This window comes from Mustela nivalis (genome assembly GCF_964662115.1).
Source record: "Mustela nivalis genome assembly, chromosome: 3".
In the NCBI taxonomy this organism is placed as follows: Eukaryota; Metazoa; Chordata; class Mammalia; order Carnivora; family Mustelidae; genus Mustela; species Mustela nivalis.
In genome coordinates, this window is record NC_139022.1 from 15,063,040 (window position 1) to 15,134,935 (window position 71,896).

A 71,896-nucleotide genomic window follows, 5' to 3' on the forward strand; every position below is an offset into this window, starting at 1 on the left:
TAGGTTCATGGTTAGGTTTAGGGTCAGGCTCACAGTAGGGTCAGGGTTAGCATTACAGTCACAGTCAGGGTCAGGCTCAGTGTTAGGGTGACGGTTAGGTTTAGGGTCAGGTTCAGGGTCATGGTCAGATTTAGGGTCAGGTTCAAGTTTTTGTTTGGGGGCAAGATTCATGTCAGGGTCAGGATTAGTGGTTACTGTTAGGGTTAGCCCCGCTCCTGGGTCATGGACCCATCCGTTCAGGGTCTCAGGATAAACCCTGGGCAGAAGGGTGTAGACCCTCCACCCGATCCCCCTTAACCAGCCTTAAACCGGGGTGTGAACATATCTTGCCCACCAGACATCTAAACCCTCATCAGCCTGATCCTGCTTGTGGCATCTCCACCCAGGTTGGCATGGCCAGGTCCTCTTTACACACAGACACACGGACACCCAGAGGCACACACACACACACACACACACACACACACACACACACAAACACACACAGACGGGGAGGAGACCTAGGGCTACACTGGTTGATCAGAAGGTGTGGGACTCTCTGTCTCTGAGCCCCCTGGTGTCACCTTTTGATTTTATTAGCCAGTGTCAGGTTTAGGGTCTGGTTCAGGTATTGGTTTAAAGTCCACATTCGGGTCAGGGACAGGATTATGTAGTGGTCAGTGTTAGTGTCATGGTTAGGATTAGGGTCAGGGTCTGGGTCAGGTGAAGGTCAGGGACAGGGTCAGGTTTAGGGTCAGGCTTTGGTTTAGGGTCAATGTTCGGTTCAGTGTCACAGTTAGGTTTTGGCGGTAGGGTTTGGGATTGGGGTTAGGGTTAGAGTTAGAAGTAGGGTTATGCTTAGGGTTAGGGTTAGACAGCGTAAGGTCAGGGTTAGGGTTTGGTTTAGGGTAGGGGTTAGTGTTAGGGTCAGGGTCCGTGTTAGGTTTGGTTCAGGGTCCGTATTAGGGTCATGGTTAGAGTTACCTTTAGGTTTAGGGTAAGGGTCAGGCTCACAGTCACGATCATGGGTAGGGTTAGGGTCAGGGTTAGGTCAGCATCAGGGTTAGTATTAGGGTCACGGTCAGGGTCATGGTTACATATGAGTCTTGGTTACAGTAATATCAGCGTTAGGTTTAAGTTCAGGGCCAATTCAGGGTCAGTGTCAGGCTTAGGTTTAGGTTTAGTGTTCAGGTCAGAATCACAGACAGGGTCAGGGTCAGGGTTATTGGTTACTTTTGGGGTTAGACCCGCTCCTGTTTATGGACCCTACCCTTCAGGGTCTCAGGATAAACCCTGGGCAGATGGGTGTAGACCCTCCACCCAACCCACTTAACCAGCCTTAAACTAGGGTAAGATCATGACTTGCCCACCAGACATCTAACCCCTCATCAGCCTGATCATGCCTGGGGCATCTCCACCCACGATGGCATGGCCAGCTCTTCTTTACACACACCCTCACAAACACCCAGAGGCACACACGCACACACACACACACACACACACACACACACACACACACTCACACACACACACAGAGATGGGGAGGAGAACTAGGGCTACATCCGTGGATCAGAAGGTGTGGGACTCTCTGACTCTGAGCTCCCTGGTGTCACCTTTTGATTTTATTAGCTAAAGGGCCTGAGGCATTGGGGAAACCTGACATGACCTGCCAGGGAGGGGACGTGTCTGGCGGCGAGCTCTCTTCTCCCTGCATTTTCTCGGTTTCAGTACAGCAGAAGAACATGTCGCTTCCTTTAGGATGTGCCTAGAAATGATCTGGGCAGGGGGATTTTCTCTGTAAATGGGTGCCTGGATACATGGGTTCCTATTCCGTTGGGCTCTGTCGTCAGGGAAGCCAAATCACCACGTCCGGGGAACTCCTTACCGACCTTCCTGCTCCACCAGAGCTCCCTGAGTCCCCGGGCCCTGAGCTGCTCAAGGCTCACACTCCACTCAATGCTGTGCCCATACAGTGACCCCCATACAGCCTCCCCCTAACCCTGGGAGACCTGGGTGCAGCTGTTGTCCCCGCTGGAGGGAACAGAGCTGGGTTTATATCAGGTTAGTGTTAGGATTAGGCTTAGAAAGCCTTAGGGTCAGGGTTAGGGTTAGACGTCGTTGGGGTCAGGGCTAGCATAAGGCTTAGGGTAGGGGTCAGGGTTAGGGTTAGGTTCATGGTTAGGTTTAGGGTCAGGCTCACAGTAGGGTCAGGGTTAGCATTACAGTCACAGTCAGGGTCAGGCTCAGTGTTAGGGTGACGGTTAGGTTTAGGGTCAGGTTCAGGGTCATGGTCAGATTTAGGGTCAGGTTCAAGTTTTTGTTTGGGGGCAAGATTCATGTCAGGGTCAGGGATAGATTTGGGACAGTTTTAGTGTCAGGGTTAGGGTCAGGGTCAGGGTTAGGTTCATGGTCAGCTTTATGTTTAGGTTCTGTTTTATGAGTAGGTTCTGGATCAGGCTTAGTTTTAGGGTTACGATTCTGTTCAGGATCACGGATTGGGTCAGAGTTAGGGTTATGATATGGGTCAGGGAGAGGGTCAGGATTATTGTTAAAGTGGGGTTAGGGTTAGGGTTAGAGGTAAGTTGAGGGTTAGGGTTAGACCGGGTTAGGATCAGTGTCAGGGACAATGTTAGGTTGGTAGTTTTAGGGTTAGGTTCAGCGTTAGGTTTCGGGTCAGGGCTCGTGTTAGTGTCAGGGTCAGGGTTACATTTAGGGTTAGAGTTAGGGTCAGGCTCACATTCAGTATCATGGTTAGTGTTAGGGTCAGGGTCAGGGTCACTCTTAGGGTCAGGGTTAGGTTTATGGTCTTTGCCAGGATCAGGGTCAAGGTGAAGTCTAGGGCCAGGGTCAGTGTCCGGTCAGGACAAGATATTGGTTTAAAGTCCACATTCGGGTCAGCGACAGGGTTATGTAGTGGTCAGTGTTAGGGTCATGGTTAGGTTTAGGCTCAGGGCCAGGGTCAGGTTTAGGGTCAGGGTCTGGTATAGGCAAAGTTCAGGGTTAGGCTTATGATCATAGTCAGGTATAGAGTCAGGGTTATTGTTAAAGTTTAGGGTTTGTGTTAGGGTTAGCGTTTGGTTGATGGTTAGGGTTAGAACTTGTTAAGATCAGGGTCCATGGTAGGTTTAGGGGTTAGTGTTAGGGTTAGGTCAGCGATAGGATTCGGGGGAGGGCCCGTGTTAGTGTCAGGGTCAGGTCTACATTTAGGGTTCGAGTTAGGGTCAGGCTCACAGTCAGGGTCAGGTTGTTGTTCAGGTCAGGGTCAGGGTCACTGTTAGGGTCAGGGTTAGGTTTATGGTCATGGTGTGGGTCAGGGTCAGGGTGAAGTTTATTGCCAGTGTCAGGTTTAGGGTCAGGTTCAGGTATTGGTTTAAAGTCCACATTCAAGTCAGGGACAGGATTATGTAGTGGTCAGTGTTAGTGTCATGGTTAGGATTAGGGTCAGGGTCAGGGTCAGGTGAAGGTCAGGTCCTGGGTCAGGTTTAGGGTGAGGCTTTGGTTTAGGTTCAATGTTCGGTTCAGTGTCACAGTTAGATTTTGGCGGTAGGGTTTGGGATTGGGGTTAGGGTTAGAGTTAGAAGTAGGGTTAGGGGTAGGGTTAGGGTTAGACAGTGTAAGGTCAAGGTTAGGGTTTGGTTTAGGGTAGGGGTTAGTGTTAGGGTCACCGTCAGCGTTAGGTTTAGGTTCAGGGTTCGTATTAGGGTCATGGTTAGAGTTACCTTTAGGTTTAGGTTTAGAGTCAGGCTCACAGTCACGGTCTAAGTTAGGGTTAGGGTAAGGGTTAGGTCAGCGTCAGGGTTAGGATTAGATTCAGGGTCTGTGTCATGATTAGGTTTGAGTCATGGTTATGGTAAGGTCAGATTTAAGTTTAAGTTCAGGGTCCACATCAGGGTGAGTGTCAGGCTTAGGTTTAGGTTTAGGGTTCAGGTCAGGATCACAGTCAGGGTCCGATCAGGGCTTGGGTTAGGGTTTGGTGTAGGCTCACAGTCAGTGTCAGCGTCAGGGTTAGTGGTTACTGTTTGGGTTAGCCCCGCTCCTGGGTATGGATCCATCTCTTCAAGGTCTCAGGATAAACCCTGGGCAGAAGGGTGTAGACCCTCCACCCGATCCCACTTAACCAGCCTTAAACTGGGGTGTGAACATGACTTGCCCACCAGACATCTAACCCCTTATCAGCCTGATCCTGCTTGGGGCATCTCCACCCATGATGGCATGGCCAGGTCCTCTATACACACAAAGACACAGACACTCAGAGGCGCATACACACACACACACACACACACACACACACACACACACAGTGAGAGAGAGACTGCGAAGAGACCTAGGGCTACACCAGTGGATCAGAAGGTGTGGGACTCTCTGACTCTGAGCCCCCTGGTGTCACCTTTTGATTTTATTAGCTAAAGGGCCTGAGGCATTGGGGAAACCTGATATGACCTGCCAGGGAGGGGACGTGTCAGGCGGTGAGCTCTCTTCTCCGTGCATCCTCTCGGCTTCAGTACAGCAGAAGAACATGTTGCTTCCTTTAGGATGTGCCTAGAAATGAGCTGGGCAGGAGGGTTTTCTCTTTATGGGGTGCCTGGATACGTGGGTTCCAATTCTGTTGGGCTCTGTCGTCAGGGAAGTGAGGTCACCACTGCCTGGGGGCTCCTTACCAAACTTTCTGCTCCACCCGAGCTCCCTGAGCCGCTGGTCCCCAAGCTGCTCAAGGCTCACACTCCACTCAATGCAGTGCCCTTCTAGTGACCCCCATACAGCCTTCCCCCAGCCCTTGGGAGGCCTGGGAGCAGCTGTTGTCCCCACTGGAGGGAACAGAGCTGGGTTTAGACCAGGTTAGTGTTAGGGTTAGGGAGAAGAAAGACTTAGGGTCATGGTTAGGTTTAGACCTCATTGGGGTCAGGGTTAGCGAGGCTTAGGGTAGGGGTCAGGATTAGGGTTAGGTTCATGGTTAGGTTTAGGGTCAGGCTCACAGTAGGGTCAGGGTTAGGGTTACGGTCAGAGTCAGGGTCAGGGTCAGTGTTAGGGTGACTGTTAGGTTTAGTGTCAGGTTCAGGATGATGGTCAGATTTAGGGTCAGGTTCAAGTTTTTGTTTTGGGGGCAAGGTCATGTCAGTTCAGGGTTAGGTTTAGGACAGGTTTAGTGTCACGGTAGGGTCAGGGTCAGGGTTAGGTTCATGGTTATGGTAAGGTCAGCTTTATGTTTAGGTTCTGTTTTATGAGTAGGTTCAGGATCAGGGTTAGCTTTAGGGTTACGATTCTGTTCAGGATCTCGGTTTGCGTCAGAGTTAGGTTTACAGTCTGGGTTAGGGTCAGTGTTAAGGTCAAGGCCAGGGTCAGGTTTAAGTTTAAGATCTGACAAAGACAAATTTCAGAGTTAGGGTTATGATCATGGTCAGGGAGAGGTTCGGGATTATTGTTAAAGTGTGGTTGGGGTTAGGGTAGAGGTAGGTTGAGGGTTAGGGTTAGACCGGGTTAGGGTCAGTGTCAGGGATAATGTTAGGGGTTAGTTTTAGGGTTAGGTTCAGCGTTAGGTTTCGGGTCAGGGCCCGTGTTAGTGTCAGGGAGGGTTAGGTTTAGGGTTAGAGTTAGGGTCAGGCTCACATTCAGTGTCAGGGTAGTGGTTAGGGTCAGGGTCAGGGTCACTTTTAGGTTCAGGGTTAGGTTTCTGGTGTTTGCCTGAGTCAGGGTCAGGGTGAAGTCTAGGGCCAGTGTCAGGTTTACGGTCAGGATCAGGTATTGGTTTAAAGTCCACATTAGTGTCAACGACAGGGTTATGTAGTAGTCAGTGTTAGAGTAATGGATTGGATTAGGGTCAGCGTCCGGGTCAGGTGAAGCTCAGGGCCAGGCTCAGGTTTAGGGCCAGGCTTTGGTTTAGGGTCGATGTTCGGTTCAGTGTCACAGTTAGGTTGTGGCGGTAGGGTTTGGGATTGGGGTTAGGGTTAGAGTTAGAAGTAGGGTATGGTTAGGGTTAGGGTTAGACAGCGTAAGGTCAGGGTTAGGATTTGGTTTAGGGTAGGGTCTAGTGTTAGGGTCAGGGTCTGCATGAGGTGTACGTTCAGGGTCCGTATTAGGGTCAGGGTTAGAGTTACCATTACTTTTAAGGTTATGGTAGGCTCACAGTCACAGTCAGGGTGATGGTTAGGGTCAGGGTTCGGTCAGCGTCAGGTTTAGGATTAGGGTCAGGGTCAGGGTCATGGTTAGGTATGAGTCATGTTTACGGTAATGTCAGAGTTAGGTTTCGGTTCAAGGTCCACATCAGGGTCAGTTTCAGGCTTAGATTTAGGTTTAGGGTTCAGGTCAGGATAAAAGTCAAGGTCAGGTTCAGGGTCATGTTCATGGCTTTGTTTAGGGTTTAGGGCAGTTTCACAGTCAGTGTCAGGTTCACGGTTAGTGGTTACTGTTAGGGTTAGCCCCGCTCCTTGGTCATGGACCCATCCCTTCAGGGTCTCAGGATAAACCCTGGGCAGAAGGGTGTAGACCCTACACCCGATCCCTCTTAACCAGACTAAACTGGGGTGTGAACATGACTTGCCCACCAGACACCTAAACCATCATCAGCCTGATCCTTCTTGGGGCATTGCCACTCATGATGGCATGGTCGGGTCCTCTTTTACACACAGACACATAGACACCCAGAGGCACACACGCACACACACACACACACACACCCACACACACACACAGACGGGGAGGAGACCTAGGGCTACACCCGTGTTGATCAGATGGTGTGGGACTCTATGACTCTGAGTCCCCTGGTGTCACCTTTTGAGTTTATTAGCCAAAGGCCCTGAGGCGTTGGGGAAACCTGATATGACCTGCCAGGGAGGGGACGTGTCTGGCAGGCGAGCTCTTTTCTCCGTGCATCCTCTCGGCTTCAGTACAGCAAAAGAACATATCGCTTCCTTTAGGATGTGCCTAGAAATGAGCTGGGCAGGGGTGTTTTCTCTGTAATGGGTTGCCTGGATACGTGGGTTCCAATTCTGTTGGGCTCTGTCATCAGGGAATTGAGGTCTCCACTGCCTGGGGGCCTCTTACAAACTTCCTGCTCCACCAGAGCTCCCTGAGCCGCCGATCCCCAAGCTGCTCAAGACTCACACTCCACTCAATGCAGTGCCCATCCAGTGACCCCCATACAGCCTCCCCCAAGCCCTGGGAGGCCTGGCTGCAGCTGTTGTCCCAGCTGGAGGGAACAGAGCTGGGTTTAGACTAGGTTAGTGTTAGGGTTAGGGTTAAGAAAGACTTAGGGTCAGGGTTAGGGTTAGACGTCATTGGGGCCAGGGTTGGTGTAAGGCTTAGGGAAGGTTTTAGGGTTAGGTTTAGGTTCATGGTTAGGTTTAGGGTCAGGCTCACAGTAGGGTCAGGGTTAGCGTTATGGTCTGAGTCAGGGTCAGGGTTAGTGTTAGGGTGAAGTTAAGGTTTAGGGTCAGGTTCAGGGTCATGGTCAGATTTAGATTCAGGTTCAAGTTTAGGTTTGGGGGCAAGGTTCATGTCAGGGTCAGGGTTAGGTTTGGGACAGGTTTAGTGTCAGTGCTAGGGTCCGGGTCTGGGTTAGGTTCATGGTTATGGTAAGGTCAGCTTTATGTTTAGGTTCTGTTTTATGCGTAGGTTCAGGATCAGGGTTAGCTTTTGGGTTACGATTCTGTTCAGGATCATGGATTGGGTCAGAGTTAGGTTTACAGTCAGGGTTAGGGTCAGTTTTAAGGTCAAGGCCAGGGTCAGGTTTAAGGTTAAGGTCTGACATAGGCAAAGTTCAGAGTTAGGGTTATAATCAGGGTCAGGGAGAGGGTCAGGATTATTGTTAATGTGGGGTTAGGGTTAGAGATAGGTTGAGGGTTAGGGTTAGACCGGGTTAGGGTCAGTGTCAGATACAATGTTAGGGGTTAGATTTAGGGTTAGGTTCAGCGTTAGGTTTCCAGTCAGGGCCCGTGTTAGTGTCAGGGTCAGGGTTACGTTTAGGGTTAGAGTTAGGGTCAGGCTCACATTCAGTGTCAGGGTTAGTGATAGGGTCAGGGTCAGGGTCACTTTTAGGGTCAGGGTTAGGTTTATGGTCTTTGCCTGGGTCAGGTCAGGGTGAAGGCTTGGGCCAGTGTCAGGTTTAGGGTCAGGATCAGGTATTGGTTTAAAGTCCACTTTCGGGTCAGCGACAGGGTTATTTAGTGGTCAGTGTTAGGTCATGGTTAGGTTTGGGCTCAGGGCCAGTGTCAGGGTCAGGTATATGCTCAGGGTCTGGTATACGCAAAGTTATGGGTTAGGGTTATGATCATAGTCAGGTATAGGGTCAGGGTTATTGTTAAAGTTTAGGTTTAATGTTAGGGTTAGCGTTTGCTTGATGGTTAGGGTTAGAACTTGTTAGGATCAGGGTCCGTGGTAGGGTTACGGGTTAGTGTTAGGGTTAGGTTCAGTGATAGGATTCGGGGTAGGGTCCGTGTTAGTGTCAGGGTCAGGTCTACATTTAGGGTTAGAGTTAGGGGTCAGGTTTAGTGTCAGGTCAGGGTTGGGGTCACTGTTAGGGTCAGGGTTAGGTTTATGGTCATGGTCTGGGTCAGGGTCAGGGTGAAGTTTAGCGCCAGTGTCCGGTTTAGGGTCAGGTTCAGGTATTGGTTTAAAGTCCACATTCGGGTCTGGGACAGGATTATGTAGTGGTCAGTATTGTGTCATGGTTAGGATTAGGGCAGGGTCAGGGTCAGGTGAAGGTTATGGACAGGGTCAGGTTTAGCGTCAGGCTTTGGTTTAGGGTCAATGTTCTGTTCAGTGTCACAGTTAGGTTTTGGTGGTAGGGTTGGGATTTGGGTTAGGGTTAGAGTTAGAAGTAGGGCTATGTTTAGGGTTAGGGTTAGACAGCGTAAGGTCAGGGTTAGGGTTTGGTTTATAGTAGGGGTTAGTGTTAGGGTCAGGGTCAGCATTAGTTTTATGTTCAGGGTCCGTATTAGGGTCATGGTTAGAGTTACCTTTAGGTTTAGGGCTAGGGTTAGGCTCACAGTTACGGTCAGGGTTAGGGTTAGGTCAGTGTTAGGTCAGTGTCAGGTTTAGGATTAGGGTCAGGGTCAGGGTCATGGGTAGGTATGAGTCATGGTTACGGTAATGTCAGAGTTAGGTTTAGGTTCAGGGTCCACATCAGGGTCAGTGTCAGGCTTAGGTTTAGGTTTAGGTTTAGGTTTCAGGTCAGGATCACAGTCAGGGTCAGGGTGGGTCGGGTCAGGGCTTGGGTTAGCTTTTAGGGCAGGCTCACAGTCAGTGTCAGGGTCAGGGTTAGTTCTTACTGTTATTGTTAGCCCCACTCCTGGGTATGTACCCATCCGTTCCGGGTCTCAGGATAAAACCTGGGCAGAAGGGTGTAGACCCTCCACCCGATCCCACTTAACCAGCCTTAAACTGGTTTGTGAACATGACTTGCCCACCAGAAGTCTAACCCCCATCAGCCTGATCCTGCTTGTGGCATCTCCACCCACGATGGCATGGCCAGGTCCTCTTTACACAGAGAAGCACAGACACACAGAGGCACACACACACACACACACACACACACACACACACACACCGGAATACTATGCAGCCATCAAAAATGAAATCTTGCCTTTTGTAATGACTTGGATGGAACTAGAGGGTATTATGCTAAGTAAAGTAAGTCAATCAGAGAAAGGCAATTATCATATGATCTGTCTGATATGAGGAATTTGAAAGGTGGGGTAGGGGGTCATGGTAGGTAGGGAGGGAAAAAATGAAACAAGATGGGATTGGGAGAGAGACAAACCATAACAGACTTAATCTCACAAAACAAACTGAGGTTTGCGGGGATGGAGGGGGTATGGAGAGGGTGGCTGGGTTATGAACATTGGGGAGGTTATGTGATACGGTGAGTTCTGTGAAATGTGTAACACAGATGAATCACAGACCTGCACCCTTGGGGCAAATAATACATTATATGTTAATTTAAGAAAATTTACCTGTGCTTTATGCAGTCTGGAGGAAGATGGGCACACATATAAACCCATATAGTGACTAGTCCACCTGACACCAATAGGACCAATCAGAGTCTCCCTGGGATTGATATGTAAATGACAGGAAGACGGGGTTCTCTCTTTAGGCGAGTGACTGGCCTTGCTGGATGGGATTCAGGAGCTGGCCATGGCCATCTTCCTGGACACTTGAAGAAGAGAAAGCAGCCATATGGAGACGAGTAAACATGAGACATGGAGAAATAGAAAACTGTTTTGCCGGTTTCCAGTCCCTGTTCTTGATTCTAAAATTTTAGTTCTGCAGCTCTTCTTTTGATTTTTTAAAAAGATTTTTTTTATTTATCTGACAGAGATCACAAGTAGGCAGAGAGGCAAGCAGAGAGAGAGGAGGAAGCAGGCTCCCTGCAGAGCAGAGAGCCCGATGTGGGGCTCGATCCCAGGACCCTGGGATCATGACCTGAGCCAAAGGCAGAGGCTTCACCCACTGAGCCACCCAGGTGCCCCATCTTCTTTTGGATTTTTATGAACTTCTGTGGTATCCATCCCTACAGGAACCTGGACATTCCTTTGTTTTTTGTTTGTTTGCTTGCTTTTCCCTTCTGGTTCCTCCAGTTTTCTTTGGATTGCTGCCACTTGCAAGCAAAGGGTCTTGTAAAAATACCACACCAAGGAAATTCACACGTCCTTAGGAGCTATTGAGTAAGTTCCTGTAGGGGAAGGACACAGTGAGATGCACATTTTAGAGTGATCATCTTAGAATAAGTTTAGAGGATGAATTGGTGTGAGGAGGGGAGGGAAAGGGGCATATTCCTGAAGATGAGATGACAGGTTGGAAGGCCGTTATGGTCATTCTGGCAAAGTATGGTGAGTGCCTGAAACAGAAGAGAAAAGGGGGCCGAGGAAAGATTAAACTTACACAAGGTGAGAAGACTAATGAGACTTTATGAAATCTGAGTTTGTGAAATCAGATATTGTTAGGCTTTTAGCACACTAACTTTGGGATCTAATCTTCAAAAATATTTAAATATCTCTGGTGGTGACAACACCATCGTCTTTCCAGTGATTAAGAACTCTGAAATCTTAATCTGGCCTGGGCTGTAGAATGTCAGCTGTGGCTTGAGCACAACGAAAAGCCGTTGAAGGGTTTTACACTGGTGGGTGGAGGGTGGTCATGGGATTCCTTTTGCATTTTTAAAATGTCATTTTTGGCTGCTGTGTAAAGAATGGATAGAGAAAAGGCAAAAATAGTAACAAATCATTCTCCAATATTTACGGAACATCTACTATGTGTCAGGTACTGTTCTAAACCCTAAAGACAGAATAGTTAACAAGAGACAAAATAAATTTGATGTCCTCTTGGAGTTTTCATTTTAGTTGTTGAGTGAGAAATGAAGCAAATAAATATACATACATATCAGGGGTTGATGTGGGGTAGGAAGGAAACTAAGCTGAGTGAGTGGACATGGGGTGTGGGGTTTAGGGGAGCAGGTTGGTATTTTCTATGGGACTGTGTCAGGGAAGTCTCCCTCATTTGAGGAAAGACTTGGAGGAAATTAAGGAACGAGCAGTTGTGCTGTTTGGAGAAGAGCATCCCATACAAAGCAAACAGTAAGCCCAAGGTGGGAGCACATCTGGTGTGTTTAAAGAATGACACGGCGACCAATAATGCTGGGCAAAAAATGAGCAAGACGGCAAGTAGTAGTGAAAGACCCTGGAGCCGCACCCAAGAATCAAACAGCACGCCTCCACTGGATGCAAATTGCAAGAGGTTTATTAGTTACACAGGCGCCTGCGGATGCTACAGCCTTTGTGGGCTGAGCGTGCCGGGCTAAGTTGGGGAGCAGATTATATAGGGCAGGGTTGGGGTGGCAGGAAGCAAGCTTACAGAAGCAGATGCATGGTTACAGGGATCTGATTGGTTAAATAGTCAGGCGTTGGGTTTAAGGCAAGGACACAGCTGTTTGTTCTGGCGGGCCTTGCCTCAGCACTCTGAAAAGTCCCAGGTACACCCTATTCCTCATTTGTCTTTTCTTTTGACAGACCGGGTGATCACAGACAATAGACATCCTGGTATGTGTTGCCATCCGGCTATGGGGACAATCAAGCCTTCAGCAAGGGGAGAGGGGGTGCTGTGGGGACATCAGGTTACTTAAACAAGCCTTTAGCAAGGGGAGAGGGGCCTTTCAGTAGGAGGTAGGTAAGGAAGGTAGTGGGGTCAGATCACATAAAGTATTCAAGGCCATTGTAAAGATTTGCCTTTAACTTTGTGCCAGATGAGAAGAGCTTGGATGGTTTTGAAGAGGCTTGACTTGATTTAGATTAGAAAAGGATCGGGGCGCCTGGGTGGCTCAGTGGGTTAAGCCTCTGCCTTCAGCTCAGGTCATGGTCTCGGGGTCCTAGCATCGAGCCCCGCATTGGGCTCTCTGCTCATCAGGGAGCCTTATTCTCCCTTTCCCACTGCCTGCCTCTCTGCCTACATGGATATCTCTCTCACTCTGTCAAATAAATAAATAAAATCTTAAAGAGAAAAGAAAAGAATCACTCAGGCTGCTGTGTGCAGAACGGACTTGTGGGGTTGTGGGGTGGGGATGCTACTTGCATTAATGTAGACTGAGATTTCTATACTGCTGACATTTGGGGCCACATTAATTTTTGTTATGGGGAGCTGTCCTGTGCACTGACCACTAGATCGCAGGAGCGCCCTTTCCCACTCTCAAGTTGTGACAACGAAAAGTGTGTCCAGACCCTGTCAAAATCCCCTGGGGGGGGGAGCAGGTACACAAAACTCTCCTGGTTGAGGACCACTCATTTGGGTGAGAAGGGGTATTGGCCCAGACCAGAGCAGTAGATGCAGGGGTGGGGAGAAGGGGGGAGATTCTGGGTGTATATTGAAGACAAAACATGCAGGATTTGTAAACATATTAAGTGTGGAGTGTGCAGAAAAGACAAGAGTTGGGATGATTTTACAATTTTGGGGGCCCGAGGCCGTGGAACAGTGACGTTACCACTTGCTAAGATGGGAAAGACGACGGGAGAAGCAAGTTTGATGGGCAACAGGTGTTTGGTTCTGGAGATGGTGGCTGAATCCACATGGGGATGCCCAACCAGCAGCTGAACACACGAGTCTGGCATTCATGGGTGAGGTCCAGGCTGGAGGCACAAATATGAGCACCGTTAGGACATAGGGTTCAAGCTCTGAGAAGAAGTGGGCTTACCTACGCAGTGAGTATGGACAGAGGTGTGTTTGGCAACATGATAAGGCAGCTTCATGATATCTGTCCCCTGGTATTTGTCCTGTGAGTATGGATGAGAGTGTGTATGGGACTTAGGACTTGCTTTTAACCAGTAGAATTTGGCAAGGTAAGAAGATGTCACTATTATGATCTCATTATATTAAATCAGACTGTTTTACAGATTGGAGTGAGAGGCTGTCCTGGACTTGAAGAAGCAAAGAGCCAAGTTCATAATCACCTGTGGAGAGTTATATGGCAGGAAACCGCAAGCAGACTCTGGGGGCTGAGGATGGTTTCCAGTTAACAGCCTGGAGAATCTCCCTGGCCCGCCCCAGCATGGGCTGCCCCCCAAATCACACAGCTACAAGGAAATGAGTTCTTCCAACAACCCGAGTGAGTTTGGAAGCAGAGCCTTCCCTAGTGGAACCTGCAGGTGAGAACACAGCTTGGTGGGCGCCTTCTCTCCTCCTTTGAGTGAGACCCAGAGCCGAGGACCCTGGTTAAGCTGTGTCTGGCCTCCTGACAGCTAGAGATGGTAGGGTAGTAAACTGAGCTGTTTAAAGTTACTAAACTTGTTATTATTTGTTATGAAGTAACTATTAAAAACAAAACAAGAAGCCACAAATGGAGTTGCTTATGCTAAGCCCCATGTCCCCCAAACCAGACTTAATTATGATTTCAGCTGTCCCAGAAATGGAATCTGAGCCCAGGCAAGCAGACACCACCTGATCCCCACTCCCTCGGATCCCTGCCATCCCCATAAGCCAAGTCACCTGGCCATAACCAACCTGCCTTGTTTGCCTGACGTGACTTCCTTGCTCCTCCTCTCTTCTGCCTATAAAAGTCTTTCATTTTGTACTGCTCCTCTGAGCTCCTTTCAGTCTGCAAGCAGGATGCTGCCCATTTCGTGAATCATTGAATAAAGCCAATAGGTTCTTTAAAATATACTCAGCTGAATTTTTTTTTTTTAACACAACAGAAAACTCAAGCAGAAGGTCCGAGTCCCAGAGCACAGGACTGATGTCTAAAGGTCAGGAAGCTCAACAAAACCCAGCCAGGAAAGGAGCCATCATCACTGACCAGTGTGGAAGAGGAAGGGAGAGCCAACATCACGATGAAAAAGAATATTTCCAGAGAAGTGGAGGGAGTTCTATGTCTATAGGACTGACAGGTTGAGTCATTTGGATCTGAAAGTTAATCATTGGATTTGGCAACTTGGCAGTGATTAGCGATCTTGTAAAATATCTGTGTAGGTGTAGTCGTGGCTGTTAACAGTGTCTGAAGTGCAAAAAAAAATTCAGGGTTTGGATTCAAATGGGAGCAGTGGATATAAAGAGCAGTGAGCAAGTCTGACTTCTGTTTTGGAGGTCAAATCAGTTGGTTTTGCTGATGGATTAGATACGAGAAAAGGGAAAGGGGGAATTTATCCCAGGGGCTGAGGCGTTAGCCAGTAGGAGGTGGGGATGCTGTTTACTAAGATGGGGAGATTGGGACAGGAGCAGGTTGAGGAGGGAGCAGGATAGAAATCAAGGTGAAAATAAGACTCCTGTTACATATTCATGGAGAAATATGCTGCAGGCAGTTGGCCATGTGAATCTCAGCTCCAAGGGCGGGTTAGGATTAAAGACGTTAACTTCAGAGCCTTCAGCTTCTACAAAGAACTTAAATCAATGATGCTGAATGGAATCGGCCAAAGCAGTGGTTTTAAAACTGGGGCTGGGAGGCAAGGAGTTTTGCTCCCAGGGCCGATTGAACAATATCTGGCGACATTTTTGGTGCTCACCACTGGGGGGGGGTCCTGCTGGCATCTAGTGGCTAGAGACCAGAGATGCTGATAACTGTCCTGCATGGCACAGGACAGCCCCACAGCGGAGAATCACCCACCAGGTATCAATAGTGCTAGGTTGCGAAAGCCTGATGGAGGGAGAGAGAGAGAGAGAGCGAACGCATAGCTACAGAAGACCCAGAATCAAGCTCTTCAAAGGGGCAGAGATGAAATAGAGAAGCAAATTGAGAATACAGGTCCAGGATGGTAGGAAGAGAAACCATGTGATTAAGAGGGCACTAAGGAAGCGGGAACCTAGAGACACCGAGTACATCCACGTTTGCTAGTGATAGGCGTGTTCGGTGCATGGAACACCTATGAGAATTCACACACCTTGCACATTTTTAAGTTGACATCTGAAACTTTTTAATCATAAACTTTTCATCACAATATATGTATATTTTATTAACTAGGTGTTGAAAATATTAAACATTTAAAAAATGAGATAGAGGGCACCTGGGTGGCTCAGTCACTAAGCAGCTGCCTTTGGCTCAGGTAATGATCCCAGGGGCCTGGGATGAAAGCCCACATTCCCGATCAGCAGGAAGCCTGCTTCTCCCTCCCCCGCTCTCCCTACTTGTGTTCTGTGTGTGTGTGTGTGTGTCTACCAAATAAATAAATAAATCTTTAAAAAGAAAATGAGATAAGAAAGGATCGACTTCATTGGAATAACATTTGCCTGCTACAAGTTTTTTTTTTTTTTAAAGCAGAACAGTCTCATTTCCTGTTATTTTATTTCCCAAACCACACTGGAATGGAATGAAACCATTAAAATCCTTACTTGTGCTTTTTCCTATTATGTCCCTAAAAATATGTAGTTTAATTTAAATATGAAGGAATGAGTGTCACTAACCAAAACTGATTGTTATTCTGATGTCAGAGCACTTCCAACATCTGCCCTAATCCCCTTTCCGATGTTAACCTTTACCCTTAATAAGGAGAGGAAGCTCTAAAGGCGGAGCCCCAGGACTGCTGACAGAAGGGCATTATTTGAAACAAAACTGGTATTTCAACTTTGGTATCAGCCCAAGTCCTACACTCTAATAAGATCTGAGAGGAGTGTCTTGATCTTCCAGGAAGTAGAGGAGTATCCTGATATCAGACCCAAGAATGGGCATATGACCTATCCTACAGAGCACACATGGAGTTTGGATCTGGAAATGGACTCCCTTAAAATGATCTGCACATAAGGATTCTTTATAGAGATTTTTCAACTACCCTTGGGGACACGGTACCCTACACCCACAGGTGTAGACAAATATTTTACAAGCTATGCTGGGAATGAGGTGGGGAGAGAAATATGGAGGTTGTTATAGGGAGGTAGAAGGTTAAAGGAAGTCTTTGTTTGGGGCTTTTACCTTTTGTTTTTAAGAAAAAGGTCATTTATATTCTGACTGGAAGGATCCATTGGGACAAGAACTTGATATTGACCCTGAGAGTGGAGTCCTGGAGAGGGTTGGAGGGAACAAATCCCAGGCACAAGGAAGAACAAACCCCAGCTGGTGATGTCTGCTCTTCTCAATAAACCTGCTCTGTCTTCAACTCTTTCTGTGTTTCTTGTACATTTCTCCAATTACCATGTAAATTCCATGATGCCAGGGACTTTTCTGTGTCGTTCGCCACAGATTTACAAACACTCAGGGCAGTGTGTAGCACACAGTAGGTACCGACTAAATATTTGTTGAGTAAATGTCTAAAAACAAATTAAAAATGGATACAAATGTAGGTATAGATTTGATTGGGTGGTGGTAAGATAAGGGAATTCCTGCACAAGGGGCTTTTATTTTCTTGAAGTGTGACACTAGTGATGAAGTTTTGGAACACAGGTGAGGTTTGGTGGGGTGAGGTCCAGAGCCGATGACCAAGAAAGGATTCTTGAGACGTCTTAGTTGCAAATGGTGGTTTTATTAAAACACAGGGACAGGACCCAGGGTCAGAAAGAGCTGCTCAGACAGAGGCATGGTTGACTGGGAGCTGAGGAAGGTGAGGACAAAGGGGGTGTCCAGAGGACTGTCATATGCTAAAGAAGAATTTCAGGATAAGGGAGACCTGGTTATTGTCAAGTCAAGGCTGTTTTTGCCTCTAATGAGGGAAAGCATGAAGACAGCTGGGAGTTTCCTGGAGATATGTTACATTCCTCCTATCACACATCCTTGTCAGTGGGCTTTGGGCTTAGAAGAAATGCAGTTTTATTACACTTCCCTCCCCCTTAGCCTCCCTCAATTTTATGGAGGGGAGGGTGATGTTAGGGCTTCCGGAAACTGAGGTATGGGTGTCTGGAAGTCAGGCTATTGATGAGAAAGCTTCTTCCTTCCTTGTAAGTCGCTAGGACATTTGTAGATGGAGGGAAACTCCTGTCCTGCAAGACTGGGATCTCTATCAGTTAAGAATTGTTTTTCCTTTAGGGCAGCCGGGAGTGCATGAGGAATGTTACACATATGGCATGGGGAGAGGGTGTAGGGCGCCAGCTTCTGCTTTGTCCTCAGCTTGCTTTCTGCTCCCTCATCCTTAGGACAGGAGCTGGGAGTGAGGTGACATAGTTCAGAAGAGGTAGGGGTAGGGATTGTTGAGGCAAGTCTTGAAGGTGTGAAACGGTCATCCATTAGAGGGAAAGCAAACTCACCAGAGAGACAAGGGAGTTTGAAGCCAGAGTTGAGTATCCACTGTAGAATTGTGGTCAAGTGTTTTAAAGTACAGCAGGTTGGCTCAGCTCTATGATTCCTTCCTGGTTTCTGGTGCATGCCGCTGGCATTGGTAGAATCATTTCTAAAGAAACAAAACAAAAGAGGATAAGCCATTCTTTCAGAAATGACGATGAATCAAGTTTTGAACATGCTGGGTTTTGAGGCACAGGTGGGATATCAGTGAAATAGCATGAGTAGGTAGTCAGTTACACGGGCCTGGTGGGTAGGAAAGCAACAGATGGTTATGTATCAGTGGGAGAGATGTTGGCTAGGGAATGGGAGCTGAAACCAAGGGCACAGTTGATAGCACTACAAGAGAGGGTAGCTTGGAAGAGAAAGGTTAACTGAACCCCCGGGGAAACCCTGATGGGAAAGTCACATGCATTTCTCAGGCATGCCAATGTTGACACATATTATTGTAACTTCTGGAGGCCAGAAGCCATGGCTTTGAGACTCATTCATTCTCTGCCTTTGGCATAGCATGGGCCACATTAAAGGTAATTCTAAAATTCATTCCGATTTGATTTCATTGCACTTCTCATTTACTAGAATCTTGTCATGGTTTGCTAGTGTATCATTTTCTCGAAAAGATTAAATAAGGACCATTTTACAAATATGAGATGAATGCCTGAAGGGATTTTTTTTAATTCATTCATTAGCTCGGGAACCACTGAGATGTTACCACCATTTCAAGCAAAAATCTCCAGGCAGACACATATACAATCAGTAATACTTAAACGAATTTGCTTTGATAGATGCAAATAGATATGCAAATAGAATGCAAATGAATGCAAAACTGCCTTCTACCAAAGGAAAAGGGGTCAACTGTACTTCCAGTGGACAAAATTCATTTACATATAGCTAGACAAGATCATCTGCATCCACATCAATTATGTACAATCTATAGAGTTGCAAAATAGCTCAAAGACAAGAAAGGCACAGAATATCCCATAGAATTGGTCATCTCAGAAGGTTACATGAGACAACACGTGTTTTCCCTTGGAAGACACTATAATCTTTTAGGTTCATTTCAATGTCTTTCCTGATTTTGCCTATGCTTTTAAAAAAAAAGTTACCCTTATTCTTATTAGTTTGAAAAAAAACTAATAAAATACTCGTCTGTTATAAAATACACATGGAAGAATGTTCTGGCACTATCATACCCAATTTGGGGTACTAACTGATTAGGAAGATGAGGCAGAATTTGGGAGCCCCTAGAATGAGTCTGTTTCCGGTTGGAATGGGAAATATTTAAGAATCAAATTAAATGATCTCAAATCCACTCTGGAATGAAACAGGTTATAAGGAAAATACAGAAGATGTTGAAATGGACCTGTTGGCTCATTGTGAGCTTTCCTGGTCGAATGGAGACCTCTACCATGATGTTTGTCCTCCATGTCCCACCCGTTCCATACCTGCTATCCTGGCACCAAAGGGCCATCAGACTTTAGGCTCAGTCTGCAGTTCCAAATGGAAACCCTCTGTTCCCACAGTAGTGGACAGGATGACTCTGGTTGCTGGTGGAAGCGTCAGCTGCTTTAGTCCAACAGTTCAAGAGAGGATCAGAAGAGCATAAGGACGATATTGGAAAAAAATGCTCGGACGAATTTCCAGAACACAATATTACTCTTTGCAATTTTTGAGTGTTCTGTAGCCAACCTGCCAAAAAAATGTGAAAACTATAAATAGAGAGGAGTGGGAAGGAGAAATGAGGACCTGTTACAGTGCCAGCGAAAATAGGGAACTGAGAATCTTCCAGAGATTCAGAGTCAAAGGGGGTTAATATTTACTTAGAAAAGAAGTCGTGGGCACAAGTTCTAGGATAAAATAAAGGGAAGAGAGGGAAGTTAGGGAATCGAGAGAGAGAGAGAGACTTGAAGATAAAAAAAAGTCAACTTAAAGTCTCATTCCTCATTAAGGAAAGTACGTATCAGAGAAGAGGGGAGAGACTGGGATATAGTTGATCGCTGATTGTGTCTGGCTCTGATTAGAAGCTTTGTATCCACTTTTTAATAAATCTTCCAGCCTGTTTCCTGGATTCCAGCTTCTATTTCCTATGAAATAGGTACAATCACCAAAGACGAGAGTCAAACATGTAACAGTAGTCAAATCTTTAACAGCGCGGACAACTAACCAACCAAAAGCTGGCCCGGGGACCCCTGCAGAGTCAAGTGTTACACGCCCAGTGCCTGGATCACGAGGCCATGGTAGGGATCTTGGGAAGGGTTTAGGGTAGGGAGACACACAGCAGGTTCTGGCCAGAGGCTAGTCACCAAACTTTGTGTGGCTGAAGGGGTGTGTACCAGCTGAATGTCAGCTCCCAGATGAAACTGAGGGAAATGTACTTTGGGAAGGTTTCCGCTGACTCTCTGCCTTTCCTTCATCCTCCCCAGGGTGTTCCATTAGCATTTGGGGTCTGGGGTGTTGCCTGTTGCTTTTGGCTTTGGTGGGCCACGCCACTACCACAGCCAGGGCTCCAAGTGGCAGTGCACTGTATGGGCTCTTGACTGTTCCCTCCTTACTCTTGGAAGGAGAACAGGCAGCAGGGATTTTCATTTTTTGTTGGCACCTACTCTCTTCAGCCACCCCAAGATCAGTAGCCCAGGCTGCACAAGCTCAGGTTCATGTCTTTACCAAAGGCCGGCAATAATTTCAGAAAGGAATGACAATGAAGGTAAAAAACAGTTCAACTACTCGCTCATCTGGACTTCTAGGGCAGGTAGGCTTCCCAGACAACTTTATTCCATCGGTCTGGCACCCTTGCCCCCCCCGTCTCGGTGCCTTGGTGATGAGTGTGGGCCTTGCTGTTTGCGCTGCCTGAATTTGCCCTTGTCGCTTATTAGTACTGTGGCCCTGGGCTAAAAGTCATGCCTCTCAGAGCCAATCGGAATAGCTTATTACACCTATTGATTCTGGCATAGTGGGCCTGTGCGGAAATCTCTCTTCTTCATCCCTCCTCCTTCTCAGTCTTCCCCTCCTCCACCTCTTCCTCCTCCTTCTTTGATGTGTAAACCAAGGTATTTGGGGAGCAGGGAATGATGTGATGTTTGGGATTTACTTTAAAATATATTTCAGACCTCCCCCCTCCCCAAAAACAAAAATACAGGCACTTTGGGGGCAGTAGAAGGAGGAGGGCCTATGAAACAGTTGGGGAAGCAGAGTGATAAGTACTCGGAAGGGGCGGGATCCTTCTGCTCTACACATTTTGGTGTATGCTTGAGAATTTTCATAATAAGAGTAAACAAACAAAGACCAAATAATGAGGCTTTCATTCCCTATATCCAAATGACCACAACAGGGCATAGAATGCAATTTCATAGTTGTTCCCCTGGCAATTTATTCTGATTCTCCAAATAAGATTCCAGCTCTCATTCTACCTGTCATAGTCTCTGGATATTGACTGGGAACTTTTTCCTCAACAAGGCCTTGCCAGGCCCACTGCTAGGGAATGTATTGTTTCAGATTCTGTACTCAGGTTTTAAAGATTTTTTTTAATTTATTTATCAGAGGAGGGGGAGAGCGAGCACAGGCAGATAGAATGGCAGGCAGAGGCAGAGGGAGAAGGAGGCTCCCTGCCGAGCCAGGAGCCCTTGTGGGACTCCATCCGAGGATGCTGGGATCATGACCTGAGCCAAAGGCAGCTGCTTAACCAACTGAGCAACCCAGGCATCCCTGTACTCACGTTTTAAAAAAAGTGACCAGTTTCCCGTTTGGAGTGACTCGAATGCAAGACTCACTGTAAGCCGTTGTCTTGCTGTGTCCCATCCCTTTCTAAGGACTGCTTGTGCTATCTCTGGGAGATCACAGCATTGGGAGGGGCAGCCCAGGCCTGGGCTATTACAGCAAAGCTGCAGCCTGAAGGGCACGCGTGAGATTTGTGGTTTGAGCTGTCAGAGTCTCACGGAGAAAAAAAATAGAAATGAATCATCATTTGACCATGACATTCCCACTAAAGGGGAGGACAGTGGGAGAAAGAGCAAGGGAAGAGGAAAGAAAAATCTCAAAATAAATGTGGGGTGGACGGCAGGAGGAGGGGGGGCAGGTGTGGCGATTGAACCAATGCTAGCCAAACACATGATTCCGCCCATTCTAGAGCGGACTGGACATAAACATGCTCCCACATCTACTTGTCGGCTGCGTTTTGTCGGCCAGTAGCGAGGTGATTCTTTAAGAGCTCTGAGAACCCAAACTTGTGGCCTCTCAGCAGCTGAGCCTAAGTGGAGCTGGGAGCTGCCCAGACGACCCGAGGCTGCCAGCTTACCACCTTCCTCCCTACTGATCGCTGGAGCCAAGCTCGGCGGGGGAGAAGCCATGCTCGCGGGTGGGTGCGGGGGCTAAGGGCGGAAGCCGGGTTCCCACAGAGGACTCCGCGCCCAGGCGGCTGCAGCAGCGGCGCAAGGGGACCGGAGGCCTGACACCGGGACGCGCCCCCCACTCTGGACAACCGGCCGCAGAAGTAAAGGGCCAGCATCCCGCCACAGCTATGCTTCCCGCGGGACAATCTCGGGAGAAGGTCCTGGAAGAGGCTCGCAGGCCGATTTTCCGAGGGAAACGACGAGGTGGGGAGGGAGCGCCCCTGACCCTACCCGCCCTCCCCTCTCCCGCTCACCCCGCATCACCAGCGGAGGGGCTGCTCCGCAGAAACTTACTCGAGGTTGTAGTGTTGCCCTCCGCCGCATGGGGGCCGCATCACCTGCTGGCTCGGCGTTAGCGGTCCGCACCCCTCTCTTGGCGTAGGCAGGCGGAGGCGGGCCTGCGGAGTCCTCTTTCATTGGCCGGGGCGCAGACGCTGCCATGTTGGAGGAAGCAGTGCCTTCTGTTTGGTGGAAACGCCGTGGCTTCACCGGTAGCGTCGGTAGGAGTGCAGCCTCCTACCTTTCCTCCTCGCTCGAGTGTCGGTGCTGAGAGGCGGCGTCCGGCGGAATGGAGAGAAGTAGGATGAACCTGCCCAAGGGGCTGGACAGGCTCTGCTTCAACAAGGACGTGTTCATGAATGTGCGCGCCTGGGCTCTGCTCCCCGGAGCTGGGCCGTGGGTGGCCTGCCCTCCTTGGCCCTCCGGGGCCTCTCCTCGGGCTTCTCCTGCGGGCTTCCTGGGCCGTCCCCGCCCCGGACGGGTCCTCGGCAGGGACCTCACTGCACTTCGCAGTGAGTCTCTTGGCCTCGGGTGGGCTAGGTGCAACCTGGAGAAAGCACTCCTGTGAAATCGTGCACATTGAATGAAAATGCCTGAAAGTTCAGGGCAAGTGGTTTTGAGCTAAACGTAAAAGCCCCGGACCCGTAGGACCCGCCTCTGGTACCGTGCGGCACAGTAAGACCGCTGCTCCCCCAGCCTGACAGAAGCCTCCCAGTGCCTTGTGCCTAGAAGCTCAGCGACTGTGCGTTGAACACATCTCTGAACACACGTACTTACCAGGAATCGGGTCAAAAAGGCACTTAAGCTAACGTTTATGCCTGACTTTCGTCTTAAGCTCAGAATGAGAAATCTGAAAGACTGTACTGTCCTTACTGGTTCTGGTCCAGTACTACAAAGCATACCAAGCTCCTTTTCTAATGTTGCCCTACTTCTCTTGGTGAAGTCAGCCTCAAGCTGGCAGCAGATAACTGTAGGACATAAACTTACAGAATAGAAATTTAAACTGAAAAGACTTTACTGACAGGAAAGGTTCATCAGACATAGCCTTGAAAATGTCCCAAGGTTTGAATCAGAGCCAGGAGGAGCTTTATCTGTTTTCTGTATCCCTCTGGGTCTGTACTTAAACTATCAAAACGTATATGTTTAATTTCTAAGGATTGGGATTTAGTAGCTGGTTTCAGTGTTAAAAAGTTTTGGCTCTGTAGGTACCTAAAATTCTGAAGAGTTTGAATTTCTTACTTTTTTATGGCTTCAAGTCATAATGTGTTTTTTTCTTTTTTGGGTTAACCAGCTAGTTCCTTTTTGATACTTGCATTCAGATCACATCTCCCAAACTCTGGCTTTAAAAGTGCTTATGTCTGGATCCTCTGCGGTGTGGCCATATCATTTTTAATATGTAGGGATGTCTAGACGAAGGTATATTGTACTCTTGTTCTTGTATGGTGATGTTAAGCCACTGTAATAAAAGGTGTAAAGTGAATGGAGTGTCTGAAGGAGAGCACAGAGTGAATTCTCTGATCCAGAAACCTTTTGTTAATGAAGGACACGTGATGAGGAGAGAGGTCATTGGAAGAAGAAAAGGCACACACATAGACTTAAAGAATCTCAAAGCACGGAAGTCTCTTTAGCTTGTCTGTCTTTGGACTTCGTCAGGCTTTCTTTGGGCCTAACACTAGCATTTTCTAACACTTCCTAGCCCTGCCATCTTTCTCACTCTGAGCTGACAGAATGCCTTTGGTCAAAGCAGCTTCGGAAAATAGAAATCTCAAAATAGCAGTTCTAAAGTAGGACTTAGAGGTAGGAAGAGAGCAAACTGGGAAAGTGGCTAGAATGCCAGCAATTCCATATTCTTTCAAAGCTCTGAAATTTCTGAATATAATGTACAATTTGTAGTGTTAATGAACATGACCCCTTCATACATAGAAGGAAAATACATGGAACAGCTGTTCTGTGTAAAGTGGTATTGATCTTCTATGTGGGAGCTGGAGATAAAGGTTATTTGCAATTTCTGTTTCCATCAGAGAGATGTTTTGTTAAGTTACAGTTCCGAGGCAGAAATGAGCGGAGAGCTTGCTGTCGGGGTTGTATTTCTACATAGGTGTCTTGTTTGGCACATTTTGGAATGAGACTGGGATGGTAGAAAGGGAGATGGGGTGGGGCTGCGGGTTGCACCTTGGACACTGCATACATTGAGGGGTCCACGTTGATGCAGTCTTCATGGTAGAGCTGCAGTCAGGTTTACAGCAGGAAGTTGCATGGTCATATCTGTTGAGTTCGAGCTGACTGGTGGCAGAAGACTACTTAAAAAGTCATGTTTATGAGATCTAATAAGAAATAGAAGGGGAAAGGTATGCAAAAGAGGTAGGTGATCAAAGTGCAGGAATGGCAGATGGGGAAGGGTCACCTGGGTCAGAGGCACTGGCAACATCATACTTTGTCGGCTTAGAAATCCGAAAATCCTTTGGGTTGACATCCAACTAATAGATGAGCAGGACATAAGGTATTGGTAGTAGGGGGAGAAAGTGGCATAACAGATAAATTAGACCATTTACATGGGTGTGCTATTGACACCACAAGTAGCCTTCCTCTTTCATCTCCAGTCGTACAGAAAAATTAGCAGCCATCCCACGGGACCTCTTCCATCTGCTGATCATGATCCCATTCTTGTATTTGTCCCCTTCTCCTCTTCGCCTGGTACGGGGAGGGGCTCTCCTTCCTCCTCGGGTTCAGTCTCCACTCTGGCTCGGAGTCCATGCCCTCCCGCCCTTCCAGGAGCCTGCAAGGATCCTCTCCCCTGCACTCCTTCCCATCACGTGCTCCTGTTTGATCCTCTCCCACTTGACTGCCCCACCTCTAGGTATTGCCCTGTCACTGTCGCGACTGCCCCACCTCTAGGTATTGCCCTGTCACTGTCGCGCATCACAGCCAGTGCTCAGGGGTTGACTTGACTTTCCCACCTTCCACCCTTCAGGCCCTGTCGTTCCACTAAAGAGTTCTTACCAAAACTGTTTCTAAGTCAGCGCACCTGACCTTTCTCTGTCTCCTTACTCGACATCGCAGTAGACCAAATGCTCTGCATTGCTTCCTGTCTTTCTTCTACCTCTCTGATGTGTCTCCTGTGCAAAGTCATGCTCCTGGTAGCCACTGAATGCTGATTATGGGCTCAGCCCCGTGTTCCTTTTTTCCCTAGATGACCTTTTGTGCAGCTTCATGACCACCTATCAGCAGGTAAGGCAGATTCCTGTCTCTGGTCCACACGCCTCCTGAGCACCAGTTCTGTGTATCGGACTTGCTGACCTTTCTTCTCGGATGTGTCTGTGGCCCCTCAGACTCATCAGGTTCAAGACAGAATTCATGAGCACCTCCTCCACGGAAAACCACCTTTCTTATTCTATTGCCTCTCTCGGTAAACACTTCATCCGTTTAGCCTGGAGTCGGGAAACCAGAAGTCAACTCCTACTCTGTCACCTTTCCAAAATTTAGTCTGTTACACCAAGTCCTGTGGATTTCGCTTACTAAACCGCTTGAGTCCATATACTTCTTTCCATCTCTTCTCGTACCTTTGCAGTGCGCCCTTGCCATCACACCATAGAAGCTTCTCACCCAGTCTCCATGTGCCTTCCTTGTCTTTCTGGCCCCTGGTCTACACTGCAGGCAAGCCACTCTTGTCAGAATGCGGATGTGATCTTGTATGTACCAGGTGACTGGTCAGTCCACCAGCTCTTGAAAAACCATTTTCCCACGCACTCGAAGGTATTTCAAAGAGAATCAGTCCCCCATGGGGTAGTTTTCCTTGGTAGACAGTTTGTTTCTGCAATAAGCCATCTGCCTCCTTCGAACTTCTCTGTGTCAGTTCCACTCTGGAACCTGTGGCTTCGTTGGCACCCCGGGTAGGCACATGATGACCTTTTCCATGAGAAGTGAAGGCAGGAGCCCTCTGGACGGTGAATGTATGTACCCTCATGTTCCATTGGTAAAAGAACCGTGTGTGGGGGTGGGGGGTAAGTCCTTGAGGCTCCTCCCTGTTCTAATTGGGTGAACTGGGAATTTTGAGGCAGGAAGCAGGTCCTGTGTGTCCTTGTTTGCAGGGAGCATGCATTCTGATGGACAAAACGGAAAAGGGGAAGAATGAGCAGCTGCTCAGATCTGTTTGTACTGTGCTGGCTGATTAGCTGTGACCTGCAGATGTGGGTCCCATCCTCGGCTCTGCTCTCTGCCTGCTTATGTCTGACTTGGGGCAAATCACTCGCCTCCGGCCTTCTGTTTGCTTGTTAGTATAATGAGGTGGTGCTTATCTATGTGATCTTTGCCGGCTCCTCTGAAAAGACTCTAGTCCATCCTGGCTTGCAGATAAGGAAACTGAGGCCTGAGGTGTGATGACTTCCTTTAAAGCCACACAGCTAGTTGGGGCCAATCACAGGCCAGATCTCCTGACCCCCACGCATCAGTCCTTGGAAATCCTACTGTAATATGTTCCTTTCCAGAGGCCACAGGTGGGAACTGAGGGAAGTGGGACAATCAGAACATTAAGAATAGCGCAGAAGATGGCACAATGTCCGCATGCCTTGGCACCTGCATTTCACCAATAGGGCCACCTCTTACCTTAGAAGAAGTTCCCACAGGGCTGGTGATCTGGATGCCTGGCCTGGAGCTTAGCTATGGTAAATGGGACCAGAGGGAAGTGATGGCTGTTTGAGGTGGACTTTGTTGACAGCAGCTGGAGATAGCAGCTGACAGAGGAGGAAGAGGGAAGAGTGACAGACGGCAGATAGCCGCAGGCCCGCAGGTCAGCCACTGTTGCCCAGGGTCGCCCATCCCCAGGAGCCGACTTCGTATCACAGGAGCTGAGTGCTTACCCTGTGGGTTCTTAGTTCGATGTCACGTCTTGATGACAAGATTCCATTCTCTTCCGCATCAGTGTGAGACAGACATCGTAATGAAATTCTAATTAGCCAAATATGGAATGTAAGCCTGGAACTCATTTTATAGAGAAATTTTCTTATGTGAACTACTTTCCCTGATGATAGAGGAGTTGTGACGATGTAACATCAGATAAAGTTTATCTGATTGGCACTTGTAAGAAGGGTTCCCGGCAAAAAAGAACTGTTTTTTTGTTGTTGTTGTCCTCCCTTTTGATCTTTCCTTTCCATTCCTTTTTTTTTTTTTTTTTTGTCTTGTGAGTGGTCATCTCATTTATAAAAAGATGCAACAAAAAGTAAAATGGTACAAGATAATCAGTTTCAAAACATAAAAAAGTGAGTGTCTTTAGCCATAGCTCAGAACAGAGGAACTGGGTAAGGAGAATTGCTTGTATGAACTGGCAACAGGAAAAGTTGGTAAAGGAGAGCTGAGGAACTCTATTAGGACATAGGAGTGAGGGGCTCCATCATCATCTGGCATTTGCTCAGTGTCGTCTATATGGTTAGAGATGTCCATGATGGGAACTCCAGCAATCTTCTGGGTCTGGGTCAGCTGATGCCACAGTGTAACACTCTGAAGTACTTCCATACTGAGCAGTCATCTGCATAGTTTGTCTTGTGTGTACGTGGTAATCATTTGAATCTTGGCTCTTTCGCAATCTTTAGAGCCTCTTGATACTTTCACCCCGGTTTCTCAGGTTCAGCCATTACACAGTCAGTTGTACAACTGGTAAACTTGGCACACAGCCCATCCATCATTGACCGGTCAAGTTTGGCTTAAATAGAAAAGTTGATAAAGTCGATACCAACCAGGATGTGGTAAGTCGGCCCAGCTGTGTGTTTATATTGGAAAAAGCAGGAGGGATGTTGGGGGACTTCTCTTTCCTTGAGTGTATGGGATCCTTCTTTTCTTTCTTTTTAGGTTTTAATCTGTCCTTCTCTCAGAGAAGGATCTCAGAGCTAAGCATTTGCTTCCCGGTCACATACTTTCTTGCTTTCTCTTGCTTCCCCATGTTCACATCATGCCCATTTCTCCTTGCTTTTGATTTTCTAATTCACTCTTTGTAGTACCATAAAACTTATTTAAATAAAATGTTGGCCTACTAAGTCATTGATTATTAGTAAGTTCTTTGTTCAAAATTTGAGAGCAAGAAGTATTATGTAAATATATCTTTTTGTTATTTAACTAGTCTTACAACATTTAGCATCAAATTTCTTGAAACATTTAAACAAATTAATCACAAACTGGGGCTTGGGCTCTTTCTTTCTTTTTTTTTTTTTTTAAGTAATCTCTATACCCAACATGGGACTTGAACTCACAACCCTGAGATCAAGACCTGCACGCTCCAGTGACTGAACAAGCCATGTGCCCTTTGGGCTTTTTGTTTTTAAGTTCCTCAGGTGAGGGGGTGCCTTAGTGGCTCAGAGGTTTAAGCTTCTGCCTTCAGCTCAGGTCATGGTCTCAGGGTCCTGGGGTCGAGCCCTGCATGGGACACTCTGCTCAGCATGGAGCATGATTCCCTCCCTCTCTGCCTACTTGTGATCTCTCTCTCTGTGTCAAATAAATAAATAAAATCTTAAAAAAAAAAAGTTCCTTAAGTGATTCTAATATGTGACCAGTGTTGAGAACTCTAGCACTGGATAATTCCTTTAAATAACTCAAGAAATTAATTTTGAAAAGCGAACTAAAAGCCTACATAGATTATGATTGGTGTTAAATTGAGGGGAAAAAAGAGATAAAGAGAAGAAATCAGCTGGAACAGAGTGTAATTAGGTACTCAAATATTTGTTAGATGGATAAATACATTACGGAATGTAGGGTTTGTTGTTTTTTTTTTTGTCTCTTCATAAATATGTCAAATGGGTATATAAATTCAAGAAAGGAGTTTGATATAAAATTGATTAAAATGTTAGAACAGAAGTTTTTTAGAATTTTAGTGTTACTATTTCATGATGCTTTTAAGATGATCTCTCTGTAGATGGTGGGAAGATCTTGTTAGCATATGTTTTTAATTTCTCAAGCTTGAATAATTTAGTCACCGAACAAAGATTTAGAATGAGTTTTGGGAGACACAAGTCCTAGATTATGTCCCCACCTAGCTGGGTCAGAGATTTGAGAGCAGGGGCTGGAGGGAAGAGCTCCAAGGACATTTTTGTATACATGCTGATACCTTGGGTGGGAACCCTCTTCCCACACTTCCGGTGGCTAGCTCTTTTGTGTCATTTGGATCTCAACTCATTGTTCTATATTTCCTGGTTCATCCAAGTTAAAATACATCCCATTTGTCACTCAACCTTTACTGTGTCCTGTTTTCTTTTTAGCTGTGATCACTATTCATTAATCACTATTTGATCACTGTTCATTAATATAATGTTTGTTTACATATTTATTTTCTCATTTCTGCATTAGAATATCTGCTCCTTAAAAGCAGAGACCTTGTCTTTTCTTTTCATGACTGTGTCCCCAGGTCTTAGAGCAGAGCTGGAGTTGCATGATAAATATTTGAGGAATATTTATGGGATATACAGGGACATTTATTCATCTCTGTTGTCCATTGTTTTCAAGAATGGTTGGAAACACACACATACGTGAACTCACACAAACTTTCTATGTCTTTCAACCCCTATGTAGTGTGCAGATTAGTGCTTAACTATTTTGGTTTTTTGTCTCGATGAAATGGGACATGTTTCATAAATTTCATATGCCCTCTTAGTACTTCTCATCATTACAGAGTGATGGTTCTTGGGGATTCTGCTTCTCGTGGAGATAGTATATAGTGATTTTATAAGTCCATGTATCTGGGAAGGAGTGTTTTACTTCTTGGCAGCTTAGAGAACTTCAATCTTTCCAAATTCTATGTAATTTTCATAGCATTAAAGCTACTAATTTCAGATTATTGGTAAGTTTTAAATGATTAATTCCCAGGTTACTTTGAATTAGTCTTTGTTTGCCATTCCTGATTGCAACTAGTTAGTAAAGTAGCTAAACTTTTAAACTCTACTTGGTTTTAATTTTGAGTGATGTCACTGCTTTTCTCATGGTTAATGGTTCTTAATTACCTGCAGCTTGTCTGGTTTGCTCATTTATTTTTCTGTGTTCCAACACCTCTTGTGATCTCCCAACTTCTGGCCTTTTGGGGGATTTGTACTTTAACTGGGTTCAGATAGGAAATACCCCTGAGTACAGATATTTTTCTTCTAACTTCACTATCTCCTATTATTAATGTATTACATTGTTGTGGTACATGTGTTACAACTGATGAACCAGCATTGATACAGTATTAATTAAAATCCATGGTTTACATTAGGGTTCACTCCTCTTTCTATAGTTCTGTGGGTCTTGACAAATGTATAATGTTATTTACCTACTGTTGGTATCTTACAGCCTAGTTTCATTGCCTTAAAAAACCCTGTACCTCATCTATTTGTTTCTTCTCCTCTCTCTGCACCCTCCTTGCTCACCCCTCAGCCTGGGATCTTTTTACTGTCTAGAGTTTTACCTTTTTAGAGGCACCTGGCTGGCTTAGTTGCTAGGGCATCTGACTCTTGATCTCAGGGTTGTGAGTTCTAGCCACCACATTGGGTATAGAGATGACCTAAAAAATAAATGAAAATTAAAATGTTGGTTAATTTTTACCTTTTCCAGAATGCCATAGAGTTGGAATCATATAGTATTTAGCCTTTGAGACTGGTCCTTCACTTAGCAATATGCATTTAAGGTTCTTCGAAGTCTTGTGGCTTAATAATTCATCTTTTAATTGTCGAATAATCCGTTGTGTGGGTGTGGCACAGTGTACCTGTTCACCTACTGAAGGAGATTGGATTGCTTCAAAGTTTTGGCACTTCAGAGAATAAAGCTGCTGTAAATATCCGTGTGCAGGTTTTTGTGTGGACACTAGTTTTAAGCTCTTTTGGGTAAATACAAAGGAGCACAATTACTGATCTTATAGTGAGAATGTGTTTAGTTCTGTGAGAAACTGCCAAGCTGTCTCACACAGTGCCTCCCATTTTGCATTCTGACCAAACAGTGAATGAGAGTTCGGTTGTCCCACATCCTTGCTAGCATTTGGTATTACTAGTGCTTTGGATTTTTTATATTCTACGTGATATGTAATAGTACCTTGTTTAAATTTGCAATTTCTTAATGACATACAAAGTTGAGCATCTTTTCAGATCCTTTTTTTTTTTCGTTTTTAAAGATTCTATTTATTTATTAACAGCACAAGCATACGGAGAGGTAGCAGCAGGCAGCAGGAGAGGGAAAAAAGCAGGCTCCTCGCTGAGCCGGGGGCCCAGTGTGGATTTCAGTCCCAGGACCTGAGCTTTAAGGCAGATGCTTAACTGACTGGGTTTCCCAGCCACCGCTCTTTTCACATTTTTAAATTAGGTTTGATTTCTTGTTGCTACTAAGACATCTTTATATTATATTTCTTATTTTAAGTCCTTTACCATGGCTGTGTTTTGCAGATATTTTCTCTACTCTGTGACTGGTCTTTTCATTCTCTCTCTCTCTTTTTTTTTTTAAGATTTTATTTATTTATTTGTCAGAGAAAGAGCGAGCGAGAGTGAGCACAGGCAGACAGAGTGGAAGGCAGAGTCAGAGGGTGAAGCAGGCTCCCTGCGGAGCAAGGATCCCAATGTGGGACTCGATCCCAGGATGCTGGGATCATGACCTGAACCAAAGGCAGCTGCTTAACCAACTGAGCCACCCAGTTGTCCTGTCTTTTCATTCTCTTAACAGTGTCTTTTACAGAGAAGTTTAGTTTTAACAAAGTCCCTCTCATCAATTTTTTTCTTTCGTAGATCATGCTTTTGGTTTTATATCTGAAAAGTCATTGCCAAATCCAAGGATCCCTACATTTTTTCTTATGTCATCTTTAAGAAGTTTTGCATTTTACGTTTAGGTTTTGTGAAAGGTGTGAAAAGTTTGTTTTTATTCTTTTCATTTGTTTGTTTTTTCTTATCAATGTCCCATTGTTTGGTTCCATTTGTTGAAACTGTCCTTGCCATTGAGTTGCCTTTGCCTGTGTGTGTGGATGTTGTTCTAGGCTCTCCACTCTGTTCCAAGCAACTGTTTCTTTTGCCAGGCACCTTCTGTCTTAATCACTATAGCTTTAATAGTAAGTCTTGAGATTGGGTGGTGGCAATCCTCAATTTCCTTTTTTTCCCCGCTCTTTAATATTTTGTTGACTACCCTGGGACTCTTGGTTTTCCAGTTTTCCATCCAAATTTTAGAGTCAACATGTTGGTATCCACAGAATAACTTCCTGGCATTTTGATTGGGATTGCATTGAGTCTGTCAATCAGTTTGGGAAGAACTGACCTCTTAACAGTATTGAGTGTTCTTACCCAAGATTATGGACTTTCTTTCCACTTCACATCTTACCTTGCTTGTTATCTTTCATCAGAATTTTATACTTTTTCTCATATAGATCTTGTGCATATTTCGTTAGATTTGCACCTAAGTATTAATTTTTTTGGTATGCTAATGTAAATGGTCTTGTGTTTTTAACTTCAAATTCCACTTGTACATTGCTGGTATATATGAAAGCAATTGACTTTTTAAATTTTTTAATTAAAATTCAATCTCGTTAACATACAGTGTACTTTTAGTTTCATGGTTAGAATTTCGTGATTCATTGGTTGCATACAACACCCAGAGCTCATCCCAACAAGTGCCCTCCTTAATACCCCTCACCCAGTTACCCCAACTTTCCCCTCTCCAGTAACCCTCAGTTTGTTTCCTGTAGTTAAGTCTCTTGTGATTTGCCTCCCTGTCTGTTTCTATTTTTCCTTCCCTTCTCCTATATTCATCTGTTGTTTCTTAAGTTCCACATGTGACTGAAACTATATGGTATTTGTCTTCCTCTAGTTCCATCCATGTCCTTGCAAATGGCAAGATTTTGTTCTTTTTGATGGCTGAGTAATGTGTGTGTGTGTGTGTGTGTGTGTGTGTGTGTATGTATACCACATCTTCTTTATCCATTCATCTGTTGATGGACATCTGGGCTCTTTCAATAGTTTGACTATAAACATCGGGGTGCTTTTGCCCCTTCAAATCACTTTGTGTACTTTGGATAAACATCTAATAGGGCAATTGCTAAGTCGTTGGGTTGTTACATTTTTAACTTTTTGAGGAGCCTCCATACTGTTTTCCAGAGTTGCATTCCCACCAACAGTGTAGGAGGATTCCCCTTTCTCCACATCTTCGCCAACATCTGTTGTTTCCTGACTTGTTAATTTTAGCCATTTTGACTGATGTAAGGTGGTGTCTCATTGTGGTTTTGATTTGTATTTCCCTGATGCTGAGTGATGTGGAGCCCTTTTTCATGTGTCTGTTGGCCATTTGGATGTCTTCTTTGGTCTGTTCATGTCTTCTGTCCATTTCTTGACTGGATTTTTTTGTTTTTTGGATGTTGAGTTTGATAAATTCTTTATAAATTTTGAATACTGGCCCTTTGTCTGATACATCATTGGAAAGCAATTGACTTCTGTATTTTAACTGTGTATTGTGCAGACTTGCTATAATCACTTGACTAGTTTCAGGAGGGTGTGGGGTGTGAAGTCTTTGTATTTTCTGTAGACAGTCATGTCATCTGTGAACAAAGTTTTATTCTTTCCCAGGTTGTATACCTTTTGTTTCCTTTTCTTACCTTATTTCATTAGTTTGGCCTTCCAGTATAGTATTGAATAGTAGTAGTAGAAGGGACATCCTTGCCTTGATTCCCTGTCTTCTATTTTCTCAGTATTAATATCATGTTAGCTGTGGATTTTTGGAAACATTCTTTATCAAGTTGAGGAAGTCCTCCTATTCTTAGTTTCCTGAGGGTTAATAATGAAGAGGTGTGGATTTTGTTAAATGTTTTTTTTTTCCTCCCTTCATTGATATGATCATGTGATTTTCTTTCTGTTGATATGATGGATCACATTGATTTTCTAATGTTGAACATTTTCTAATGTTGCATACCTGGAATAAATCCTACATGACCCTGGTGTATAATTTTTTAATATAGTGTTTGCTTTTATTTGCTAATTTTTGTTGAAGATTTTTGTGTCTGTGTTCATGAGAGATACTAGTTTGTAGTTTCTTTTCTTGTAGTATTGGTTTTGGTGTCAGGGTAATAATGATCTCCTAGAATGATTTAGGAATGATTTAGGAAGTACTCCTTCTAGTTTTACTTTCTGGAAGAGATTTTAGAGAATTGTGTAGTATTCCATAAATGTTTGGTTGAATTTACAGTGATTGGGATTGTTAGCAGTAGCCCTCCCTTCTTTCATCTGATATTAGTAATTTATGTCTTCTACCTTTTTTTCTTTGTTTGACTGGCTAAGGGTCTATCTGTTTTATTGATGTTTTCAAAGAAACAGACTTGGGGTTTATTGATTTAAAAAAAATTCCTGGTTTTAATTACATTGATTTCTGCTCTAATTTTTATTCTTTTTCTACTTCCTTTAGGTTTTTTTTAATGATTTTATTTGACACAGAGAGAGTCAGTGAGAGAGGGAATACAGGCAGGAGGAATGGGAGATGGAGAAGCAGCCTCCCTGAGCAGGAAGGACCCTAGGACCATGTCCTGAGCCAAAGGCAGATGATTAACCAACTGAACCACCCAGGAGCCCCTCCTTACTTTAGATTTGATTTTGTTGTTGTTGCCTAAAATGGAAGCTTAGATTATTGACTTTAATCTTTTTTTTTCTAATATTTGCATTCAGTACTGTATTTTCCCTTTAAGCAGCATTCCACACATTTTGCTACATTGTATTTTGTTGAGACTGGTCTCCTGTCATTTAGAAGTGTGTCATTTAATCTCCATGTATTTTGGACTTCTTCAACTATCTTCTGTTACTGATTTTTAATTCCATTGCGGTCTGAGAACATACTTGGTATAATTTTTATTTTTAAAAATTTGTTGTGTTTTGTGGCCCAGAATTATTCTGTCTTGATGAGTGTTCCATATGAGCTTAAGAAGAATGTGTGTTGCACTATTACTGGGCGAAATAGTTTGTGTACATCTGTTGTACGGTAATTGATGGTGGTGTTAAGTGTGCCATGTCTGGACTGAATCCTTGTTGCTCTGCTGCTTGATCGGCCCATTAATGATGGAGAAGTGTTGAAGTCACCAGCTGTGATAATGGAATTGTTTATTTCTCCCTGCAGTTCTGTTAGGTTGTGTCTCACCTGTGTTGATCAGGCACACATACCTTAAGGATAATTGTGTCTTCTTGGTCAGTCGATTTCTTTATCATTATGTAATGCTGCTCTTTATGCCTGATAATTTTCCTTCTCTGAAATCTGCTTTGTCTGAAATTCATGTAGCTACGCCATTGTTCCTGTGATTAGTGTTACTTTGGATTGTTTTTCATGTATCCTAGCATTTAGCTTGTTGATATTTAAGTTGTTTCATTTTTCATCAAAATATAATTCACAAAGCATAATTGTTGCCATTTTAAAGTGTACTCTTCTCTGGTTTTTAGTATATTTACTGTGTATATGGTACATACGTCACTTCTGTCTAATTCCAGAATGCTTCCATCACCCGAAAAATAAACCTCTTACTTCCAATTCTCCCCTCCCCTTATTCCCTGGCAATCATGAATCTACTTTCTGTTTTTATGGATTTGCCTTTTCTGGAACATCTCATATCAGTGGAATTGTATAACACGTGACCTTTTGTGTCTGGCTTCCTTTAACCTGAGAGTAGAATGTTTTCAGACTTCACTCGTGTTGTAGCATGTAACAGTTTATTCCTTTTTATGGTTGTGTAAGAGGCTCTTCCACATTTTATGTATCCATTCATCAGTTGATGGACGTTGGGTATATACTCTTTTGGCTGTTACGAGCAGCGCTGCTGTACACATTCATGTACAGGTTGTGGCAGGAACATCTGTTGTCAGTTCTGTCGGTGTCATACCCCTAGACGTAGAACTGCTGGGTAATTGTACGTGTGTAACTTCTTGAGGAGCTACCGAGCTGTTTGCTGCCTTAGCCACACTGTTTTACATTCTCACCGACAATACAGGAGGGTTCCAGCTTCTCCGCCTTCTTGCCAGCACTTTTCTTCTTCTTTTTTTTCCTTTTTCTTTTTCTTATTTTACCATAGTTGTCCTAGTGGGTGTGACGTGGCATCTGCATGTGCTTTTGATTCGCATTTCCCCAATGACTAAGGATGTCGAACATCCCGACATGTGCTCTTGACCGTCTGTGTATCATCTTTGGAGAAATGTCTATTCAAAAGTCTTTGGCTTGTTTTTAAATTAGGTTATTTGTCTTTTTGTTGTTGAGTTCTAAGAGTATATTTGCATATACTGGTTATTAGATCCTTGTCAGACAAATGATTTGCAGATACTCTCTCCCATTCTGTGGGTTGTCTTTTCACGTTCTCCGTAGTGTCCTTTGACACACGAAAGTTTTTATTTTGATCAAGTTCAGCTTATCTAATATTTCTTATTGCTTTGTGTATCATGTCTAAGAACGCTTTTCCCGATCCAAAGTCATACAGATTTTCACCTGTTTTCTCTGAGTGTTACAGTTTTGACTCTTACATTTAAATCTTTGATCCATTTTGAGTTATATTTTTGTGTATGTGTGACGTTGCTGTTCCAAGTTCATTCTTTTGCATGTAGATATTCACTTGTCCCAGTAGTAGGCACTCGAAAAGACTGTTTCCCCACCGCCCCCCATTAAATGGTCTTGGCATCCTTGTGAAAAATCAGTTGACCATAAATGTATGGGTTGTAAATACTTTCTTTTTGAATACTTGGGGAATCTACACTATAAAGTAAAACCATTCCTAAAGTAGTAAAACCATTCTTGGTTAAGTGAAATGGGTCTCTATTATGGCACTGTGAGTTTGGGTTTGCTTTTCACAGCAAACGCTGCCTAACCCAGTATTCACAGATGTTCCGAGTTATTTAGTCATGTGTTATGCAACTTTTGTTTATCTGAGAACAAATGCATAAATGGTAAGTTGAGTACTAATATTACCTAATAGCATTTGTTCATTGAGGCTAAGTTATATGATTTACTTATTTATTTATTTATTTAAGATTTTATTTGAGAGTGAGAGAGTGCAGGAGCAGGAGGAAGGGACAGAGGGAGAAGCAGGCTCCTTGCTCAGCAGAGCGCCTGATGTGGAACTCAAACCCAAGAGACTGGGATCATGACCTGAGCCAAAGGCAGATGCTTAACCACATAGGCACCCCAGTTATACAATTTAGAATGCCATCATGAAGTTCAAGAACTTCAACAATGTGTAACTGAGGCAGGGAAAGTGATGGACCTAAAGGTATACAGTTGATGAGTAGGATGGCCAGGATTATGAACCGAGACCCCCTCCCGTGATGTACTACATAACTATGATGTAAGGTCTGAAATTGTCTCCGGAGAGAAAGGTCCAGGCTAATTTGGTCACCAGTGTAAGGAGCAGGTGGCTTTCTGTAGATGACTGTGAAATTACGGTTTTATATGAAGTCCTTCTCTCTGACACTAGCACAGTCAGTCTTTGGTTGATTAACTAAAAAAGTCAGTTTAAACAAGTACTCTTAGGGAATGGTACATACAGTTTTTAGCATTTTATTTGGAAAAAAATATGTACATTTATTCTCCATTGAAACAGTGCCAGGTCTTTTCTCTGGAAACTGGCCTGCAGATTAGATTTCTGAGTTATCACAGCACTTGGGTCGCTCAATAGGTTAGGCATCTACCTTCGGTTCAGGTCATGACCTCGGTGTCCTGGGATGGAGTCCCACATTGGGCTCCCTGTTCAGCAGGGAATCTCCTCCCATTGCCCCTTTCCCTGCTCATACTGTCTGTCTGTGTCTCAAATAAATAAAAAGAATCTTTTAAAAAAGCTTTCTATGTTGTCTTTTTTTGCATTCAGTTTCAGTTTCTTTAACTGAATTGAGTGAGAATCCTGTGATCACTCCCTCCCTGCCTGGTACTTGGTCATCTCACCCATACCTAACTTAGCAAAAATTTTCTTATTGATTTCTTTGTATCAAATCTTTCCAAAGTAGCTGTGTTAGTTTTCAAAAGAACAATGATTTTTTTTTTGCAGTCATATTTTGTTGGTTTACATAGTGTTTAATGAAAAGTAAGTGTAGGTGTCCTTAACTAGTTTGGGAATCATCACATTTGATTCTTGCTGACTAAACAGGTCATGGAGTAGCAGAGTCACAGGGGAATTAGATAGTAATTTATTGCCTCTAAGCATATAAGCCTACCAGGGTATCACAGTATTGTAAAGGGGAAACACAGGATAGCTAATCCTGTGAGACCAATACTTGGAAATAGGTTATGAAAGATTTGGAACATCTGTTCAATGGGACACTCAGCATGCACATAAAATATTAATAGAAATGTATGTGTTTTATGTAAAGACATTCAAGTTATATTTTTAGATGGGAAATTTTTTTAATAGAATGGGTTTTTATTTTTTATTTTTTTATTCTTTTTTTAAGATTTTATTTATTTATTTGACAGAGAGAGAGAGAGGTCACAAGGAGGCAGAGAGACAGGCAGAGAGAGGGGGGAAAGTAGGCTCCCGGCTGAGCAGAGAGCCTGATGTGAGGCTTGATCTCAGGACCCTGAGATATGACCTGAGCCGAAGGCAGAGGCTTAACCCACTGAGCCACCCATGTGCCCCTAGATGGGAAATAGTTTAGAAGATCATGAATATTTGTGTGTGTGTGTGTGTGTGTGTGTGTGTACACATATGTGTGTGTACACACATACATAGAGAAGGTCTGGGGTTTCCATTCAAGATGGTGGCATAGGAGGATCTTGAACTCATCTCTTCTATGAAATACACACTGAATCTATAGCTCCATATGGAAAAATTTCCTGTGGAAAAAACCCTACAACTAGCTGAGTGACTCCTACACATTAGGTGAGTAAGGAAAAAAAACCTATGTTGAAGTAAGAATCAGTCTTGCCATAAAACCCACCCCTGGTACAGCGACCTGGGATTGGGAGGGTACTCAAAACCCCAGGCTTCTCCCTGAGGAGCAAAGGGTTTGAGCCCCACTTCTGGCACCCCAACTTCCAAGACGTACATCTAAGAGACAAGACCCCAAAACATCCAGCTTTGAAAGCCATCAGAGCTTGCACCCATGAGACCCACAAGGCTATAGCAAACTGAGAAACAGTTCTTAAAGCAGTCCCGCGAGTAGACTGACCCACCCTGGAACTCAGCACAGAAGCAGCAGACTGAAATGGGATCAGATTTCTGTGAAAGGGGCTCATTTGCTTATCTTAAAGCCCTGAGGGGCAGGCATCAAATTTAACGTGGATCTGGGAGCCTAGTAAGGTATTCTCCAAAGATGGAGCTGATGGGTACCATCTTTGCGCTGTCCCTCTACCTCACTTCTGCTTTCTGGTATCTCCTGGAAAGGAGCTTGAATGCTCGTATGATGCCCCGAGGTTTGCAGTTGCTACCCAGGTATACCTCTAGATCACCTGGCTCTGGCGGCTAGCAAGACTCACACTCATGGTAGTGAGTATCACAGTATTTACAACAACCAAGACTTGGAAATAACTAAAGTGTCCACCAATGGGGTGAATGGATAAAGACAATGTGTGTGTATACGATGGAATATTAACCATAAAAAGAAGGAAATCTTGCCATTTGCAACAACATGGATGGACCTTGAGGATATTGTGCTGAGTGAAATAAGTCAGACAGAGAAAGAGAAATACTGTATGATCTCCCTCACATGTGGAATCTAAAAAACAAAACAAAATGAAGTCATAGAGAACAGATTGGTGGTTGCCAGAGGCGAGGTTGTAGAGGAAAAAGATGAAGGGGTCCAGTGGTATAAACTTCCAGTGAATAAGATAAGCCTTGGTGATGTAATGTACATCATAGTGACTGTAGTAAATAATACTGTGTATTATTGTATATTAATTTTATTATTTTTTATTAGAAATATGTATTATTAGCCCCAGGGTTACAGGTCTGTGAATTGTCAGGCTTACACACTTCCCAGCACTCACCGTAGTACATACCTTCCCCAATGTCCACAACCCCACGACCCTCTCCCTACACCCCTCCCCCCAGCAACCCTCAGTTTGTTTTGTGAGATTAAGAGTCTCTTATGGTTTGTCTCCCTCCCAATCCAATATTTTTTTTAAGATTTAATTTATTTATTGGACAGACAGAAATCACAAGTAGGCAGAGAGGTAGGCAGAGAGAGAGGAGGAAGCAGGATCCCCGTTGAGCAGAGAGCCCGATGTGGCCTCGATTCCAGGACCCTGTGATCATGACCTGAGCCGAAGGCAGAGGCTTTAACCCACTGAGCCACCCAGGTGCCCCCCTCCGAATCCAATCTTGTTTCATTTTTTCTTCCCTACCCCCACACCCCCCACTTTGCCTCTCAAATTCCTCATATCAGGGAGATTGTATGATAATTGTCTTTCTCTGATTATTTCACTCAGCATACCCTCTAGTTCCATCCACGTCATTGCACATGGCAAGATTTCATTTCTTTTGATGGCTGCATAGTATATTATATATATATATATATTTTTTTTTAAGATTTTATTTATTTATTTGACAGAGATCACAAGTAGGAAGAGAGGCAGGCAGAGAGAGAGGAGGAAACAGGCTCCCTGCTGAGGAGAGACCTGATGTGGGGCTCGATCCAAGGTCCCTAGAATCATGACCTGAGCCGAAGGCAGAGGCCTTAACTCACTGAGCTACCCAGGTGCCGTATATTATTATATATTTAAAGTTGCTAAAGCTTAATAGTTCTTAGCACAAGAAAAAAATGTGTATGTTTGGTGATGGATGTTAACTAGTCTTAGGGTGATCATTTCACAACAGATAAAAATATGGAATTTTTATGTTGTACGCCTGAAACTAACATGTGTCCCTTATATGTCAGTTTCTTTAAAAAGTAATTGATATTTTATTTTTTTAAAAATTATTTATTTATTAGACAGAGATCACAATTAGGCAGAGAGGCAGGCAGAGAGAGAGACAGGGAAGCAGGCTCCCTGCTGAGCAGAAAGCCCAATGTGGGCTTGAACCCATAACCACTGAACCAGCCAGGCACCCCAAAAGTAATTTATATTTTAAAGAGAAAGACTATGGCACCTGGGTGGCTCAGTCAGTTAAGCGTCTGCCTTCGGTTGAGATCTTGATTTCAGGGTCTTGGAATGAACCCTGGCATCAGGCTCCCAGCTCAGCAGAGAGCTGGCTTCTCCCTCTGCCCCTCCTCCCACTTGTTCTCTCTGTCTCTCTCTCTCAAATAAATAAAATCTTAAAAAAAAAAAAAGTAAAGACACCAAAACAAAGTCTGGAAGGATGTGAATCGCTGTGTTAAAATTAAGAAGAAAAAGCTGTTTCTATTTTGAGAAGAGCCTCTTTGAAATGTATAATTAAAAGAAATAAAATGCCTGTAGAGTTAGGCAACAGGAGAGAATGGTCTTGGTGAGGGGCCCCCTTTCCCATAATCTTAGGAAGTGAGCAGACCCCCTGATGTCCTGTGTGTGTTCCCCTGCAGTAATACAGCCTCTTATTCTTTCTCTGATCTTATTTTTCTATGTAAAATGTGGTATCAGTGCAATCATTTTTTCTTTCTGGTTTGATTTTCAGGAAGATTTCGACGTCGATCACTTTGTGTCTGACTGTAGGAAGCGTGTCCAGCTGGAGGAACTAAGAGGAGATCTGGAACTCTACTATAAACTTCTTAAAATAGCCATGGTCGAGATCATCAACAAGGATTATGCAGATTTTGTCAACCTTTCCACAAACTTGGTAAACCTGAAATTCACAAGTCATACACACACACACACACACACACTTTCTCTCTCCTTCATATTTATTAAAAGGGCAGAGTTTTTAGAAACCTTTCAGTTGATTACCCCACCAACCCCACCAGAAACTTGAAGAAATTACCAATTTCATTAATAAAAGAACTAAACTTTTTGGAATACATTTTTTTGTTTTAGTTTTTATTCATTTAAGGTTGCTCTAGTTTGATTATGTTTCAAATTCATTAGTCAACAGTGAAAAGTAAAGGATAATAATACCCAAGAGGTTGTTTTATTAGTTGCTAAGTGATTACCCTGAAGTCTTCCTTGATTTAGACTAATTTGTAGGAGCAAATGTCCACCACTCTTACAATGTTTAATTTACTCCCAGGTATATCTGTTAGCCAGAGCTAGGTTGAGGGAACATTGGCCAATATTGATATTTAAAAAGTTTGGTTTTATAAAAATATAAGAATGATTTGCAGTGAGCTTATCAATTGTTTGTAAAAGCCATTTAGAAATGTTGAATTTTGTTACTTGGCAGAAAAGTCTCCTTGTTGATGCTTCATTTTGTTTTAAATCTGTTTGTCCAGAGAAGCACAGAAAGTTGCAGCTCCATGGGAATTTCAAGAAGCATTAAAATTAATGATGCACATTTGCTTTTGGGAAATATACCACTAAGATAAATATCCCAATAGGATTAAAAACCTAGAAAATTTTACTTCTGTTTAATTTCTATTTTTCTCAAGGCTTATAATAATTTTTAAGAGAGATGTAGCCCGTCAGACTTTCAAATCAGCTGGCTGAGTATCATCAATTACAGACAGAGAACTGTTCACCTTCTGTGAAAATTTTTCACATTCATTTAAAATGTCATCTAAAGGCAAATTGTTCTTAAGGAAACTTTCGTTTCTCCTGACTTCCCTTATTTTTATAGTTTCATGTATTTCAACAGATTTTTTTCATATTCTATGAACAACATTAATGGCCAAATAACACTTCTGTTGTTTAGCTAGTTATGTAGCAAAATACGGTTGTGCCAAAAAAATAACTTAAATCTGGTACTGCTTTGATCGTTAAATAGATACGTCACTATTACTCCTTATCGTGATGTGTTTGTGCCAACCTGGTTTTGCCTTTAGGTTGGCATGGACAAAGCCCTCAATCAACTTTCTGTGCCTTTGGGACAGTTACGAGAAGTTCTGGTAAATCCCCAATTAATGAAAACAGTCTGCTGTGATGCCTGTTGTCCTCGTCGTCTTTTCTCTAAGAATTCTTTTCATCTGTTAGTTTGGTGGTACTGGTGGTTGTATTTTAATGGTTCATGATTATAATATTCACCTTCAGAAGAGTTGTAAATGATTTTGTTTTTGCATATGCTAAAAACCTAAAAAAACATGTTCGATTTGAAGAAGACATATTCTCAGAGTAGACAACCTTAAAATGTCAGGGGAGAGGAAGCATATTTCCAAATTCAACTTATTAATGCCACTTTGGTCATATGTAAGTGGTTTCTAACTTACGAATGACTTGTATTTTAACAGTTTGTAATCTTGTAAATATCCCCCCCCACCCCACGTAATCTACGTGTGGTTAGGTTCCTGGGCTGATCTACAAAAACTGTGTAATCCCTAATGGAACTGAAGGATAATATAAATAAAATGTAATACTTAATAAATGTTACATTTGCATGTTCTCTCAGAAAAATCTCTGTTGTGGGAATGGGACTCCCCACCTCTAAGCCATTGGGAATAGGAACTCCACCTGGGTGAACAGTGGAGGGGCAGTTGTGGCATCACTTCTTACAGAAAACTGTGCTGCCCTGTCTCCCCTCCCGCCCCCCCCCCCGTCTGTGTCTGCTGCCCTGACTTACGGCCTCTGTCCATTCTGATGCCCTGTCGTAAACTTGTCATAAACGACACTATCCTTCCTTGTGTGTCTCCTCTAGCTTGAGTGGCCTCTTGCGTCCCTCCCCTAAGACAGTGCCTGCATCCTAGAGAGAATATAAGGAGAACATAATTTAAGGGAAGACACAGTACATGATTAGAACCAAGAAAAATGCGGAGTGATGGAAATATCAGTGCTGAGAAGCCTAGGGGAGGGGCAGGCAGGAAAGAGTTCGTGAAACAGGTAAAAATCTTGAGTTGTGCCTTGAGGTAGCCAATACTTTCCATGGTTTATGTCTCATTTGAATTTTACAAAATCTTGTTAAAGATACTTTTCCTTGGAATGGAATGGATTTTCATGGTCCGCTGTTGGATTCCACACCAGCCGCTGTGGGGCTCTCCCACTGCCTCCTTGGTGTGCCTCTTCCTCCCGGGGCCTCATAGTGGTGTTGTTTCCCAAGCCTAGCCTTCCTTTGGCCTCCCACTCTTCTCTCGAACCCCCTCCCTGGAGGCAGATTTGCTCTACTCACACAGGCTCCTGTCCCGCCTCACCCCCTGCCATCACCGTATCCCCTCCCTTTTCCATGGCCTGTTTTTATGGCCACTTTGGTCCTGCTCAGCCACAGGCCTGACCTGCCTTTCTGGTCCCAACTCTGAAGCTGTTCTGTGAGATTCTCAGACCACTGAGGGATACGACTATATCTGTCTTCATTTCATCCCTGTAGGCTGCCACAATACTGACGTCCAGGAGGTGTTTCATAATGTTGATGTAGTGAATTAATTCACCTTCCTGTGGAATTTTTGTGATATGCCTACTTCATTCTAGTTGTTTCTGTTAACCTTTGTTTTGGCCCTAATTCCTAATTATCTCTTTATTCATTAGCTTCTGGACATTTTTCTCTATCTCTGTGCTCTGCCTTTTTCTGATCTTCTGTTCTTCATTCTTGATTCCTGGTATTTCCATACCCACATTTCATCATCATGCATCAGTGCTTTGACATTCTTTCGTTCTCCAAAATATGCAGAATCTAAAGATTTCATCTCAGTGAAGTTGGCCCTCCATTCCTATTTCTGCTTCTCTCCAGAAGGAAGCCTGCAGTGCACATGGCTGTGTGCCTGTCTGACCCTGCCCCTGAGTGTGTGTGCACTTACATCTGCTCCCCATCCCCTCCCCACCTCGGCAGCTGTGTACACATGGCTTTCAGAGTCCGATTCGAGCCCCGTCGCATTTCCAGACTCTCCTGTACTTTGCTTTATATTATCTGTTCTCCATTCTAAGCCCCCTCATCCTCATAACTTTCACTGTATATGTCATTCTTCTTCTGGCCATGCGACCCTGCCTTCCTGTCATTATGCCCCCAGGTCATGAGTCCCCTCAACAGTAACTGTGTCTGGTATATCAAGTTTTTTTTTTTTTTTTTGGTCAATATCTGCATAGTACTGGTGCACAGGTATTAATTTCTGTGGAATTGAATGAGATGTAGGAAATTGATAATGTGACAAAACAATGTCTGTAATACATTTTCTTTATTATTCTTTTAAAGAGTCTCAGGTCATCAGTCAGTGAAGGAATTCGGGCAGTAGATGAACGAATGTGTAAACAAGAGGACATAAGGAAGAAAAAGGTACCCTCCAGTAGATTTCTTTTTTTTTTTTAAAGATTTTATTTATTTATTTGACAGAGAGAAATCACAAGTAGATGGAGAGGCAGGCAGAGAGAGAGAGAGGGAAACAGGCTCTCCGCTGAGCAGAGAGCCCGATGTGGGACTCGATCCCAGGACCCTGAGACCATGACCTGAGCCGAAGGCAGTGGCTTAACCCACTGAGCCACCCAGGCGCCCCCTCCAGTAGATTTCTTATGCTGCATGCCAGTTGAAGCCCTCTCCTCTTGTTTCCGCGAACTTGTCAGCACTATTCAGCTTTTTTCTTTTTTTTTTTAAATTTAGCTTTTTTTCAAAGCTCTCACGCATGTGCATTTTATGCATTATGTCACGTTATCTACCTGAAATAAGAAGACAGAATTTCAGAGGTACCCACACGATCTCAAGATCACCCACTTTTTCCAGAACAAGAAACAGTGATAACTGTTGTCGGTGCAGCGCTTGACAGTTAACGACTGTATAAATTGTCAGCGGCCCTGTAAAGAAAATAGGCCTATATTAGAGACTAGGGGAGAAGTGGGCTTTCCAAAGCAAACTCAGGATTCTGCCGTAGGTTTGCTGTTATTTTCTGATCTTGTGTTCTTTATGTTCTGGTGTTCACTTTAATTTTTTCAATTCCCAGTAGTTAGCATGCGGTGTTGGCTTAGTTTCAGGTGTGTGAGACAGGCAACGGCTCTGTACATCTGAGGGCTCACCCCGGGAGTGTGCCCCTTAGTGCTATCTCCAGTTCCAAGTGTCCCCGATATCATTCATGATCATAACGATGTAGGGGCACAGCGGGCATTGGGAGTCTGGGCTTCTGACTCTAGCCTGCTGCTCTGTACAATGTTTTCTATGTGTATTATTAGCATATTTGTTAAAATCTCAGTGGGGAGAAGCCTGTTTGAGGGACAGGCTTCTGTTTAATTCGCCTCTGGATCTCCTCACAGCTTTTGTCCAAAGAATGCTTGTCGTGCGCTTCCAGACAAAACAGTAAGCTTTGTGAGAGCAGGGTGTATTTCTTGCTTTATTTTCTCGTGCCCCCCCCACCCCCCGTCGGAATGAATATCGAGCTCCCAGGGGTGTTCATTATTATTATTATTTATTGAATGGATGACTTTGTATTTTTTTGTTCTTTAAGGATGAGAGTTTTCATAATGTCCCTCAACCTCTTTGATAATATTTGTAGTGTAAAAGGTCTTTAATGATTTGGTGCTTGGGCATATAGGTATATGCACATGTAAACTGAGAGGGCCAGTACAATCGGAAGCCAAAGTTAAAACATGAATAAAGGGCCATAAGAAAACAAATGGAGGGGCGCCTGGTGGCTCAGTTGGTTAAACGTCCGACTCTTGATTTTGGCTCAGGTCATGATCTCAGGATCATGAGATTGAGCCCCACATTGAGCTCTGTGCTCAGCAGGATGTCTGCTCGAGATTCTCTCTCTCCCTCTGCCCCTCCCCTGCACGCGCACATGCAGTCTCTCTCTCTCTCAAATAAACAAATTTTTTTTTAAAAAATAGGAAAGAAATGCCCATAGAAAGATTCAGGATGGGAAAAAAAAAAGAAATAAGAGTATAGAATATGAGAAAGCAAAGTCTAGGGTTTTTTTTTTTTCCTCTATAAACTTGCAATAGAATATGGAAGTATGCTTATTCTAGAACTAAGATTTGCATTTTTGAGAATTCTGTGTTTCATAGAAATATTCAAAATATAGCATGCCCTATATATTTGAAGTTAACTTTTGGTCTTATATTTTCCTGCATTTAGCATGGGAAATAAAGATGATTAAGAGTAAAGATGGTGACGTTTTTTGTTTGCTTAAATTTTATTTTTATAGATGAGTGTGTTGAGGCTTATACAAGTTATTTGATCAGTGGAAAAGATTGAAAAAATCTTAAATTCACAAAGTTTGAAAGAAGCCTATGCACTAGAAGCAAGCAGGTAAGCATTTTTTTTTAACTAAGTAGCACATAAATTAATACTTCACATCCAATCTAATTAGGCGGGGACGACTTAGTTAGAATTCATTTCTGAACAAGAAGAAAATCCAGGTTTGTGGTTAGAATGTAGCTCCAGGAGAGTGGAGAGCATGAAATGGTGAAATCTATAACACGTTCCTATAAACGCTTTGGTTATAGACCACAGTTCCAACACGTCATTATGCTTGCAGTGTAAAAGTATATTTGGAATCACCTTCCCTGAGGACTAGCAAAGTCCTGTTGATCTTTAAGGCATACCTACCATTCATCTTGGTTTTTCTCCATCTCATTTTTTTTCCTAGACATGCCCAGAGTATTACCATTGATGTATTTTGCACCAGCATTATATTATTATGAAACAGTATAGGACATATCCAGTTGAAATTTACAAACAGGAAAGGAAAAACTTATGAAATAGGAAAAAGATGATGGCTCTCTTTGTTATACTGTGATTGTCTTGTTCCCTTCCTGGTGTGAATTTTCAATCAGCCAGGGTAGATGAGTGATTCAGAAAATGAGTAGTTAGGTCCTGTCAGCACTGTGAGACGCACAGTGGTGCAGTGGGAGTAGCCTGGGCTGGTCCTACACATACCAGGTGGGCTGCCTGCGTCAAGGTCGCCTGGTGCCCTGAGTGCTCTGTTGTGTGACGCTAACAGTCCCTCCCCTTGCAGGCGGAGTTAGGTTTCTAAATTTTAGGAATTAAGGTTTTAGATTTGGAAGGAACTTGAGAGACCATATGCTCCACATGTCTCATGATGGAGATTAAGAACGGACACATCCCAAAGGAAGCGATTCTCTGGTCCTAGGTCTCTGTCCCCTTTCACATCAAGGCATTCAACTAAGTGGTCAGCCTCCACTGTGCTTGTGTCTCTAGCCCGTTGCACTCGTGCTTCTGCCCCGTTCGTCCACACTTAGGAGACAGTCTGCACACGGCCCTTCTGAGCCCGTGTGTCTCCAGCGGCTCTGCTTCACTGCGGCCCTTGGCATTGCCTGCAGCCCCTCCAGCCATGTCCACGTTCGGCCCCTGGGGAGCTGGCCCTCCAGTGTTCTTCCCGTCTTTGCTGTTGCTGCTGTGCTCATCGGATAGAAACACCTCAGTGAGCTCTGTGTCTACAATCCTGTCCCTTTGCAACACTGTCCTTGATAAACAGACATTGTGCGCTTTCTTGCTCAGAATTACCTTGGAGGACTTTTTTCTCCAGAAGAGCAGCTCTGAGCTCTAGAGTCAGGAAAGCCAGAGCAGCATCAGCGCACAGTAAATCCATCATGCTCTGCCAGGCCCAGAAATGCCGAGAAAAGGATAAATAGGAAATGCGCATGGGATCAGTCAGTAGAGGTTGGGATTAGGCTTCGGCACTGTTCTTGCCAAGCGCTTGCCTTCCCTCCACACCAGTTCTGATGTTCTGGGACGGGGCACACCATGGCAGGTCTCCAGAGATTTTGGGTTTTCTTAGTGTGTTTCCTCACTACCTGACTGCCCATCCTTAGATGTGGGATGCCTCATAGAGCCCAGCAGGGGCTTTGGGGCCTTTGTTGTGTGTTTTTTTTTCTTTCACTGTTCGATTTCCTTTTGAATGGGGTTGACGCTTTCTAATGTGGGGGGCAAGAGGGAAGTGTATCCAGTCCACTTGATGGCAGATGCACTGTGAGTGATTTCTCACCAGCTCCCAGAGCACCGAGCTTGCTCTTTCTGCCGTTGGGTAAATTTAAACTTGGAGCGATTTCCCAGGTTGCTGCTAGGCGGGCAGTTTTAGCTGATTGAGGAGACAGCAGTAGTTGGTACTGGGGAGGTACTTGGGAGGGAGAATGAGGCAGGCAGAGAAGAAGAGGGGGCTTCGGGTATGAACGGTAGGACAGGGCAAGAGAGAGGAGGGGGTTAGAGAATGGGAGAAGAAGGGAGAAGAAGGGCACGAATGGGAGAGCCTGAGGAACGTGGAGGAATCATGCAGTTGTACCCACACTGACCTAAAATAGCTCCATCCCCTTGCCTGGGCCCTTTGGCCCGGGCCAGGCTGCGTCAGTGGCTTCTACGACCTCCCCGCTCCTCACCCCTTGCACTGGGGCCTGCTGCACAGACAGTTTGTCATGAAAATTGATGGCGTTCAGGTGCAGGTGCCTGAGCGCTGTAAGGCATGTGGGGCGGTGGGGGTGGCAGGTTTTTAACTTTGGGAATTACATTTCTCTAATTGTCTCTACTAGCCCTCTCTGGACTAGACAGATTTTGGAGAGAATTGCCACAGAATTTAACCAGTTACACTTTCATGCTGTTCAGAGCAAAGGCATGCCTCTTCTGGACAAAGTAATACCAGCAAGTGTTGGTTTTGATTTTCAATTTGCTGTTTGCGAATTTCCTGGATGATTTTGGTTTGACCTAGCATTGCCCCTGATAATTGCTACTCTACAGGATTTTGAAGCTAGCTTTGAATTTTTTTTTTTTCAGTGTCTCCTGCTTGGGACCCTGCTTCCATTATGTCACACTAGATAGATTTTGTGTAAAGACACAAGCGTAGTCTCCAAACTATGCAAGTAAAATTAATTCTGAATTTCATGTAACTTGACACATCATATGATGTAGTCAGAGTTCATTTATCCAAAGCCCTTGACTGGGTTTAAATGCACGTTTGTCAGATTTACTCCGTAGCTTAAGAGGCAAATAACTTTTTGTCATTCCGTAATTGTCTAAACTTCACTTTGATGAAGCCGACTTACTTTCAAAGAAATCATAGGGAGGGGACGCCTCAGTGGCTCAGTCAGTTAAGCCACTGCCTCTGGCTTAGGTCATGATCCCAGGGTCCTGGGATTGAGTCCCACCTTGGGCTCCTTGCTTGGCAGGAAGCCTGCTTCTCTTTCTGCCTGTGTCTCCTTGTGTGCTTGTGCTCTCTCTCGACAAATAAATAAATAAAACCTTTAAAAAAAAAAGAAAGAAAGCAATCATGGGGAGAAGAGATTCATTGTTATTCTCTAGGAAATGTTGGGATTTTAATCTTACATATATTCTGGTAGAATTACAGGCTCGCTTTATATATATAACACATATGTATATAAATTATACACATATATTTGAGCTTTCTAAAACTGTGGTACCTGGACCTTCTTTCCTGGTCTCTCTGTTCTTGCAGCGTATAGCCCACATTAAGGCCATGCTGCAGCAGTCCCTGGGAGGCCTGCTGCTAGAAGGGCTTCAGACTTCCAATGTGGACATCATACGGCACTGCCTCCAGACTTACGCTACAATTGACAAGACACGGGATGCAGAGGCGTTAGTCGGTCAAGTACTGGTGAAACCATACATGGATGAGGTTTGTGCCCCCATGCACCTCATTCCACAAACACAGAGCATCTAATCTGGCTTCGTTTCTTGACTGGGTGCGAGAGAGCTCAGGGCTCTTCCTTGAAGATGCTCTTAGTTCCTGCTCTTCTGGTTGTAAGAAAAGGTTGGTCCCGCTTGGTGCCCATCAGCATGGCAGGAATCAGGCATGCGCTCTGGTCTCTTCCAGTGATGCCATAACTCAGGGATCATCTTAATTTAGTAGGGGTGAGGGACTTGCCTAGGAAGAAGGTACGGATCAGAACATTTTCAGGTCAATTTCCATTTCCATAAGTTATACGTTAATGAAGTTGCCGAAAAGCGTGACCCCACCAAGGCGCCCGTGCCCACTGGAGGAGCTGGAAGACAGCTCTGTGCGCAGGGAAAGTCTGTGAGGGGAAGCGTATTCGCAGAATTGATGTGGCCTAAGTCTTGAAGACCATGGGGGAGTTTGCCAGGCTAGGAAGGTGGGAGGGAGGGAATATTCAAAGATAAAGGGCTTTGAAGGGCGAGTTAGCGGGGTAGTACCTTAAGTCCAGAACTTGGTTACCCAGTGTTCTTGACCTATAAGGATACAGTAAAATACAGGGAGTCAGTGTATCCTGCCTCTGAGCGGCCGGAGTATGGGCTGCACCATGTGAGGCCGCCAGCAATCAGCAGCTTCCTGTGAGGCCGCCAGCAATCAGCAGCTTCCAACTTAGAGAGCGTCGGTTTCATCTAGTTCAAGCTGACAGAAGTCATGAAGCCAGTCTCAGCGTTTGAGGGCTTTCTTCCAGTCACCTGCCAGTGCGAGTGTTCTTTCTGTCTGGTAAGTATAAAGCTACCCACCATGATTTCAGGATGAAAGGCTTCCAGTTTTAAAACGAGACAGTATCCCAGTGATAGAAGTGAAATTGAAGGATTAATTTCAGTAATCTTCTCAGCTTCATTAAGACTACTAAAAGTAAATGATCTGTCAGTTCTTTGTATGTATCCTATTATAGTTCATAGCTCTCTCTGTGGGGGTGAAAAAGATCACATTATTCTTTGTCACTAAATGAAAATATTTTAGTTATTTAATTTATGCCCCTTTCATTGAACTGAATCTAATATGCTAAATTAGGGAAGTACTTTACGTTTCCGTGTCATTAAATGAACTGTGGCCACGTTTGCATTTTAAGTTTGTATGCTTGTCATTCACCTCCTGCAACTCAGCCTCACCAAAAAAAATTAAATACTAAAGCAAAATAAGATGTGTTTTCTTCCATAACTTTCCATCTCAGCCCTTTCCCTGTTCTGGAGACGGTAGAGGATAAGGCCAGGGTGAAGATGATACAGAGCTGTTGTCTGCAGATACAGTATTTTGCTTTTAAGCTCAGAAGGGAAGCAGATGAGTGTGTGTGATGTTTTAGCTTCAGGCCAGTCTCTGTCCCTCAGCCTCTGTGTCCCCCAGGGTTGGAGCAGTATTCCCAAATCCCGGGACCTAGATTTTCATGCCATTGTTACTTACCTCCTGTTTAGAAAGCAGACTGAGTGGGGAGGAGGAAGGACGAAGTACATTTTTAAGGTTTACACGATTCTTTTCTCTGTAGTGTATAGTTCATACTTCTCTTTTAGGTGCTTTAAAAACAAACAAAAACACAAACAAACAAACAAATAAATAAATAAAAATAAAACGCTCTTCCTTCTGCTAGGTGATTGTAGAGCAGATCGTTGAGTCTCATCCAGACGGCCTGAAGATCATGTATGCTAATAAGCTCCTGGAGTTTGTTCCTCACCACTGCCACCTTCTTCGAGAGGTCACAAGAGGAGCCATCTCAAGGTGACGTAAAATGCTGTGTATGCACCTGAGCTCAGTTTAGTAACCACCTGTCACCTCCTCATGTGCCGCTGATCCCTGGCTGTCCTGTCTGACCCGGGAACGTGGGAACATGTGCTCTTCCCTATTTGTTACCAGTGCTGTGAGGCAGGTGTCACTTGCCTGGGTTTACAGGGAAGGGAATGAAGAGTGGGGACGAATCTCAATGGTGACATTTGTGTGACTCCAGAGCCTCTGCTTTTCTCTTGTCTATACTGTCTCTTTAACCAGGCTCAAAATCAAAATTGGTTTCCTTCCATTATTGTGATGTCATCATCGGTCTAGAAATACCAATTCATTTTAATTCAACATGTTTTATACTGATGGCAATTAAAGTCATGAACGGTTTTCCCTCCCTCTCTTATTTCATTTCCATGGCTTTCCAGTTCTGTTTCATGAATATTCCATTACCTTCCACCATCTCCGGCATCCCAGTCCAGACCTTTGTTGCCTTTTGTTTGAGGGTAGCGGGCTCTCCCCACCTGGTCTCCCAGCTCCACCTGTCCCTCTTCATTGCAGCCCTCAGCTGTCCCACCTGCCCAGAGCTCTTCAGCCTTCCTGAGTCGCTCGTGGCTTCTCATCGCCCACAGGAGAGCATCCAGTCTTCATGGTGTAACCTGTGACCGTTGGTGCTTGAGTCCTAGTGTTTCTCCGCTGTAGAACTTTCTACTGTGGAACTTTCCCCCATACCACTATGGTTCCTGGCCAGACAGGAGCACTTGACCTTCCCTAACAAACCTGGTACAGAAGATCCCTGACTTCACCTTGGTTCAGTTTATGGTTATTTTGACTTTTTATAATAGTGCAGAAGTGATATGCATTTAGTTTGGATCTTTTTCCAGGCTGGCGATCTACAGTAGGGTCCTCTTTTGTAATGCTGGGCAGGGGCAGCGAGCACAGCCCCCAGGCAAACCACATGATCACGAGGGTCAGCAACCAACACACTTGAACCGTCCTGTTCTGGCTTTCAGTGCAGTGTTCAGTAAGTTACATGAGATACCAGACACTTTATTGTGAAATAGGCTTTGTGTTAGAGGATTTTGCCCAACTGTGCAATACTGTAAGTGTTCTCAAGACATTTAAGTTTGGCGGGGCTAAGCTCTGATGTTCAGTCGCTTAGGTGTTTTCCATGCATTTTCAACTAAAGAGATTTCCAGCTGAACAATGGGTTTATTAGAAGCCGAGGCCGTCATAAGCCGAGAAACATCTGTCTATACTGTGCACCTCTGTGTTTTCCTTCATTGCTTCCTGTCTCTTATTCCTTTGTCTTTCTGTTGATCTGTCACTCCACATGAAGCTCCAGTCAAATACAACTTCTTTTTTTTTTAGGTTATTTATTTATTTACTTATTAGAGAAAGCATAAGCAGAGGGGGAGGCAAAGAGTGAAGCAGGCTCCCCACTGAGCAGGGTGCCCGATGTGGGACTCAATCCCAGGACCCTGAGATCATGACCTGAGCCACCCAAGCGCCCCCAGGCTATGGTTATTTCAAGAAAAAGTCCTATTTGTGAATTCTTCATCTAGTAAAGGTGAATTAAAATCAGAAAGTCGACTCTGCCACCTTTAAAAACTCAGGAACAGAAAAAAATTCCACGAGCAGGTATAACCCTATCCACAATAAATCACTTTCAATCCAGTCCTGAAAACTAATACAGAGTAGGAAGAAAGCATTACAGAAAAATTTTGTTTTCATTAATCAAGCTGGAAAATAACGGGCCTTATATGAATGCCCTTTAGGAAGACAGTTCTTATAGTTTTATGTTGATAGAAACTCACATTACATTCAAAATGCATGTTAAAAACATGACTGTAGATTAACTACCACTTTCAGTCGTCAGAAGATGAAAAATGGTCAAGAGTCACCCAAACTGAATCCTGGTTCCTCCTGGAAAATGTGTTCCTAAATATTTTCCCCCTGAACTACTGTGCTCTTTCTGTATCTTACACAGCAGACACTGTGATGCACAAACACATCCAGAAGGCCTTTGAGGGCTGACAGCCTGCTGGAACAATGAGGAATTCACCTGGGTTTCTGCCTTTCTGCCGGGCCCAGAAAGTTCTGGGTAACCCAGGTGACGTGTCATGAGAATACATGTGTAGCTCACACCATATGTATTATCTCCTCAGGGTAGACACCAAAATCCATGTTCGTATATGAAAATCCGAGATGCGTACAGAAATCAAGAGTGATTCTGTCATCTTGAAAGAAAAACACACTGTTGTGCTGCCACATGCCTCGTTTCTCCTTGAGTGACTGCAGGAAGTAGCGATTGCAGTCAGAAATCTCAGAAAGAAAAATTAGAGTAAGGGCAACACCTGAAGTTTATTCCTGAAAATACTTGGAGAACGACTGTGACCAATAAACCAGGGCTTAGTTCATGAGACTATGTCAATGAGCTTATACCATCCCATGTCCTGGTCAAACCCTCATGTCTGGGAGATGGAGGGATGTCTTCATCTTCCAGAGCTACTATTAGGGAAAAAGGTGGAGACCATACTGACTGAGTCCCTACTTCAGCAGGAGAGCCAAAAACACCTTGCCCCTCCATAATCCCAAATGAAAATAAACATCTCGGGGCGCCTGGGTGGTTTAAGCTTCTGCCTTTGGCTGGGATCGAGCCCCACGTCGGGCTCTTTGCTCAGCGGGGAGCCCACTTCCCTCCTTCTCTCTCTGCCTGCCTCTCTGCCTACTTGTAATCTCTGTCTGTCAAATAAATAAAATAAATAAAATCTTTAAAAAAGAAAAGAAAAGAAACATCTCATTTTACTAGTGTGCAGCAGTGACTATGCAGGAGAAATTATTATTATTTTATTATTAGATGATATATTATTATTATTATTATTATTGTACTATATTGTTAACCTTTTGAATTCGGACACCTAAAATTTTTAATAAAATATGAAGGCCTTTTTTTTTTTTAAGATTTTATTTATTTGAAAGACAGAGATCACAAGTAGGCAGAGAGGCAGGCAGAGAGGGGGAAGCAGGCTCCCCACTGAACAGAGAATCCGATGCAGGACTTGATCCCAGGACCCTGGGATCATGACCTGGGCTGAAGGCAAGAGGCTTTAGCCCACTGAGCCACCCAGGCGCCCCATGAAGGCTTTTTTTTTTTTTTTTAAAGATTTTACCTATTTATTTGACAGAGAGATCACAAGTAGGCAGAGAGGCAGGCAGAGAGAGAGAGAGGAGGAAGCAGGCTCCCCGCTGAGCAGAGAGCCCAACATGGGACTTGATCCCAGGACCCTGAGATCATGACCTGAGCCGAAGGCAGCGGCTTAACCCACTGAGCCACCCAGGTGCCCCATGAAGGCTTTTTTTAAAGAACAAAAACTTCAGACTATATCTTTATCCTATTAGTTCCCACTACAACTGGCTTCTGTCTTGGCCAACATTTAGCCATTCAGATAAAGTCCGTATTTAGTGCTTCGTGTGTATGCATGTGTAAAATAAGCGGACAGTCATAAATCTTTAAGATTGTGTATAATAACCGTGAAATAAGGATTCTTAATACACAAGGTCTCGTCTGGGGAAAACAGCTGGAGAACAGTATGCAGTTTTCAAATGACGAAGGGGAAATACGCATTCGGTTATGAAAAAGGGAAGGAGAACAAGACCAAATATTAATAAAAGGGAAAAAAGCTTTTTCTGCCATCTTTCCGTGCCGCAGTAACAGTGTGAACAAATGTCCCACAGATGCCCTCAAGAACATTAACACTGCTGAAAGGGGTGGCGAAGGCCAGGTTCTTAGGAGGCCCTGCACCAAAGTCATCATCCCGTTTCCTCACTGTGATGACGAAGCATGAGTACATTGGCAAATTTGAAATTATTGATGACCACAGAGCTGGGAAAACTGCTGTGAACCTCACGGGCAAGTTAAACAAGTGTGGCATGACCAGCCCTAGACTTGTATAACTGAAAGAACTAGAAAAGTGGCAGAAGATTTCCATCCCCTCAGTTTGGTTTCACTGCATGGAAAAATTCTTCTGGCATCATGCACCATGAAGAAGGAAGAATCCAGGCAGGAGGGAAAATCCTGGGATTCCTTTTTCCTAGAAATATAATATACATGGCACCTGAAATGCCTCAATGGGGAAAAAAAAAAAGGAAAATAAATTACAGTCAACTAATGTTTGACAAGACTCCCAAACAATTCAATGGGGGTAAGAACAGTATTTTACTCCCAAGCAGACACATGCAAATAATGAAACAGGAGTCCTGCCTCACACCATACAGAGAAAATAACCCCAAATGCATCAAAGACATAAGTGTAAGCATTAAAATGATAAAGTTCGGAATGCCTGGGTAGCTCAGTTGGTTGGACGGCTGCCTTCTGCTCAGGTCATGATCCCAGAGTTCCCGGATTGAGTCCTGCATCAGGCTCCAAGCTCCACAGAGCTTGCTTCTCCCTCTGACCTTCTCCTCGCTCATGCTCTCTCTCATTGTCTCTTTCTCAAATAAATAAAATCTTTTAAAAAATAAAAATAAAGTAAAATGATAAAGTTTTCAGAAGAAAACACAAAGGTAAATGTTAGTGGTCTTGAATCTAACAACAGCTTTTCAGCCAAACATCAAAGTACAAGCAACTTAAAAAAAATAATAAACAAATAAATGGGACTCAACCAAAATATCCCAGTTTTGTGCTTCCAAGGACCCCATTGACAAAGTAAAAAGACAAGCCACTAAATGGGAGACAATATTTGCAGGTCATATATAAGGAACATGCATTCAGACTGTGTGAAGAATTCTTACAACTCAAATAAAAAGACAACCAAGTTAAGAAATGAGCAAAGAGGGGCGCCTGGGTGGCTCAGCGGGTTAAGCTGCTGCCTTCCGCTCAGGTCTTGAACTCAGAGTCCTGGGATCGAGCCCCGTGCTTTCTGCTAAGCAGGGAGCCTGCTTCTTCCTCTCTCTCTGCCTGCTTGTGATCTCTCTCAATAAATCTCTCTCAAATAAATAAATAAAATCTCTTAAAAAATGAGCAAAGAACTTGAATATACATTTCTCTAATATTCAAATGTATACATTAATGTATAAATGTATATATAAATATATTTTACATGATCATATATTTATATAAACATATTTATGTAAATATATTTACATTCTTAAATATGTATTTAAATATAAATAAAATATGAAATATATAATATATATTTAAAGATACATATAAGGTATATATAAAATATATGGGACAATAAGCACGTGAAAATATGCTCAACATCACTAATCATTCGGGAAATGCAAATCAAAACCATGGTGAGATACCACCTCCCACCCACGTGGATGGCTACTATCAAAAACCCCAAAAGCAGGTGTTGGAAGGATGTGAAGAGCTGGAACTTGTAAATTGCTGGTGGGCTTGGAAAATGGCACAGCCACATTAGAAATGGTTTAGTAGCTCCTCAAAATGCAGAACACAGAGTTGCCATATGACACACCAATATCACTCCTGTGTATAGAGCCAAGAAAAAAACTATGCCCACACAAAAACTTGTGCATGAAGGTTTAGGGTTTATTCGTAATAGCGAAAAGGTGAGAACAACCCTGATGTTCATCAACTGATGAAGAGATAAGTAAAATGTGATCCATCCAGCCTGTGGAATATTATTCAGCCTTGAAAAGGAATAGAATTTTGATATGTGCCACGACACAGAGGAGCCTTGAAAACATTCTGCTGATTGAGAGAAGTCAGTCACAGAAGACCACGTATTGCATAATTTGATTTATATGGAATTTCCAGAATAGCTAAATCTACAGAGACCGAAAGTAGATTAGCGGTTGCCTAAGACTGGTGGTGATGGCTAAAGTTTTCTTTTGAGGATGATGAAAATGTGTAGGTAGTTCAGTATAGTATAGTTAAATATAGTGAAAGCCATTAAATTGTCCACATTAGATGGTGAGTGGTATGGCCTGTGAATTATATCTCAATTAAGCTGTCATCGAAAAATGCAAAAAACTTCTCTATTTATCAAGTACAAAAAGAATGAACTTGATTAAAAACATCAACAATGGGGAAAATAAAAACAAAATAAGATGGGAGGAATAAAATTATGACTGTTTATCATTAATTTAAATGTGTACAGACTGACTTTTTCTATTAAAGCGCCTATCAGGAGGTTACAGATCCACGCTGTTCAAGAAACATACTTAAAATGCAAAAGGGATTGAGAATGTATCAGGTGAGGAGATACCATGCAAAAGAGAAAGCCGGAATGGCAAAATTCATCGCAGACAAGTTGGGTCTAAAGTTATAGGTACTAAGATGAAGAGGGACATTTTTAAAGGCAGAGTTTGGAAAGAAGATGTAAAAGGTATAAGCAGGTATACATCTAACAACATAATACCTGAAGAATCTAAAAATGCAATAACAAGGTAAAATTTTAGCTTTTCAAATGGGAGTATCTACTAGAAGGAGGGAAAAACAAGGACACACAGAAAATAGACATCCTGGGGCGCCTGGGTGGCTCAGTGGGTTAAAGCCTCTGCCTTCGGCTCAGGTCATGATCCCAGGGTCCTAGGATCGAGCCCCACATCGGTCTCTCTGCTCCGCGGGGAGCCTGCTTCCTCCTCACTCTCACTCTCTGCCTGCCTCCCTGCCTACTTGTGATCTCTGTCTGTCAAATAAATAAATAAAATCTTTAAAAAAAAAAGAAAATAGACATCCTTATTTCCCTCGGAAAACATTTCTTTCTTACACCTAAGGAAAGCCATATTTGTAAAGATTAATTGCATACTAGGCAACAAAGGAAATCTTTACAAGCCTTCCAAATTAAAGATTTAAAGAACAGTTCTTTGATCACAATCCGGTAGAATCAGAATTAGATAACCTGGTAACAAAAAATTGAAACTACATACAAGTTAAGAAATACAGTCTTCAGTCAAAGAAGAAATCATAAGACGACTGAAGAAAATCTTGAAAGCAATGGAAAGGAGACTATTTCATACCAAAACTTACAGAAGACACCAGAAGTTATACTCTAAGGAGACTTTAGTGTCAAATGTCTTCAATTTCAAACATTTTTTAAAATAAAAGAAAGTACTCATTTAAACCCATCAGAAAAGGGCAGCTCAATCCAAAGAAAGGAAGTAGTTATAATAAAGATAAATTTTTAAACTAATAAAAAATATCAGGGGCAAATAAACTCAAAGTTGTTTCTATGAAAGACTAATGAAATAATAATAATAAAAAAAACTTCACATGCCCTATTAAGGATAAGAGAGGGGGAAGATGGGGTGTGGGAGGAGGTGGGGAGAGGGAAGGGGAATGGGGAAAGGGGGGTTTCAGGGAGGAGGGGACAGAGAGAGGGAGAGAGTTGCAAAACAGATAAGGATTGGGAACAGAGATATAAAAGCAAATGCATAATATAAAAGAATCACTAAACTGCAAGGCACTTTATACTAATCAATTTGATAACCTAGAAGAAACGATGATTTCCTAGGAAAACAAAATCATCCAAATGATTCAAGAATGGAAAATTAAGAAGATGAGTTCCAAGATCAGACAGGTTTGCAGCTGGATAACTGTCATTCTACTGTTAAATGGCAACAGGCAATTAAACAATAATAAGTCAATTCACTTGATGAAGCTGAGCACAATTTTAATACCCAAACCTGAGAGGGAGGAATGGGGAAGCTATTAACAAATCTGGCTTAGGACAGATTAGTTAACAGAAACTGAACTAATGTTAGCAAATAACAGAAGTCAGGCATCTATCAAAGGACTATATCCTGAGACCAACTTGGATTCATTCCAGGAAAATAAAGGGAGCTCAAGACCAGAAAATCAATAAGATTTACCTCATCACTAAATTAACTGTGAAAAAACACTTAAGACCATAGCAATAAATGCATTTGATAAAAAAATAAAGGCACCTGATAAAAGGTGAGCAGCCATTCTTTATAAAAATGAAGATAAAAACAGAAGGACGTTATGCAGGAGGGATTATTAACTGGGAAGCACTAGATCAAGAGGTAGATAAAATGAGCCCATATTTGTTAAACAGTGACAGAGCCCCATGCGTGCGTGGATAGAGGCGAATGAGCTCATGGATGAGCACCAGGCTGTCAACAGGTATTATAGGGACAAAGGCAGCGGTGAGGAGAGGAGAGTCTTAACAACAGGGAAGAAGGTAAAAGGAGGATTGCAGTTAAAAATTGTGCATGATACAAACACATGCAAATAAGACCGGATATTTTCTGGTATATAGTTTTTTAAAACCCTGCACACATTACTGGGACTTCCAACTCTTGCTTTCAGCTCCGCAGCCCTCGTGTGCTTTCCCAGTACCAGGATGCAGGGGTAGATCCTCCGTTGGTGACATCCTATGTCATTGTACTCCTAAAGAGACAGGTGAAACAGCACAGGGGCTTGAGGTCGGAACTTAGGCATCGCTGCACCCACCCCAGCTCCCTGCTCGCCCAGCCCCCACTCTGAAGCGGCGGGCACTTGGAGCTGTTAAGAAGCAGGGATCTGAGCAGTTCTCTGGTTTCCCCTGGAGCCATCTGCATCCATCATATTTCCCACAGCTCTCCCCGAGTGTTGGTGCTGGCTCCCCCCGAGTATTCCTTTAACTCCAGGCATACCCTTCTTATGATAGCACCTAGTACTCCCCGTCACAGTGCTCTGTCTGTCACATGCATCCATTGATCAACTTTGTGCTGGTTGAGGGCTGGAGCCCCCTCCTGCTAACTTCTCAAGTCCGTTTCTAATGCAGCAGCACCTGGCACTTAAGCACCCTGTCAGTACCTGCCAAATGAATGAAATGTACTCAAAACATAGTATGAAGTCTGCGTTCTGAAACTCCTTTTTGGAGCTGTTTGCTATCATTTTCCCAGGCAATTAAAAAAATTTCCAGCCTTGCTGCCAATAACCTGAAGGGGTAAAGGAATGCCGGCATGCCCCATGGGACATGTCACTCTGGATGGTCCTTCGGCAGTAGGGACTTAGATAGCGCTCTTCCAAACCCAGCAGGATGGTGGAATGGGTACGTGGCTGAGTGCCTCCCGGGTCTGACCCTGTGTGACGCCACCCGGTGCCTGCAGCTGCCCTCTGGAAGGTGTTGCTTTTGCGGCAGAGCCGGAGGGCACCAAGCATGTGTCTGTCTCCAAAGTCCTGGGCACCACATCACAATGCCTTCCTGAGAAGCAGAATCAAGGACAGTTGCTGATCTTCATTCCTTCCCACCAAAGGTATCTCATACACAATCTTTGGAAGTTGGAGCCAGGGGGTGCCTGGGTGGCTCAGTCAGTTAAGTGTCTGCCTTCAGCTCAGGTCATGACCCCAGGGTCCTGGGATCGAGTCCCACACATTTGCCTCCATGCTCAGCGGGGAGCCTGCTTCCCCTTCTCCCTCTGCCATTCCCCCCACTTGTGCTTTCTGGCTCTCTGTGTGTCAAATAAGTGAATAAAATTTTTTAAAAAAGTTTGGGCCATACTTTTTAGCCATTCTACTTTCCCTGGGGTAATTTGCCACCTCCCTGAATTTACCTGAATCTTTCCCAAAATCTACTTATCTTCCAGCCTTCTTGACCATAATGAGTCTATAAATTTTCAATAGACAGTGTGAACTTACACTTGCTAATATTTGCATAACATGCACCTCTTTCGATCTCAAAGAAAAGCTTTGCACCGCAATGGTCTCTAATCTCCAATTAGGTTCTGTTCTGGGATCCCACTGGAATTCTACGCGCCTGTCCCCTAAGATCCCATAAATTGTGGTCCAGTTTCCCAGCCAGCCAAGGAAAGCACATGGGAAATCTTGCTGAAGTATGAGTAAGAGCCAACGAAAGGGAACATATTTATCTGCCTCGAATGCTGGGACCTGAGGAAAGCAAGTTTCATTACAGACAAATCAGGAAGGAGGTGCAGATTGCTTTTTATGTCACTCTGGAGTGGAGGTCTGCCATTGATCATTAAGGCCATTTCCTGCAATTCACTCACCAAAGTGATACTCACTTCAGAGTGGACAAAACTTAGGAAATGGCCAAGGGGAGCTCTGCTTACACTTTACACTCTCAGCATTTATTTGTATTATTTTCTTTATAGGGCAGTATAGAGACTTGAGACCACATTGAAAAAGCAAAGCTTGTCATCCTGTGGCCTTGGGTCAAGAATAGAGATAGTGCTGCTCATGTCAGTTTCAACCTCCAGTGGCCAAGGGTTTGATCTGATGCTCTTTCAAGTTTTCACCATAGCCTTTCTCAAGCTCAATGGCCAATAATCCCACAGGAGGAGATTTTAGGGCCCTCTCAAACTTCTGTTTTGCTATCTCTCCCCAGCCTGCTTCCTCTGCAAAAGTCACCACTTTGCCTGTGCATCTACCACCTCTTAGAGCCTTTGGAATCAGCCATGAATTGCAGTGCTGATTCCTTCCATGACCACATATTGTTTACAGGAAAACTCTTCTTCGTTATGCCTTGCCAGTCAGAGTGACGGTTTCATCTGCAACCTGGACCAGGTTCGGGAATGTTCTACACATAAATGTGAGCAAATGTCTTCTGTATTGAGAGACATGTACAATCTGTAAATGGAATCTATTGAAAAACCAATACATAGGGTACACTTATGTCCTGACCCAGCTGGAAGGAGGCAATTCATTTCTATCTTTCAGAAAATTGGTGTAACACATTGATTTTCATAACAAAGAAAGCAGTTTTGTGTCCTCTACCAAAAGACTGTCATAGTAAGCAATAAATTGCCTCTTTGGGGTGAACAAATTAATAAGATATTTTCTAAATTTCAAAATAACAAAGACAGAACGATGTCTGTAATGCTAAGTGCATCCCCTTAGTTGCAGGGCACTGTGTCATGGACCACCTGAGCGGCCGGTAGTCTGATTTGTACATCAATTCACCTGGCAACCTGTTAAAAGAAAGTCTTGCACATGACAAGCTTTCAATAAGACACTGACAAGATGGCCAGGAAGCCCCCTTAGCTGGCTTTTTCAGGTGTCCAGACATCTAGTCAACCTACCTCACCAACTCATCACCATGCTTAGTGGAGTAAACCCAATCTCTTCCTTCCCCCCTGGAGATGGGAGAAGAGCCACTCACACGTTTGTATGGAATTCTCATTCCCCCTCGCTCTGTCCCCACATGGCGCTGTCCGTGTAATAAATAAACAAATCTTTATGTCACCCGGAAGTTCCTGGGTCACAACTCGAACAATTTTGGGTCACTACAGCCTTTTGTTTTTCTCTCCACCTTAAGCCTTCTGGGTGACCAACAACTATCTAAAACTCATGTTGCTGCCATATGCTGTTGTTCTGCTTCATCTTTCCAGTAAAGTTTAGTATTTTTCCCTAAAGTTTGGTTTATCAGTATCTCCAGCGTCTATCTCCAGCTAGGGTCATGATCCCAGGTCCTGGGATCAAGTCCCACTCTGGACTTCCTGCTCTGCGGGAAGCCTGCTTCTGCCTCTGCCTCCCATCTCTTATGAATAAATAAAGAAAATCTTTTAAAAAATTTAAAAAAAACATTTCTATCTTCCCACTTTTAAAGATTAATTCTAGGAATTATTGCTATAAATCCAGTGTCCTATCTCTTTCTTAAAAAGTCTTCTCCAGGGCACCTGGGTGTCTCAGTTGATTAAATGTCTGACTCAAAATTTTGGCTCAAGTCATGATCTCAGGGTCATGGGATTGAGCCCTTAGTGAGGCCTCTGTGCTCAATGGGGAGTCTGCTTCTCTCCTTTTCCCTTTGCCCCACCCCCCTACTCACATGTGCACACACGTGTTGTCTCTCTCTCTCTCTCTCAATAAATAAATAAACAAATCTTTAAAAAGTCTTCTCCAAAGGGAGTTTGACAAATAGTCCAGTAAGGGGCTGGAAGAAAATATTATAAGTTTTATTCATATTTCATGTCATCCATTTAACTGTTTAGCTTTTGCATGCCTTTTATAATAATTTAGTAGAGTAGTAGAGTTTATAATTTATCAAAAATTTGCTTAAATTTCTGCTATGTCCGCAAATATTTTTTGTATGTATGTATGTATGTATGTATGTATGTATGTATGTATGTATGTATTTATTTTTGTGAAAGAGAGGTGCACAGTAATAAAAGGAGATCACTGCTCCAGGGACCCAGATATTTCCCCAAGTCCTGTTTCCTTCCATTCCCTCTGGGCTTCATTAGACCCTCTTAACACCAATCTTGTCCCTAAAACACGCCCTCTGCAGCACCAAGTTCAAATGCTTAACTCGGGCCATCACTGCAGGCTGTACCGGGATGACCTTAGGGAAAAGGGTGGTGGGTCTCACGGGTTAGCTGTGTCACCTCCATGAACAGTCCTTTGTTCTGAACAGCTAGTGCAGCCCACGTTTGCAATCACAGGCTCTGGCACCAGAGTGGGCGTAGATCCCAGCTGGCCCCTCAGTAGCAATATGGCTTTGGGAAAGTTGTGTCATTTCTGGCCCAGACTTAAGGCTCATCCATAACGTGGAGGAGAAGACAGTGTGACCCTCAGTGGGCTGTTGAAAGGATCACGAGATGGTTCGACTCAGGTGCTCCGAGGTACCCAGCACACAGTAGGCCCACAGTAGAACAAAAAGTTGTTCTATTGATCTTATAGTTACTATTACTCATACTAACAAAACTAACTGATCATTTGAGATGATTTTCAAGCGAAGTGTCTTTGCCTGGATTTCTAAGATTAACCTACTTCAAAATGAATTCTGCTCTACTGTGAAAAACGAGCTAACCAGCAGGTTTCTTCTGCATCTTTTCTGAACTTTTTAGGATCCTCTCTAGAGAAAGGTCCTAAAGGAAGGCAAAGTGCAGAAATACTCTTGCTTCAAAGGATGTGTAGGAAATGATTAATTTTGCCAAAAAACAGTGCCTTGAACATAAAAGATGTTTGACGAAGCTCACTATAGACAGTGTATCCCTCCGGGATTCATAAGTTGAAAACTCAATGTCCAAAAGGGACATAACTAGGAGATGGGGTCCTTGGGAGATGTTTAGGTCATGAGGGTGGAGTCCTCATGGGCGAGATTAGTGTCTCCATAAGAGAGACCCCACAGAGATCCCTCGCCTCCTCCACCTTGGAGGTTATAGGGAGAAGATGGTCATCTGTGACCCAGGAAGTGGGCACTTGAACAGACACGGAATCTTCCAGGGTCTTGATCGTAGACTTCCCAGCTTCCAGAACTGAGAGAAATACGTATGTCTTTAAAGCACCTAGTTTATGGTGCTCTTGTTACATCAGCCCAAACTAAGATAAAGCTTGTCTCTTATACTGAAAAATAACACAAATGTTAACAACAATTTAAAAAAGGAACATTGTGGCCAATGACATGTAATGAACATCATCTCTCCTCTACAGAGCCAAGAGCTTAATTAGTTTCGGGCAACTCAGTAGAGTATGATTAAACCAAAGAGCAGCAAGATGTCTAAATGCTCAAGTCCTCGGCCTCCTACTTTTCTGCCAAAACAAAAGAAAAGCCCTAGGCTGGTTTTGGTTACCACCAAGCACAAAACAGCCAAATTCCAAATTAAAAAGCTCTGGGGTTTACTTGTGGATGTATGGAATTACATAGAAGCTCTCTTTGATCATTCCAAAGGATGTTTCCCTCAAAGGTTACAAATACATCTCAGCCTACCAACCATCTCAGGCCTACCACAAAAATTATATATATACACTTTTAGCATTTTAAAATGTGTCTAAATTTCAGTTTCGTATCCAGTTTTGACTATTGTTATGGGCTTAGTTGGATGCCCCTGATTCCTACGTTGACGTCCTAACACCCAGCATCTCAGAATGTGGCAGTATTCAGAGACAGGATTTTTAAAGAGGTGATAAAGGGAAAACGAGCTCACTGGGGGTGGGCACCAAGCCAACAGGACTGGTGTGCTTACAGGAAGAAGAGATTAGGACACAGACAGTACAGACTGAAGGACAATCGTTTGAAGACAGAGTGGAGAACACAGCTATCTGCAAGCCAAGGAGAGACGTTTGAAGAATCGAACCCTACTGCCACCTTGATCTTGGACTTCCAGCGCCCAGAACCATGAGAAAATAAATTGTATGTTGCCTAAGCCACCCGGCTGTTATTTTGTTTACGACAGCCCATGACTCAGAAATTTGAGGACCTCCCCCCCAGACTTTATCCTGAAGTTCTGTTTCAGCTTCAGGGGCTTGTGTAATACTACTGTATCAAGGAGGGAGGCTCCTGCCATTCCCTGCACTGGGTCATTGAGACACTGCACAGCTGTCCCCAGGGCTGGCTACATAATTTACAAGCCCCATGCAAAATGAAGATATAGGGCCCTTTGGGCAAAAACAGGGAGGAAGTGTTTGTTAAAGGTACTAAAATAGAAAGCTCATTTCCTCCATCATCTGTCTTCTGAAGGGGCATGGCTGCTGTTTTCTATTTGCATTTAATGTCACTCCAAGCAAATAAAAATTTTATAATGTGATTATGGGCATGATTTATGCCATTCATCTTCGCAAGGTGCAATGTCAGTGTTAAATAATTCACGCAGGGATTCCACAGCTGGGGCACACCCACGTGCCCTCTTCTTATCAGAACCGTAGAAATCCTGCACAAGACCAGCTCTGCCATCTTTACCTCACCTGGGGACTCACACCTGTTCCACCAACCCTGCTGCCCTCGGCTTCCTGATGAGTACGGAACTTGACAGGATCAGGAGCCAGGGGCTGTCTTTCTTTCCCTTCCCTCCTAAGTCACCACTTCCCAGGCTTGGCTAACACAGGGAGGTGACATGAGTGAGAAAGGACAAGACAGGGTTCTGGGCTGCTCACAAGAGGCCACCGCCTCCTGCCGGTGCTCAGAGCAAGCTCTGGTCTGTAGGGAAGGCGAGCTCCGGTTGACTCGGTCATAGACATCACGTGGTCAGCGAATCTCGTTGACCACCACTCACGAGGTGCCCATTTCCATGCTGTGCTCACCGGGCAGGGCGAGCAGTACATGCAAATGAGCAGTACAGGCAAGGAATGGTGGATACCCACAGTGGGCTGTCCCCTCCACTATGTACGTGCTCCACTATCCCACCTGTTATGCCCCAATAATGGGTCCATGATTAAAAGAGCAAGACTGATACAAAGCGAAGGTCAAACAAAGCTTTATTTTGCACCAAGCATCAAGAATCAAACTGACCAGCCAGGGCCGCTTTTCTTACAGAGAAGTCAACCCCTCTCTCCTTTACAGACTAGCTTTTAAGGACATAGGCCATGCGGTTGGGCCTGGTCATGCACAGGTGGCCAATGAAATTGTAACACACAGAGAAAGCTGCACAGTGATGCTAGGTGACCAATTGAATTACAACTTACCTTTTAGTAGATATTTGACCTAGCCTATCACCTTGGTTAGGATTTTCGCCCAAAAGACTCACAAAGGGCGGGACCCATACTCCTTGGTAGCTAGGGAGACAGTATGCAGCCCTCCACTGATCAGATGTCTTACCTGGCCTGACCCACCCTTGTATTTGGGCTTTGTTACCTGAGGTTGATTTCCGGGACTTGTTTTTAAGTAAGTCCCCTGGGAGAAGGGGAGCAGGGACAGCTTAAGGGTTAAACAACAAGGTTATTGTGTAACCTCAATGGAAGCCTCTGGCTAAAATATAAAAATATAAAGTAGGTCCTTACACCACCCACTTCGCTCAAAAAACACAAAGTCAAAAATAAAACTGAGTAATTCCTAGACATTGAGAGAGAAGCACACTGACTTCACCTTAGAACCCTTCTGAGGGCGGTGCTTGGCAGGGTAGGGGGGTGTGAGGGGGTTGGGGGTGGATAATGGGACCTCTGAGGGTGTGGCCAAAGGTCAGGGCCATTTGGGAAGGGGCTTTCTGGGGGAGGGGCCCTTCTGGGAGCAAAGCCCTGGGTGGGGGCATTCCCTCTGGGGTCATGGCTGGGAGCAACCCCAGAAACCTGGCCCACAGAGAAGCTGGTCCTTTCTCTCCCTCTGCCCCCTTTCCCCAGGGACCCCTAGGCTTTGGAGACTAAAGTCAAAATTAAAGCCATATGTCTAAATGGTTCATACTGTGGTTGGGTAGTGTTTTTAACATATTAATTGACTGGTTTTTCTCAGTATTTGTCAAACCTTTCCCAACTCAAGGCTTTCTCTTAAGCAGCAGCGCAAGGCAGGCCGTTCAGTTGGGTCAAGCTGTTTGGTGATTCTTTGTAAAAACCCACCCTCTTGCGCTGCTCAGGAGGGCAGTGTTGCGTCCTAGGATAAACATAAATATATATCAAATGTGTTTACAAGTTATATTTATATGTATACATTCAATTCTCTGTTTACATATATATGTATAAAATAAAAATAAAAATATTGTTTAAAAGGCTGTTTTCCGGGGTGCCTGGTTGCTCGGTGGGTTAAAGCCTCTGCCTTCAGCTCCAGTCATGATCCCAGGGTCCTGGGATGGAGCCCCTCATCGGGCCCTCTGCTCAGCGGGGAGCCTGCTTCTCCCTCTCTCTCTGCCTGCTTCTCTGCCTACTTGTGATCTCTGTCGGTCAAATTAATAAATAAAATCTTTTTAAAAAATGCTGTGTTGCAGGGAACCTGGGTGGCTCAGTCCTTAAAGCGTCGTTTTTCCACTCAGATCATAATCTTAGGGTCTTGGGATGGAGGCCCACATTGGGCTCCCTGCTCAGCAGGAAGACTTCTTCTCCCTCTCCCACTCCCCTGCTTGTATTCCTGCTCTGTCTCTCTGTCAAATAAATAATTTTTTAAAAAGAAATACTTTATTAAAAAAATATATGTAAAATGCTATTTTGCCCTCTATCCTGGTAAGATTGAACACATTCCTAACAAGAGATCTTTCTTGACTCTGTGATAAAAATTTAACATTGTCTTAATGAATCCTCACAACATCCGCGTCCCCAACCCTTCTCAGATGTTACAATTAAGGTTCAGTGAAGTCCAAACACTGGGCCTGAGGTAATATATCCAGTATGTGGCCTCTTGGCATAGTCTAGCAGCCCAAATTGGGGGCGAGGGTGTTTGAGTGTTATTGGCCAGGATGAAAAAGCTGAAAGATGAAAAGAAGGGTAGTCTTGCTTTTTGTCCCAAAAAAAGAAGATTTAGAAAGAAAGAGACCTGTCGCCCAAAGGAGGAGGCTCCCCACTGATCCCGGCTGGGCAGGAGTCCGAGCAGAAGGAAAACTCCCATCACCAAGGAGAATGGGCTTCTCCTTCATACAAAAGCATAGGATCCCTCTCACCTGATATGTTTCTGTCCCATAGTCATCCCCCTGTGCCTGCCCCATAATAGCATTCACAGGAAATGGCTGAGAGATACATTCAACTTGCAGAATTATAGCAAATAAAGTAATCTTTGACCCATCCTGGGAGCTTCTGATTACTGGGAGGGGCCAAGCCATCCTAGGGCAAGTGCACTCATTTCAAGACCCAGTAAAATGACTCCAAGAGTATCATAAGGGCTAGTGATCATGACTGGTCCAGAAATATTTCTGGGAGTCCCTTTTAACATCCCTCCCATCATTTCTTCTCATCTCCAAGGGAATGGTACTTAGGTATTCTGAAAGAAATATGCATGATTAGTAAACTGTGTGTGACCCCTGCCGCCTAATTCATCCCTCACCAGCAATTAACACTGATGGTTTGAAGGATGGCTACTCCCCTGGCAGGGCAAGAGCTGAAGCAGAACGTATGGGGCGAGGCAGGTGACGGTCAAAAAAACTACAGTTGCTGCCACTGAGGGTCCAACCTGGCATTAGACTGAGCTCAAGTCCTGATTCCATCATATACGAGCTGTATGAACTTGGAAAACTGAGTTCAACTCTCGAAGCATCTGCTTTGACCCCCCTTGGAGTGAGAATAGTCAGTAGTATTGACTTCACAGGGCTTGTTAGGAGGATTAAATTAGATACTGTTCATTTATCACAGTTCCTGGCCTATAGAAGGCACACATAAAAGTTGATTATCGTTTTTATGGACCTCCAACTTTAAGCCTTCTATAAAGAACCAAATGATATCTCTGAAAAATACCAACTGCCTACAAGGTTGTAGGGAAAGTGGTATCTATGTTGACCTGATTAGAAAAAAGTGGAAAATCTCTCTTGTTTAAGCCTTGTTGAAATTTTTCTAAACTCTGTCCACTCTTCTGCTTTAGTAATTAGAACAAACGTTGGAGACTCGTGATTTTCTGATAATTGAGTTGCTCGTTGTAACGCAGGGCAATTCGACATTAGTGTTTATTTAAAAAATTACCGCAAATGAAGATAAATGGTGAGACGTGCACTAAATTTGATGAAAATCCTGACGTGAGTGTTTCTTCTTGGGATTCTCTCTCTCTCTTTTTTCTCCTATGATCTGAGAGCGGATTACATTCTACTTGGGTGATGGCTCAGGTCAAATGTGTGGTTTTGCAGGTGCCTAGCCTTTCACAGACAATCTTGGAAGAACCATCATTGTCTCTGTAAGAAAACGGAGGGAAAGATGTGATTTTAACACTCAGCCTACAACAGTTCAACAATCTACCAATGTGAATTTAGAAACGCTGAGCAAGTCCCCCTTCTAGTAACGAATATCTCTCCCGTTTTCTTATAATACCTGAGTTTCTACAACTGAGCAATCTACTCTTTTGTGTAAAACAGCTTCCCAGGATTGTTTCTCCTTTAAACGCAAGTGAACTTTGGGGATGGCACTCAGATCCCTTTCTTTTACTGGACAACTGTGGAGCAGGGGTTGTGTGTGCTTCAAGAGGGAAAATATCCACAAGGGGACAGAAAAAGGACATAAATGTACAAAATCCCATTTTCCAAGAATGTAAAAAGCTAACTTCCAGGGGAGCCTGGGTAGCTCAATTGTTAAGCATCTGCTCTTTGGCTCAGGTCATGATCCCAGGGTCCTGAGAATCCAGCCCCGCATCGGGCTCCCTTCTCAGAGGAAAAACCTGCTTCTCAATCTCCCACTGCTTGTATTCCCTATCTCATTGTGTCTCTGTCAAATAAATAAATAAAATCTTAAAAAAATGTGAACTTCCAATATTTATTTTTTTTCCTTTGCTCTAAATATCTCAATGTTCACTTGTTGAAAGCAATTGATTGAAGCCCTGGGAAGAAGTGGTAGATTGAAGCACTCATCAGAGTTGTTTGTGCTGCTTTGCAGGGGTCTGGGTGCACTAAATTATTTCAAGAAGTATTAATTATCTAAGTCACTCAGAAGAATCCATTTACCTATTTCATTTTCTTTTTTTGAAGAGAATCTTTTTTTTTAAAGATTTTATTTATTTGTCAGAGAGAGAGAGGGAGCAAGAGCGAGCACAGGC

General features: G+C 44.0%; 1 protein-coding gene and 1 pseudogene across 2 annotated transcripts; one reads left to right on the forward strand and one right to left on the reverse strand.

Annotated features, from left to right (window-relative positions):
- Positions 1-22,673: 22,673 nt before the first annotated feature.
- Positions 22,674-48,438, forward strand: LOC309861976 (conserved oligomeric Golgi complex subunit 2-like; the record flags this gene model as incomplete). The annotated part of the gene is made up of 5 exons (XM_082725234.1): positions 22,674-22,826; positions 41,831-41,992; positions 43,131-43,193; positions 45,419-45,499; positions 48,412-48,438. The coding sequence occupies 5 exons, from the start codon at positions 22,674-22,676 to the stop codon at positions 48,436-48,438; spliced, it is 486 nt and encodes a 161-aa protein (XP_082581360.1).
- LOC309861895 (rRNA-processing protein FCF1 homolog pseudogene) lies at positions 22,936-28,412 on the reverse strand (annotated as a pseudogene). The gene is made up of 2 exons: positions 27,623-28,412; positions 22,936-23,011 (listed from the first exon to the last, which is right to left on the reverse strand). The product of its transcript is annotated as an rRNA-processing protein FCF1 homolog pseudogene (transcript).
- Positions 48,439-71,896: the final 23,458 nt, after the last annotated feature.